The sequence below is a fragment of the Carya illinoinensis genome, chromosome 4 (assembly GCF_018687715.1).
Source record: "Carya illinoinensis cultivar Pawnee chromosome 4, C.illinoinensisPawnee_v1, whole genome shotgun sequence".
Lineage (NCBI taxonomy): Eukaryota > Viridiplantae > Streptophyta > Magnoliopsida > Fagales > Juglandaceae > Carya > Carya illinoinensis.
The window spans coordinates 44,882,817-44,954,905 of NC_056755.1; the positions used below are offsets into that span (position 1 = coordinate 44,882,817).

Genomic DNA, 72,089 nt, shown 5'->3' on the forward strand with positions numbered 1-72,089 from the left:
GGTGAGCAACCATCATCTTATCAAACACATCGAACTCATCATATCTCATCATATAAATATCTAGAAAGGAATCACTCCACCATTCGGCTTGAGGAATCCTTCAACGTTCCACTCCAGGGAATCTTTCTACTCGTCTATCAGGTAAGTCCAATAAGAAAATGTTCCACTCCGATTTTCATGGGGATTCTCTCTACCAGTATGAAACTCGTGGCAACGTTTCATAGGAATGGAGCGGGGAATCCTCTATTCGTTCATGATAATTGACTCACGGTAAGACTCATACACCTAAAAATCACAAATGCTATCAATCCAAACCATTCAAACTCATCATCTCAAAATCACAATTTAAATATAATCCATAAGCATAATGAAGAATATGTATATTATTTTCATGAAAAAGAAAGGAAAAAGTTACCAAAAATGCAAAGCCAAATCTTACTACATACCCACAACATTACCCCACATTTCTAGTACTGTCTTAGAAGCTAACATACGTAACTAGTATTTAGAATACTATGGTGGAGTTGACACTATTTCTCTTGTCGCTTCTATTGAAGCCACTTGCTTTCATTGAAGACTCTGACTCTAAAGAAACTCAAATGCTTACAATCTCATAAGTGAGATTTTGTCCATTTTTCCAATCCCTTTTATAGGATGTGACCGTTAGGTGTCCTTCTGTAATGCCTTGGTCCCACCAGGGAGTTAGCTCCTATTACCTAAAATCATCTCCCAAATATATAGTCATAAACTCCAAAGTTTCAATGACACATACAACTCACTATTCCAAATCGACTACTCCAATATAATTAGGGGATGCTTGGAAATATTTTTCATCTCATTTCATTTCATCTTATTTCATCTCATTTACATCCCAAACATCATTCAAACACAAATACTTTCAAACTAATTATTATAACTTTTCCAACTTGTCAAATAAAATAAAAATTCAACTTTTTCAAATCTCAAAATAAAAATTATATTAAAAAATTATATTCTAACAATATTTTAATTTATAATATTTTTTATCAAACTTTTTCTCTCTCCTTTCCCAAAATCCAATAAATACTTATCTCAAACTATCTTATTACTATTCACAAATCATTTTACTACTATTCACAAAATTATCTTACTACTATTCATAAAACTCTTATCTTATCTTATTTTCCAAGCATCCCCTTAATGTAAAATACCACAAAATCTGAAAGTAAATGCCAACCTTCCAAAATACAAAGTCAACAGAACAAAACAAAACTACTGAATAAAATTCTCCAATAATGAAGGTACTCTCTTATTTAAATCCACTATGCTCACAATCTTACCCATGCTTGCTATTCTGAATCCTCAACTAAAACACCCAAAACAGCTGCAAATATTGTGGAGATAAGATGTGAGTTATCAATAACTCAATAAGCAGAGAACATATACTAGTATGTAAACATGAGCCCTTTCACAGAGTTTAGAATGCAGAACAAATATTTTAGTTTTAGAATTTAGATCCAATGTTAGCAGAAAATCAGAGCAATAGTTCAAAATGTTCATATTCAAAAATCCTTTGGCATAGCATAACAGGAGATCATCATCTTATAATATCATATCATATTATATCAAAGCATCATATCATAACAGAGATCATGTTAATCCCCATGGTAGGGTTGTGCTATCCTTGGTGGTCAAACTAGGTAGTATCAAAATGTGAGTCTTCCATTTATTCATTCTCAAAGTCCTAAGTGTATACATAGGAAATATCATGCAGAAAAATCACTTTATTTCTAAAGTTGGTGCACTCAGAAATAGAAATGTTGGTACCAACCAAATAACAGATGTGATGCCCCCAAATCCCACGTACGCACACGGGGAAGTCGAGACGTGCGGATGATGACAACACGGGTCACCACCCTATCGCCAAGTGCCAAGTGTGTGTAAAAGCAACAAATGTGCCAAAAGAAAACACGCAGCGGATAAAAGAAGTCATATAACTAAGTACCATAATTTTTTTCTTTGTTTAATACAAAACTGTTCAAAACATACATAATAAAATATTACAAATCACAAATATAGTTTCAAACCAACTACAAAGCATAAACTCCAACTCAATACTCCGGCGGAGCCGCATCCTCGGGCTCAGCCTCCTCCTCCTCCTCGATCTCTGCATCAAAATCTACAATACCAAAATGGTGCCGCAGGTAAGTAAGATCTAAACGCCACTAGATAAAACCATATTAAAACTCAAACAATATGCATAAAGAATTCAAATGCACATATCCCATAAAACGATATTTTTCCATGCAAGCCAAAAATCTCATTTGGCGTAAAAACAAAACCTTTAAAACCAGCCTCGCCATTATCCCAGAGAATGGCCCAAAACAGAGAAACCACCATTTTCCCAGAAAATGGCCCGTATCCAAAAAAACATAAAACCGATCCAATTATTGCATGCACCATGATCTCCCCTAGGGATCATCCGCACACTCTGGCTCCTGTGCCACACCGCAGGTAACGTCTACGCGTGTGACACCTAAACGAGCGATGCCCAGTACTCGCGCCCAGCGCGTCCCTGGACCAGACCATCCTCTAGTCCCCGCCACTCTAGGGACCACGGACTCGACACGACAGCGTTACCGTATCGTGCGATCCGGTCATCGCCCTGCGACAACCCAGGGGATGTCACTCAGTATTATCCACTCCCGAATGACCAGAGGAGCTCCACCGAGATAATACCCTATCTCGGCTTGGGGTCATGATATACACGTACTCAAAAATTCATTTACACGAATAAAACAGGATTTTCTCAATTTAAATAAAATGCACGTGCATGCACCATGTAAATGCAACCTTGAGGCACAAAACAACCAACCAATCACAAATCAACAAACCAAGCAACTCCGTCCTCAATCCATCCGACCCCTGAACTCCTCGGACTCAGTCCGGAATCAACCAACCAACAGTCAAATAATTATTGTAAGAGAAAAATATATTTAAATCTAAAAGTAGAGTTTGAAAAATACTTACAGTGCTGTAAGGTATTTTTTGAAAGCTTACGACGTTGGAAACGGCGGAAGAAAAGCAACGTAACAGTGTATTTTACACTGTGGCCGTGGGTAGTAAATTACCCACTTTCGAACGGGGTCAAACCAAGACATGAAATTGATAGGGAATGGCCTTGACATGTTTATGAAGTTAAAGGAAGTGAGCTTTGGCAGTGGGTGGTGATGGAAATGGCGGTGGAAGCGCAAAAAGGGGCTGAATGGAGTTGAGCTCGTGGGAGCTGCTCCGGCAACGGATCGGGGCTGAAAATGGGTGGGTTAGGTCGGCAAGAGGTAGGGGAAGAAGTGGTGAAGATATGGTGGCCGGAGGTGGAGCGACGGCGCCGGAAACGGCTCAAAACCATACAGAAAGAAGGGGCTCTAGGTGGTGATCGGCGGTTCGGATGGAGGTGATTTTTGGTGGGGGTGTTCACTGGCCAGAGGGGAGTTTTTTGGTGGGGGTGGTGTCGACCACGCCAGCCGGCGGCGGCGGTTTTGGAGGGGGGGTGCTGGACGGCATTGGTGAGAAAGAGAGAGGGTCGGGCGTGCGGGAAGAGAAGGATGAAGAAGAAGAAAAAAAGAAAGAAGAAGAAAAGAAGAAAAGAAAAAAAAGAAAAAGGAAAAAAAGAAAAAAAGAAAAAAAGAGAAAAAAAAAAAGATGGAGAAAGAAAATGAGGTCCAATCCTCACTTCCGGAATCCAAAAACTGACCTGATGAAAACGATTTTAAAGACCGTAAAACGACTAAAATAAATTAAACACCACATCAAATAAAATAAAACCAATTAAAATACAATAATTTAAAATAAAAGAACCAATATATTAATTAAATTAAAAACAAATCCTTCAGTGAAAATACACGTAAAAACGGGTCATCACATCCTCCCCCCTTAAAAACAAATTTCGTCCTCGAAATTTGCAAGATCAAACACCAACTTGAAACAAGCCACATAATTCCACTGAGACCAAGTTTAAGAAACTTACCGTCATTTACTCAAACAAGTAGGGGTACTTCTCCCTCATGTCAGCTACTCTCTCCCAAGAGAAATCTTAAGCTAACGGATCCCCCCATGCCACCTTTACCAGAGGTATCGTCTTGGACCTCAACTGTTGCTCTTTTCAATCCATGATTTGTGACGGAACAACCTCATAAGTAAGGTCCAGTTGCAACTGAATACGCTCTGGGTCAACAAAGCACGGCTCTTGTTGACCAAAAATCTTCTTCAAGGATGATACATGGAAGACATCATGAATATCCCCAAAATATTCTGGCAAAGCAACTCTATAAGCGACGGACCCTACCTTCTCCAAAATCTGAAAAGGGTTGACATATCTCGGATCCAGTTTCCTCTTTTTACCAAAACGCTTAACTCCTTTCATGGGAGAGACTTTGAGATAAACCCAATCACCTTCTTCAAAAGATAACTCTCTCCTCCTGATATTAGCGTAGCTTTTCTGATGACTCTGAGCTGTCGCCATTTTCTCCTTGATAATCCAAACTTGGCTTTGCATCTCTTGAATTATTTCAGGCCCAATTATTTTATTCTCCCCGACTTCATTCCAACACAAGGGCGATCTGTACTTCCTCCCATAAAGAGCTTCATAAGGAGCCATCTGAATGGATGCATTGAAGCTATTATTATACGCAAATTCTATGAGCGACAAGCGATTTTCCCAACTCCCTTGAAATTCCATAACACATGCTCGTAACATATATTCAAGGGTCTGAATGGTGCGCTCTGATATGCAGTACTGAACTTCAACTTAGTACCCAACGCTGCCTGCAAACTCTTCCAAAACTGAGACGTGAACCTTGGGTCCCGATCCGACACAATACTCTTCGGTATACCGTGCAGCCGCACTATCTCTTTCACATACAAGCGAGTCAACTTACCCAAGGAATCAGTATTATTAACAGGCAAGAAATGAGCACTCTTCGTTAATCGGTCAACAATCACCCAAACCGAGTTCTTCCCACTAGGGGTCCTCGGCAAGCCCACTAAAAAATCCATCGTGATGTCGTCCCACTTCTACTCAGGAATGGGGAGGGGTTGGAGCATACCGGCGGGTCTTTGATGCTCGGCCTTGACTTGACGGCATGTGTGGCATCTTTCAATATACAAGGCAATATCCTTCTTCATTCCATCCCACCAATAATTTTTCTTCAAGTCCTGGTACATCTTCGTACTGCCAGGATGGACTGAATAAGGGGTCGCATGAGCTTCTGCCATGATCCGCTCCTTGAATTCTGAATCTTTGGGGACCACTCTACGATCTTGAAACCGAAGAATTCCATCCTTATCCATACTATAGTGCAACGGCCCTCGAGATTTTCTGACTCTTTTTCTAATATCCAACAATTTCGGATCCTTCCTTTGAAGAGTCTTCAATTCTTCAAAATCAGCCACTCGAATATTAAGAATTGAAGATAATACCTCCACTTGCTGTGAACTTTCAATAAGGAGTCTTCTCATCCCGCAAAGCAAAGAATCCAATTCTGACGTTTCGGTTTCATCCTCCAAGTGCGACTTTCGACTCAAAGCATCTGCAACTATATTTGCCTTCCCTGGATGATACATGATCTCGCACTAGTAGTCACTGATTAGCTCTAGCCATCGCTTCTGCCTCATGTTTAGATTCTTTCGAGAAAACAAGTGCTTCAAGCTCTTGTGATTGGTGTATACTTCGCAAGCTTCCTCATACAAAAAGTTCCGCCAGATCTTAAGAGCAAATACAATTGCAGCCAATTCCAAATCATGCGTCAGATAATTCTTCTCATGATCCTTTAGCTGATGAGATGCATAAGCAACAACCCGTCCCTCCTGCATAAGGACACAACCCAATCCAAATTTAGACGCATCGCTGAAGACTACGAATGGCTTATGCGGTTCTGGAAGTGCCAACACTGGTGCAGTCGTCAATCTGTTCTTCAATTCTTGAAAGCTTCTCTCACACTTGTCCGACCAAATAAATTTTGTATTCTTTCTAGTCAAAGCTGTGAGAGGTCCGGATAGGCAAGAAAATCCCTCCACAAATCTTCAGTAATATCCGGCAAGTCCCAAGAAACTCCGGATTTCACGCACTGTTGTCGGACGCTGCTATGACAAAATGGCCTCCACCTTACTAGGATCAACAGCCACTCCGTCTCGGGAAATCACATACCCAAGAAATCTGACTTCCTCCAACCAGAATTCACATTTACTGAGCTTGGCATACAACTGGTGTTCTCTTAATTTCCCAAGAACTAGACGAAGATGATAAACATGCTCTTCAAAATCTCGGGAATAAATTAGAATATCATCAATGAACACTACCACAAAAGAATCCAAATAAGGTCTAAATACCCGATTCATTAAATTCATAAAAGTAGCAGGGGCATTGGCTAACCCAAACGGCATCACCTTAAATTCATAATGTCCATATCTCGATCTGAAAGCAATTTTGGGCACATCCTTGTCCCTTAACCTCAACTGGTAGTATCCTGACCTCAAATCAATCTTCGAGAACACAGCCACTCCTTGAAGATGATCAAATAAATCATCAATCCGTGGGAGAGGATATTTATTTTTGATGGTCACCTTATTTAATTCTCGATAATCAATGCACATATGGAGGGTTCCATTTTTCTTTTTAACGAACAGCACTGGCGCACCCCACGGCGAAGTACTAGGCTAAATAAACCCCTTATGAAACAAATCTTGTAACTGAATCTTCAATTCTTTTAATTCAGCCGGTGCCATACGATAAGGAGCTTTATGTACAGGAGCCGCTCCAGGTTCCAAGTCAATAATAAACTCCATTTCACGAACAGGGGGTAGCTTAGGCAAGTCATCCACAAACACGTCAGGAAATTCTTCCACAACGGGGATACCTACCAAAGACTTCTTCTCAGATGGCGTAGACACCATCTGGACTAAGAAGGCATCTGCTCGACATGCAATCTCTCTTCTTGCTTGAATTGCCGGTATGACTACCGGTTTTTCCTTTAGCTTACTCCCCGCAAATTCCAGATAATCATCATCTGGAAGCTGAAAGCTAATTACCCAACTTCTGCAATTAATACTCGCAGAATATCGGTATAGCCAATCCATCCCAAGGATGATATCAAAATCCAGCAACTTAAACACAACGAAATCAGCATCCAAAAACCTTCCATCAAAATTCAAAAGGCAGCCCAATGCAACTTTGGAACACCACACCACTTCACCATTTGGTAGAGCCATTACCAATGACTTTGGCAAAGGTTCCGTAACCAGATTATACATTTGAGCGAAAGTGGAAGATACAAACAATTGAGAAGCACCCGAATCAAACAAAGTGCAAGCATAAAATTCATATAAACAGACTCTCCCTGAACCAAACACATTAACCCATGAAATCCAAATACAAAAAAGAGACCAAAACACACCAAAAATCAAATCCAACATTAAATTAAATTAGATCCATACCTATAATCACTCTAGCTTCATGGGTTGGTGGCGCCTCATCATCAACAGCTCCGGTTGTAACAGCATAAACCCGGGCTTGCACTGTTTACCTTTGATTTGTTCTTCCACCACGTCTACCTCCATGGCTTCCTTGAACTAGCCTAGGACACTCACGAGTAAAGTGCCCCTGCTGGCCACAATCATAGCATCGAGCCCCACCTGAAAGCAATCACCCACATGGGCTCTATTACAAACTCCGCAAACTGGCACCCGTCCTCCCATACGTACACCCGAGGCCGCTTGTGGTCGAGTCCCGATCCGCTGAACAAATTTCTAAGGCGAACCCGAACTACTTCCTTCATTAGTAAAACTCCGCCTCTTATGTCCTGGAGGGGAGCCCATACTCAGATTATTCTCTCGCTCTGTAAGAGTGGCCAAGTCCACTAAATCCTGAAAAGTGGAAATCTGGTGGCAGACCACCATTCGGCGCATATCAGGACGTAGACCCTCCTGGAAACTCTCGGCTTGCATTTCCTCTGTGGCGATGAGGTGGGGAGCAAATCGCCCAAGTTCTATAAATATTCGGGCGTACTGTTCCACGGTCATACTCCCTTAGACCAAGCTTGAGAACTCTCTTGCTTTTTGCCGCCTCACTGAAGCGGGAAAGAACCGATCATTAAACTCTTTCTTAAAGCACTACCAGGTCACAGTGGCAAAAGATCCCAATTCTGACTCCAGCATTACTCTCTTTGTATCCCACCACTCAGAAGCGGTGCCTTACAACAGATAACTGGCATAAAGTAATTGTTGCGCCTCAGTGCAACCACACACTTCAAAAGTTCTTTCTAAATCTCTGACCCACTTCCTAGCCCATAGTGGATCCTCTTCTCCAGTGAAGGGTGGAGTTCTATGCGCCAGAAAGCGCTCATAGGTGCATCTAGCTTGCACCCCTCCACTAGGCCCTCCTGGCAGTAGCCAAGGCCCTTCTTGTTGTGGCCAAGGACCTCCTTGTTATGGCCAAGGCCCTCCTTGTTGTGGCCTAAAATTCTGCTGCATGAACTCAGTCATTTACCTTATCGCATGGGCTATAGCATCATCTCTCGACGTATCGTCCCGAGGCTCTTGAGTAGACTTTCTTGGCCTCACCATTTTCCTGCCACAACACAACCTTTGACCCCTTTTAAGAAAAACAAATAAAACCAACAACATAAAACCAAACCACACAACAAGAAAACAAAACATACTAGCATGCAATAATATAAATAAATAAATAAATACAAGCAAACTAGCTTAAATAGATTCAAAAAGAATAAAACAAATCAAATAGCGACTTTACTTAAAATAAATTTTAAAACACAACTTTAAAAATATTCTGGTACTACCTACGGGACATGTGGTTTTACCCAGAGCCAAACCTCGCTCTGATACCATCTGTGACGCCCTCAAATCCCACGTACGCACACGGGGAAGTCGAGACGTCCGGATGATGACAACACGGGTCACTACCCTATCGCCAAGTGCCAAGTGTGTGTAAAAGCAAAAAATGTGCAAAAGAAAACACGCAGCGGATAAAAGAAGTCATATAACTAAGTACCAGAATTTTTTTCTTTGTTTAATACAAAACCGTTCAAAACATACATAATAAAATATTACAAATCACAAATATAGTTTCAAACCAATTACAAAGCATCAACTCCAACTCAATACTCCGGCGGAGCCGCATCCTCGGGCTCAGCCTCCTCCTCCTTCTCGATCTCTGCATCAAAATCTACAGTACCAAAATGGTGCCGCAGGTAAGTAAGATCCAAACGCCACTAGATAAAAGCATATTAAAACTCAAACAATATGTATAAAGAATGCAAATGCACATATCCCATAAAACGATGTTTTTCCACGCACGCCAAAAATCTCATTTGGCCTAAAAACAAAACCTTTAAAACCAGCCTCGCCATTATCCCAGAGAATGGCCCAAAACGGAGAAACCACCATTTTCCCAGAAAATGGCCCGTATCCAAAAAACCATAAAACCGATCCAATTATTGCATGCACCATGATCTCCCCTAGGGATCATCCGCACACTCTGGCTCCTGTGCCACACCACAGGTAACGTCTACGCGTGTGACACCTAAACGAGCGATGCCCAGTACTCGCGCCCAGCGCGTCCCTAGACCAGACCATCCTCTAGTCCCCGCCACTCTAGGGACCACGGACTCGACACGACAGCGTTACCGTATCGTGCGATCCGGTCATTGTCCTGCAACAACCCAGGGGATGTCACTCAGTATTATCCACTTCCAAATGACCAGAGGAGCTCCACCGAGATAATACAACATCCCGGCTTGGGGTCGTGATACACACGCATCCGAAAATCCATTTACACAAATAAAACAGGATTTTCTCAATTTAAATAAAATGCACGTGCATGCACCATGTAAATGCAACCTCGAGGCACAAAACAACCAACCAATCACAAATCAACAAATCAAGCAACTCCGTCCTCAATCCATCCGACCCCCGAACTCCTCGGACTCAGTCAGGAATCAACCAATCAACAGTCAAATAATTATTGTAAGAGTAAAATATATTTAAATCTAAAATTAGAGTTTGAAAAATACTTACAGCGCTATAAGGTATTTTTTGAAAGCTTAAGACGTTGCAAACGACAGAGGAAAAGCAACGTAACAGTATATTTTACACTGTGGCCGTGGGTAGTAAATTACCCACTTTCGAACGGGGACAAACCAAGATACGAAATTGATAGGGAATGGCCTTGAGATATTTATGAAGTTAAAGGAAGTGAGCTTTGGCTGTGGGTGGTGGAAACGGTGATGGAAGCGTAAAAAGGGGCTGAATAGAGTTGAGCTCGTGGGAGCTGCTCCGGCAACGGATCGGGGATGAAAATGGGTGGGTTAGGTTGGCAAGAGGTAGGGGAAGAAGTAGTGAAGAGATGGTGGCCGGAGGTGGAGCGACGGTACCGGAAACGGCTCAAAACCGTGCGGAAAGAAGGGGCTCTAGGTGGTGATTGGCAGCTCGGATGGAGGTGATTTTTGGTGGGGGTGTTCACCGGCTAGAGGGGAGTTTTTTGGTGGGGGTGGTGTCGACCATGCCGGCCGGCGGCGGTGGTTCTAGGCAAGGGGTGCTGGACGGCGTTGGTGAGAAAGAGAGAGGGTCGGGCGTGCGGGAAGAGAAGGAAGAAGAAGAAGAAAAAAAGAAAGAAGAAGAAAAGAAGAAAAGAAAAAAAAAGGAAAAAAAGGAAAAAAGAAAAAAAGAGAAAAGAAAAGATGGAGAAAGAAAATGAGGTCCAATCCTCACTTCCAGAATCCAAAAACTGACCCGACGAAAATGATTTTAAAGACCGTAAAATGACTAAAATAAATTAAACACCACATCAAATAAAATAAAACCAATTAAAATACAATAATTTAAAATAAAAGAACTAATATATTAATTAAATTAAAAACAACTCCTTCAATGAAAATACACGTAAAAACGGGTCATCACAACAGAGGCTACAACTTTACACCTATGGTAAGGTCATAATCGAATATAATCATCAAATCAAACCCATAAACAAAATTAGAATGTCATGCCCAAGGTTTTTCAGATGCCACATCATATCAAAATAGAGTACTGAACATATTCATATCATCTTCACATAATCAAAATAGATTCAAAGCATATTCACATAGCATGAACAAATTTTCATATTTGCTCTTTTTGCACAGTTCAGAAACATGCCAAAATTTTGCTAATGTTTACACCAGTCATGACAGAAACTACTCTCTCTTTTACACATGTTTCATGAGTAATATAGAACACATAACTGAGGTTATTTCCACATTTCTTTTCAAAACATAACATGCATATTTTTCACAAATCAATCTTAGTTTATATATTTTTATGCAAAGTCTAGCATAGGAATCTTAGTTCATATATTTTTATATAAACTCTAGTATAGGAACCCCGCTTACCTCAAAATATACTTGGACTACTTTACGTCACCTATAAAATAGTCATGTAACTTGTATAAATTTTCAATAGTATGTAACTATTGAATTAAGCACACATTTTCTAATTAAAACCAGAAACACTTAAATAACCTAGACTTTATTCAGCCTATAATCATAACCCAAAATTTAATTAAACATGCACTTTCTAATTAAAATCCAAAATACTTATTAATAACCTAGATTTTATTTAGCCTATAATCATAACCCAAAACATCACTCCCTAAATCATTAATATCAACATAATTCCTCCAAATAATCATGTAATTAAACTCTAAAATATCTCCAACCTCTAACATATAATTTCTCTTAGTTTTATCACACTAATATTATCATAATTAATAAACACTGGATCACTTATTTGGGTCATAAATGTAATTTACTACCTAAGGCTTAACAAAAGATGTGTTTTAACTGGTGAAGTGGAGGAGAGAGGCTTATGGGCAGAGTAGTCATGCAATGTGGTTCATGGGTTTGACCATGAGCTTCTGGTGTGGGTGAGCGGCGGTGGTTGTTCAAGGCAATAGATCATGAAAATGAGAGAGAGAGAGAGAGAGAGAGAGAGAGAGAGAGAGAGAGAGAGAGAGTGCTATGAGCACGAAACTGAGACTTAGAGAGAGGGTTAACATGGAGAGTGAGAGGTAAACTGTATAGTCTTGACAGTGGTGGCTATCGTGAGGGTTGGTGTGAAGTTATGAGATGTGGAGCTTGATTTTGGTGGCTTACAGTCATGTGGGTGTGGTGCAACACTAGAGATAGTGGCAATTGCTAGTCTATGGGTGTTCTGCTTGCTCTATTACGGTTGCTAAAAATAAAGGCTTACTCGGTTCTTGGTCTCACGAAACAGAAAATGAAAGGGAGCATAGATACTTTCAATAAACACACCACAACATGCAAAAAACTTGCAGCAAACAAGTTGATGAAAAGTAAGATGTAGCAACTGAAAAGTATAAAGCACCGGTACAGGAAAGTAAGGCAATAGAAAAGCATGTAAAGCATGCATCGACAGTTGACCAAATTGCACACAATTGCAGATAAAGTCATGTAAAGTAATGTCTTAGGTTGTCATGAAAAGCAAATGTCTTAGATTACTTGTAAATCAGTAGAAAATAAAAAGTTAACTTTAGGAATCTTTCTCTCTTTCTTTTTGTTTTTTTGTAATCTATATATATGTGTAACAGAACCTTGTTGATTATGCCTAAAGAATAACGCAGTAGTTGTAGTACAATTTTAGAGTGTCGATTCTATAGGAAGACAAATTAAAAGAATGACAGAAGGAATAAAGAAACTAAAGAAAAATATTAATTTATTAAAGAGAGAACAAAAATTAATTTTAATGCAAATTGAAGTGAAGCAAAGTTACTAACGGAAGAAATACTCAAATTTGACGAACAATAGAGCCTCAGAAATCCCTTGCACAATTCTAGTAATTTAATTATTCTTAATTCATTGGATAACTCAATTGGAAACTCAATTCTCGAAATTTCTGATTGGAAGGTATAGATTTATACACCAAAATTAAACAAATGCAACCCTTTGAATAATCATTCAACACTTCTAAAATACATAAATTATTATCTCTATTGATAAAATCCAACAATGACAATATACTTAAGGTAAGATATTGTAGCAAAGAACTAAATCAATATAGATAAATAATTGATCCAAACATAATCAAAGAATTAATTCATTCAATAGAAAAAGTATGATTGAATCCATAAATAAAATAAATTCTATGATTATTCGGAGAAGAAAACATCAAGTATGAATTGAGAATGATAAAACAAAAGAGTTTTAGTAATTGAAAATCAAATATATAAATTAAAAATAAATTAAAAATATCATCTAATGTACAAGTTCATTCCTAACCCTACTTGAGAATTTAGTTACCCATAAATATAATGGATAACAAAAATCTCCAGAGAAAGATAAAGCAAACGGCGATCATGGAAGTGATGTTCTCCTCTTTTCAAATCTACCTCTTGTGTCTCTACTCCCCCTCTATTTCGTGCTAATGATATGCTTATATAGAATAGGAAAGAAACCCTAATATCTTCATAATTTCCATATAAAAAATGACCTAAATTTTAAGACTCATCTTGGTAGCCACATACGCACTTCAAAGTTTGAATTTGGAAATCCTTATTTGACATAAATTTATAGCCCTTTAAGATATATTTCTAATACATCAAGAATCGTATTAATCTGATGTGTGAGTAAAAAGTTACAATCAAAATACCAAAATATGTTCAGACTGCTACCTAGCAAATTTCGAATTTGGACTTCTTATAATTTCCTTTTGTGATTTTTTTTTTCTTAATCCAAATTGCTCTCAAATTCTATGAAAGTCCTCATTTGAATTTGACTAGGTTTTGACTTGCTCTTTTATAAATTCTGAAATTAAACAACAACAAAAACTGCTTAGGAGTATCCTAAAGTAAATAGAAACTTAACTCAAGAATACACATTAATTCTTATGATTTCTATTCACATTTTAGTATTTTAATCTAATAATAGGGTATTTAAAGTTCATTTCTGCACACTCATCACACCCCCCAACTTACTCATTGATAGTCCCTAGCAATTTTCATGTAAAAACAACGAAAGAGACATCCATAGTGTGTGTGTGTTCCAAACTATATCCATCTAACCAGAAGCCCTGACACATGCAACATCAAGATTATCTCAAGCAAAAGGTTCAACTCCATAACTCGGAGGTATAAAAGTGTTTCGTGTGAGGATTCTCTCTATGGAGTTGACAAGGGGTATATACACACTCTCATGGGGAATTAGACAATTATGTACAAGCAACAAGCAAACATTAATCTTATGATAGGAACACTAACAAATGAGACTTCCACCAGTCTTCCCAACAGCTTACTTAGGATCAGAATAGTCAACACAAAAAGTTGTAAAGTGGCTTGGGTTTGGGGCTATATGTAAAAAAAAAAAAGATGAAAGGGATTCAAAAACTTCCAAGTACATACAAAGGAAATTTTACTAAATATCTCAATAGACCACATTCTCACTTGATGTACTCTCCAACTTTTCAGATCATCAAATAATAATGCTTTTCCTTCTTCTTCCTCTTCTCTCTCTCTCTCTCTCTCTCTCTCTCTCTCTCTCTCTCTCTCTCTCTCTCTCTCTCTCTCTCTCTCTCTCTCTCTCTCTCTCTCTCTCTCTCTCTCTCTCTCTCTTTTCCAATAATTTGATGGAAAAACACTTGCCACTTTGGTATTCTTGCCATTTCTACCAACCTTGTCTTTTCTTTTTTTACTTTTTTTTCCCTTTCGGAGCTCACTCAATTGAACACTTTGTAATTTGTACTATTCTCTCTCTCTCTCTCTCTCTCTCTCTCTCTCTCTCTCTCTCTCTCTCTCTCTCTCTCTCTCTCTCTCTCTCTCTTTTTCCTTCTTCTTCTTTTTAATACAATGCCAATACTGTCATTGTCTCATCTCCATTAAATGTTTGAATTACATATCTTGGAGCAGATCATTTATGCTTTCCATTTCAATCAAAAATAATATAGGCTTTCTGGATGGCTTGATTTCTGCTCCTGATTTATCAGATACCTCGTATGTGTCACGGCGAAGATGCAACAACATCTTACTAGCTTGGATCCTAAACTCTATTTCAAAAGAGATTGCATCTAATGTATTTTTCATGACTTCAGCTAAACAGGTTTGGGACAAACTTAAGGAGAGATTTGCTCAACCTGATGAAGCTCGAATCTATCACCTCCAACACAAGCTCAGTAGCATTTTTCAAGGGCATCTCTTTGTAAGTGTTTACTTACCCAACTTAATGCTATTTGGGAAGAGTTGCACAGTTACAGATCACTTCCCTATCGTTCTTGTGGAAAGTATACTTGTGATGCTTTAAAAACTATTGGTGAGGTCCAGCAAGGAGACTATGTTTTCAAGTTTTTAATGGGACTAAATGACAGTTATGACTCTGTGAGGGGACATATCATTTTACTAATTCTCTTACCTTCATTAGACATAACCTTTCACTAATCTTGCAAGAATAAACACAAAGGCAGGCAAGGAACACATATTTGCCCATCTCAGAGCCATCTACTCTTCTAGACTATCAAAATCCTCCAAAGGAAAGGAAAAATCAGACTTTGTATGTCATCATTGTGGTAAGGTTTGAAAATAATCCTGTTGCATCATATTTTGCCAACCAAGTTACTACACAGGTTACCTCTTCACCTCAAGAAGCACATGCTCCAAGTACTTCTCAACTGAATCTCTCTCAAGCACATGCACAGCATCTCATGGCTCTTGTCAATGCTCAATTTTCTCAGCTTAACTTAGAATAAATCAAGCCAATATTGCCTACTCCTGCTTCTGCTCCTGCCAAACCAGATCCTCCTAAAACCAATTCCTCCATCACACCTTACTCGAACCTAGCAAGTAAATATCACTGCCTCTCCACTCTTTCATCAACTTCTAATCACTCTCATCCCAGTGATTAGAATCATTGCAAACATGTCTCATCTTCTCTATATAAGCACTTTGATGTTAGTCACACACCATGGATGATGGACACAGGAGCCACTAATCACATGGTGTGCTCTACCTCTTTTTTTTACAAACCTCCTTCTTGCATTCAAGCCTTTGTGCAGCTCCCAAATGGTACAAAGGCCCAAGTCATATACATAGGCACTGTCAAACTTTCAGAATCACTAATTTTGACTAAAATCCTATGTGTGCCGTCATTTGCATTCAATCTAATCTCAGTCAGTAAGCTAACTCATAGACCAGATACATGCCTATTTTTCTTAAGTGATCTATGCTTAGGTCAGGTCCTCTCTTCATTGATGACAATTGGACTTGCTAAGGTTCATGCTAGCCTATATTACTTATTGCCTTGCTCTCATGACAGCAACATCAATCTTCCTTCAAATCTTTCCAATCAAGCTCGAGTCAATCAAGCAGCCTCTCAACAAGTTTTTGATCTATGATATTTTAGATTAGGACATCTATCTTCACAAAGGATGAACTTGATTAATTCTCATGTACCTAATGTAAAATCCAAAGATCAATCTCATTATAAAATCTGACATTTGGCTAAGCAAAAACATCTTTCTTTTCCTTCAAGTGTATCCACTAGTTCATTCCCTTTTGACTTGATACACTGTGATATATGGGGGCCATATTCTCAAGCCTCTCTTCAAGGTTTTCATTACTTTTTAACTATTGTAAATATTATTCAAGAGTGAATTTGGTTTTCATAATGAAACTAAAATCAGATACAAGATTTGTTTTGCAATCATTCTATCAACTCATCCACACTCAATTCAATAAGAAAGTTAAAAAGATTAGGACTGACAATGGCCTTGAATTTGATATGGTTGAATTCTACAAAGACCATAGCATTATCCACCAAAATTCTTGTGTATATACCCCTCAACAAAATGGTGTTGTTGAGAGGAAGCACCAACACCTCTTAAATGTGGCTCATGCCCTTCTATTTCAAGCTGCATTACCCACTCAATTTTGGGGAGATGCAATCCTCACAGCTGCATACATCATTAACAAGATACCTACACCCCTTCTCTCCAATAAATCTCTATATGAAATGCTGTTTTTATCACCACCATCATATGCTCACCTTTGAGTTTTTGGATGCTTGAGTTATGCTAACACCACCAAACAACACAGAACAAAATTTGAGCCATGAGCCAGGCCACGTATATTTCTAGGATACCCTGCCAATGTCAAGGGTTATAAGCTCTATGACATAGAAACTCATTCCAACTTCATCTCTAGGAATGTAGTTTTTCATGAATTTGTCTTTCCCTTTCAATCTCCCATTCCCTCTTCTCATTCCTCTAAGAAAAACCACTTTGCCTTTCCTCACAATCTTGTACTCCTACCTGCACTACTAGATACTTCTTTTTCACCTTCTAGTATGTCACAGGCATACCTACCAGATAACTCCCTTTTACCCACCCCTTTGACAAAATCTGAAACACACCCTTCTGAAACCTCCTTCCCTTCTACCTTCCTTGACTACACTCCTTTTACAACCCAATCCATTGAGTTGCAAACCATCCCCCCTCTTCGAAGGTTCACCAGAGAAAGGCATCAACCTACCTACCTCCATCAATACCACTGCCAAGCAGCAGATTCCTCCACCCTTCACCCACTCCACCCTCACTTGACCTACAAACACCTCTCCCCATCCCATCACTCCTTTTCTAGTTCTCTCACATTCTCTTCTAAACCATCCTCCTATAGTGAAGCTGTCCAGTTTAAGCATTGGCAAGATGCCATAAACACTTAACTCAGTGCCTTGGAAGAGAACAATACTTGGACTGTTATAGCTCTTCCACCCAACAAGACTACAATTGGTTGTAGATATGTATTTAAAGTCAAGCTCCAATCTGATGGCTCTCTTGAAAGACACAAAGCAAGGCTTGTAGCCAAGAGATACACTCAAATAGAAGGCTTTGAGAGACCTTCAATCCAGTGGCCAAACTCACCACAGTCCTTGTCTTCCTTGCCTTGGCATCCATTCAAAATTGGTTTTTATCTTAAATGGATGTCCATAATGATTTTTTACATGGGGATCTCGATGAGGAAATTTACATGGAATTACCACCTGGTTACAACATTCACAAAGAGCAGCTTGAGGGGGAGAAATTGGTATGCAAGCTGAATAAATCAATTTATGGACTTAAAAAAGCACCAAGGCAATAGCTTTCAAAATTCTCTAATTCGATCAGAGCCATTGGTTGTCAACAATCCAAGTCTGACTACTCCTTATTCACTAAAGAAGGTCAAAAAGGAACCTTCACAGCACTCCTAGTATATGTGGATGACATCATCATAGGAGACAATTCTCAAGAAGAAATCGATCTACTCAAATCTTATCTTCATAGAAATTTCAAAATTAAGGCACTTGGGCCCCTCAAATACTTCCTAGGACTAGAGGTTGCAAGGTCATCAGCTAGAATAAACATCTGTTAAAGGAAATATGCTCACGAGATCTTGGAAGATTCAGGGCTTCTTGGCACCAAACCTACTTCCACACCTATTGAGCTGAATCATAAACTAAGTCATACCACAAATGAGATCCTACAAGACCCTACAGCCTATAGAAGACTCATTGGAAGACTCATTTACCTAACCATTACTAGGCTATACATTACCTATGCTGTAAATGTTTTGAGTTAGTTTATGGACAAACCTTCACAAGCTCACCTACACTCAGCTTATAGAATCCTCAGGTATCTCAAGGGTTCTATAGGTTAGGGTATCTTCCTATCATCAAAGTCATCTCTACACTTAAAAGCCTACAATGACTCTGATTGGGCTGCTTGTCCCGAGACTAGGAGGTCAGTTAGAGGTTTTTGTATATTTATTGGGGACTCACCGGTAAGCTAGAAATCAAATAAACAAGTGACTGTTTCTAGGTCCTCCGCAGAAGCAGAATATAGAGCATTGGCCTTTACAAGCCACAAGATTATTTGGTTCCTTGGTCTATTGAAGGAATTCAGCATTAACCATACACAACCTGCTCTCTTATTTTGTGATAACCAAGCAGCCATCCATATCACCAAGAATCCCATCTTCCATGAGAGAACTAAACATATAAAGCTAAATTGTCACTTTGTTAGAGAAAACGTCTTGGTTGGAATCATAACACCTATCCACATTGCCTCAAAGTTCCAACTAGCAGATATTTTCACTAAGGCCTTGACAATCTCTTTTTTTCAATTCTTACGGTCCAAGATGGGAATACTCAACATCTATGCCCATCTTGAGGGGGAGTCACACAAAAAAAAAAAAAAATGAAAGGGAGCATGGATACTCTGAACAAGCACACCACAACACGTAGAAAATGTCATGTAGCAAACAAGTTGATGAAAAGCAAGATGCAGAACCGAAAAGTATAAAGCACTGGCATAGAAAAGTAAGGCAACAAAAAAGCATATAAAGCATGCATCAGCAATTGACTAGATTGCACACAATTGCAGATAAAGTCATGTAAAGCAATGTCATAGGTTTCCATGAAAAGCAATGTCTTAGATTACTTGTAAATCAATAGAAATTAAAAAGTTAACTTTAGGACTCTTTCTCTTTGTCTTTCTATTTTTCTGTAATCTATATATATATATATATATGTGTAACAGAACCTTGTATTGATAAGTCAAGTTAATGAGAATCAGTTTTCTCCATATCAAGGCTTCATTTCGAGTTCTTACTTTCACTTCAACACTTGGTGTAGGTGGTTGTATAAGGCAGTGGCTCTCGGTGGTTGGATTTTGGAGGTGCTAGTGGAGGAGGAAGGAACATGTATGCTACTAACGTGCATAAAGGGTGGACGTGCAATGGCTCACAGTGTTGTTTGTGGAAGCTATAGGTTGGGGAGAATAGAAGAGTAGCATGAGCAGTGAGTTGTTGCTCATGGTCTATGCATTTGGGTGTGATTGGAACTCTTTGGTTAGATAGATAGTGGTGCACAATGGTGGTCATACGCGGTTGTGCTCTGTCATGGCTCTTGGTTTGGACTTCACGAAGTAACTACAGATGAGATGGCTTCCGCTAGTCATAGAGAAACAACCTAAGTGTGGGGTGCATGGTGGATTACTGGAAAACTATGAAGGTTGCAGTTGGTAGGAGGTGCAAGACAAAGGTGAGAGGCAGAGATGGAAGAGCTAGGCGTGTACGTGGTGAATGTAAAGAAGAGAAAAAATAAAGAAAAACATGGGAGAGTGAAGTAACTACTGAGAAGAGAGAAATTTAGGAGTGGATAGACCAAAGTGGCATGAGAAGAGGATGAAATGGTGAGAAGAAAACTGACGAGGAGGAGATAAACACAGGAAGGATAAAACTGAGAAACCATCAGGGGAAAGAAGGATAGGAAAATAGAAGAGAAATTCACTTACCGAAATGACATTTTTTTATAGGCGAGTTGGGCTCCTCCATGGGCCTAGGTTAGGTTTGGGCCTGGGTGTTACACCTTTTAACATATGCCGGACTCCTAGCATGCTTGAATGTGAGCCATTTGATCTTAGCCATCCATTTTTAGGATGACAAAGACAAATTGATGGGACAAGGCACACATGTTCCTACGGCTTACCTTGAGTCCAGTCTGTAGTTTTTCTCCAAATAAGGGCCTGCCACTCCCATGTGGCACTAGACCATATATTTGAATTTAGACGATATGGTTTGCAAAGTCGTGATCATTTTTCTACAGACTCACTCAAATGTGATCTTTCAAGTGGAGTATGGACCTCTACATACGACACTACTACCTTATGAGCAGATCTGTGTTATTCCCAAAAGACCTTACATATTTTATTAGTCTTGTCCATGACCATTTCTGTCTCTTGCGTGTAACTCACCCTTCTCTTCAACTCTTCATTCTCACCTTTATATGGTTAGCACCATTTCTTGCTTGACCGGTTCCAAGTGAAAAGTCCTTTGTTCACCCTGTGCTGAGATTTGTCAGCTAGGCATTCTATAAAGTATCGCTCACTCTTTTTGGACTAGTTGCACTTTGCCAGCCTTGCTACCTTATCTTCCACCTTGCGAAGGAAAGGCTTTCTTCTTCGCCTTCCCTTTGTCCTTGAAAGGTGGTCTCTCCCCTTATGTTGGCAAGGTCCTCACATCCTCCTCTCCTTATTAGGAATTTCATCCTCAAAATTCAGTGAGGATCATCCCTCAATATGACATTCCAAGGGACCCTCATAGGGCAGGGAATTCTTTGGTGTTCTCTATCAACACTACTTGAGGTAAAGACCTACCCTTACCTTGATCTGCCAATAGATCTTCATCATCTACAATTTGGCGAGAGCTTCCTCCCTCTTGTCTTCTCCCTCGATTGCTTTTGGTGCACCCATGGGTACTGCTCTCTCATATCCTAGCTCCTCTACTAGATTTGGCATCGCAAGACATTGGTGATTCCCCACCTTTGCCCTTTTATTGTTCATCACATTCCTGGACCATTCTTTTCTCCCCACGTTGTTCTATGGTTGTGTCATCATGGTCCAACATTTTTGCCTTTAGGGTCCTAGCCCTCCGATAGCTTACTTTATCTCGATGGCGTTCCTCTTCTGCTTACTGGTGTTCTACTTCTAGCCTTGTTGCTTGGCATCATTCTTCCATGAAATGATGGATTATTTCTAGCAGTACGGCTTCCTTCGTGCTGTCCTTTTCTATCGCACCATGATTTAGTTCGAGAGCTATAAGTGTTATAGTCCAAGGGTAGTCCGACTTATTTATAGATGCGCTCTTGCCTTCAAATTGACTTGACTACCCTCAGTAAGCACATTATAGCGCACTTATTGCGGCTTGAATAAATAGGGAAACTACTCCTGCATGACCTGCTCAATTTTTCAAGTAAATTCCTCGTTTTCGACATCTCCCCTTTGCACCTTCACCAAGGGTACAATTTTGGATCGTAGCCTTTGCTCTTTCTACTCTATGATTCATACGGGCCTTTCCTCATAAATGAGGTTTGGTTGCAATGGAACTAGATTTGGGTTAATCAGTGAGGGTTGTTGGTTCCTAAAACTCTTTCTTAATGAGGAAATGTGAAAAGCTTTATGGATCCCTTCAAATTCTTCTGGTAATGCCACTGGGCCTACCTTATCCAAAACCTAATAGGGTCCAATATACCCTGGGCTTAGTTTTCCACTCAACTCGAATCATGGGTGATACCTTACATTGGCGTAGCTCTTGTGCTTACTATGAGCCCTAGCCATCCTTTCTGGTATGAGCTTCACTTGCTCTCTCATCTCTTGTGTGATCTCTAGCTCAATCATTTTAGCCTCCCTCACTTCATCCTAACAGGTGATCTACATTTCCTTTAGTACAGAGTCTCATAAGGAGCCATCTAAATAGTTGCCTAATAGCTATTGTTGTAGGCAACCTCAATGAGTTGGACATGGCTTTCCAATGAGCCTCTAAAGTCCAACACACATGCTCTTAGCAAGTCCTCCAATGTTTGTGTTTTTTCTTTCGACTATTCGTCAGTTTGTAGATGATACACACTATAAAATCTTTGAAAAATGGGACGTGAACCTCAGGACCCAATCTAACACTATGGTCTTAGGCAACTTGTGAAGCTTACCTATCTCCCTTACATATAACCAAGTTTTCTTGTTCAACATGCTTGTTGCAGTAACCGATAAAATAGTGGACACTCTTGGTCAATCTATCCACAATTACCCAAATCACTGCGGGTTTAGAGTAACCTGACCAAAAAGACCATAGCCATGTCTTCCCACTTCCACTTTGGGATGGGTAAGTGTTGCAAATTTACGGCAAGTCTCTAATGCTCTACCTTTATCCATCTAAATTGGGCACACTTCTTGATGAAGTTGGCGATATTTTGTTTCATTCCTTCCCGCCAAAAACCCTTATTGAGGTCCAACAAGAAGTGAATGGAGAGAGCCCAGCAGTGGAGCTGTTAATCAAATCCACTGCCAACCAAAGTATTACATCTTCTAAGAGATTGTCCAGGCGCAAAAGGAAGGGTATTATTGAAGATGATATTAATGTCAAAAAGAGCCCATATTAGAAGAGACAAGAAATGGAGGTGGCAAGTAATTGAGCTATAATATTTTGATTATTTTACACTGAAATTAGAGTCAATCACACTTTTTTTTACTAGTAATTGAATGAGTTGGGCCTCGATAAATCAATTCTAACTCAATTGATAACAGCCTAATTTTATGATCTTAATATTTAATTTATTACATAAAATTGAGGAAGTTAATTGTTGTGCATATATGCAGGTGGCCATGCGAAAATTTCAAAGCTTTCGGCTTGACTCTTCCTCTAACGTGGCCCCACATGGATCATATTTGGGCAATTTCCAATTCACACGAGCCTTGCAGAACCTTTAAGATGGCTTGTCTTCAATGTAGCAAAAATGCAAGCTCTTTCCGCAAATAGCACTCAACGGCATCAACATGCTTTTAAAGATCAATCCATCAACACCTCACATTGAAAATTTCAAAAGCTTCTTGAAGGTCGACCCCACATGCATTGACTCTTCAACGAAGGTGCAGCAGCTTAACCGCTTTACTTCACAACAGGAGACCACATTAATCCATTCCATGAAATGAACGGACAGCCCTACTTTGGCTTCATTTCGACGCATGCAAATCTCCAATGGGACCTTGTTAAAAGCACTTCATCCCATCAAACCAATGAAAATTTAGATGGAAGTGGACCCTGCATGGCCTTGACCCTTCATTTCAAAAACTGCATCACGCCCTTGCCTACGTCAAAGCACATAACGGAAAGTCCTGCACCTCACGGAAGCTAAACGCGAGCCTCATTCTACTTTCTTTCCCTTCTTAGACATACAACTATTGCTAGGAGGAAAAGCATGGGAATTTATTTCCACTTCAAGGAGGGAGCTCTCATTCGGTGGTTTTTGCTAGAGAGTTCATCTGACTCCCAAGACCCATTTTTCTTTCATGTCTTCAGTTTTTACAGTTCCTTTGTTTTGTTTTTTATTCAAGTTTTTATTTACATTTCACTTACATCTAAATTGTTCCCATTCAATTTGTTTTCAGTTTCAGCCAAATACCTTCAGTAATTATTGTGTTTGGATTTATTTTCGATAGCATGCGATTTTTTTTCTCCAGTAACTTTCAGTTATCTTTATGCGTATTCTTGCTTGATTTACGTTGGTTGCTTGAGATTGTTTGGGCCTGTACGTTGGATTATCTTCATTGATGTTGATTAGTCTAAGTAGTGTAATTTGTTTTGGGTTAAATTAAACTTTATTGAATAGAAAATAGTGGCTTTTTGATTTGCACACATGGTGTTTGACGATATGTTCCTTGGAACGTAAGTTTCGTGAACTTCCTATTATTGCTTGGAAACATTGGATTAAATGACATTGATGAATGTGGTTTAGCTTCTTAAGCAAGGATAATGGTTATTTAATCAATGCACGTTCACGAATCCACTTAATGTATGGAAGTGATTGAAGTAGCATCAAGGTGCATTAGAGCGAAAATTTCTTAGATGGTAGCTAAATATTTCCTTTTCCCCACTCATGCTTAACACATTATTTTATTCACTTTTCTTGCATATTTTTTTAGCACTCATTCACCATCTCATGCAAAAGGAAATGAGGGCATTTTTTATAATTCAAAAATCAACTCTCATTGTGAATATCATTGTAGATAGCCTTAGTTAATAATTTTATTTTATTTTCGAAAGTAAATGAATTTACATTTTAAACTAATTGGTTGCTTGAGGAAATGACTTAAGGACTTCCCTATTACTACTTGACAACTCTTATACTTGGAAGTAACTCTTAAAACACTTTTTAAGGTGAGTGGCTTTGATAGTCATCAGGTTAAACTCAACAAAGGAGGTTGATAGGTTATGAGGTGGATAACCAGCTTAAGATATTGGTGGAGGCCCATGTCAGCCGCATAGACCCACCGTAGGGCATGCCCAGGACACTCTAGCCGGTATGCCATGGCATGCCTATGTCAGCACCACAGGCATGCCATGGCAAGCCCAAGACAACCCAACAGGCACGCCATAACAAGCCAATGTCCAGGCCACCTGCCTAGGCCATGCCAACCTTGTCAAGAAGCACCAGTGGGCAGCCCAATGCCCAGGCCCATGCCTGGGCCATGCCAGCCATACGCACAGCCTGCCCATGCCATGGGCCAGTTCAGGCTACCTAGGGCCATTGGTGTAAGCCCTCATGGGCCCCATGCCACTATCATTTATTTATTTAATTATTTTAGTAATTTTATTATTTATGGAACCTATTAGGATTTCCAACTAGGTTAGTCTATAAATAGGACCCTTAGCATTTCATTTTGCATCTTTGATCTTTTGGCATATTTCCTTTGTGGACAGACTATTGTCTTTGAGATCTCTTTTCGGTGCTTGGCACTTGAGCTACTTGGGTGAAATTCATGAATCCCAAGTAGAGGATCTTCATCTTGCAATTCATGAATGGGTGATGATTCATTTATCAATCTTATGACAAGTTTCTTTTCACAATTCCATTGTTGATCTTACTTTCATTGTCATTTTCTCTTTGATTTCATTACGCCTTGCAAATTCTTCATCATTCACGCCATCCACATTACATTCCATTAATCATTGATTCATTCATCCATATAACACACTAGATCTACTTTTCCAAGAAGATCTAACCATGTTGCCTATTACCATTCACTTTTCATATATTTTCCTACCCACCAAACACTATTTTAGCCTCCATCCATCCTTATTCCATTAAACACTCATTCCATAAGTCCCTAAAACCCTAGATCTAGCCTAGATCTAGTTCTTCCATTGCCTTGGCCAACTATCCTAAATCCCATAAGGATTTCCTACATTTTAGGAAATCCTAACCCTAGCCCCCACTAATTCCTAAATCTTAGGAATTCTTCTAAAACCCTAAAAGCCCTACCTTTTCTTACCCTAGCCATACCCCCCATAAAACCTAAAGTGGTCATACACTTTTGGATCTCATACATCCATCATAAACCCTAGCCTCACTTCCACAAACCCTAAAATACCCTAAGTGGGGCCAACCATCATCATCAAACCCTAAGTTTCCCTAAGTGGCACCCACTCCAAGAGAGATCATCCAATCCATCCACATTGCACTATTGCTCATATTCATTCCATAGATTTCTCAATCCACCATTCAATCCATTATTATTCACCAAATACCATTGCTCAAGATCCATACTCAAGTAAAGGCAAGCAAGAAGACGAGGCACTTCGGTCATATTTAGGAGAAGTACTGGAGCTAGAAGATCATAGTGTTTAGAGACTTGACCAAAGTCCCTAACATGTTGCCAATCCAAGACTTTGGTTTTGTCTGGGTCTACTATGAATCCATCCCTAGATATCACATGACCAAGGAAGTTAACTTCCTCCAACCAAAACTTTCACTTGTTGAGTTTGGCAAACAATCAATGTTTCTTAAGCTTCCCTAGTACCAAACTTAGGTGATTGTCATGATCCTCGACATTTCTAGAGTACACTAGAATATGATCTATGAATACTACCACGAACATATCCAAGAATGGTCTGAACACCCTATTCATGATGTCCATAAATGCTGCCGGGGCATTAGCTAACCCAAATGGCATCATCGTAAACTCAAAATGGTCATACCTAATTTGAAATGCAATTATTGGTAATTTTTCTTCTTTGATCCTTAATTGGTGATAACTAGACCTAAAATCAATCTTAGAGAATATTGCATCTCCCTACAATTGATCAAACAAATTGTCTATTCTTGGTAAGGAATACCTATTCTTTATGGTCACCTTATTTAACTCTCACTAATCAATGGATATTCTAAGGATCCAATCATTCTTCCTAACAAACACTACAAGTGCTCTCCAAGGTGATATACTTGGTCTAATAAATCCATTCATCATTAGTTCTTGTAATTGACCCTTTAGCTATTTTAGCTCTGATTGGGCCATCCTATAAGGTGTCTTATGTATCAAAATTGTTCCTAGGTTTCAATTCAATCAAAAAACTCAACTTCTCTAGGAAGCAGTAATCCTAGAAACTCCTGAATACTTCTAGAAATTTGTCCAGTACTGGTATTCCTTGCACTTACTTAGGCTCATTCTCCTTATGCACTTTTTGAACTATCAAATTGACCTCCATGATTACTCCACCTATTTCTAAGGGAAAATTTGCGACCGTCTTGGTGCAAAACACTATTTTTCCATTTGGTAGTACAACGGAAACCTCCTATTCCATTGGTTTTGCCCAATGACCACTTATTCTAGCAAACATAGTAGATATGAATAACTAGGATTCACCCGAATTAGCAAAGTGCTCATGTAGTACTGGAACACTCTTAACTCACCATGTGATGATGCTTGCTTCCTATGTCCTTGGGGCATCCTCGTTGACTTCTCTTGGTGTGAGGGCATATACTCTTGCTTGTATCACTTGCCTTTGGTCTTCCTATCCTCCAATAAGGTTGATCCGTTGTACTAGCATTGCTTGAGGGAAGTTCGACTCCAAAGAAGCTCAAACACTTAGGGCAAGTTTAGGGAGCGATATGAGAGGAGAATTTTGTGCATAGTAGTAAGATAGTTTGTGAATAGTAGTGAGATAGTTTGAGTTGAGTATTTTTTAGGTTTGTGAAAATGAGAGAGAAATGGTTGAATAAAAAATACTATAAAGTTAAAATATTGTAAGAATATAGTTTTATAATATGATTTTTGTTTGGGGATTTGAAAAGGTTGGAATTATTTTTTATTTTTTATTTTTTATTCAAAAATTTAAAAAAGTTGTAATGATTAGTTTGAAATTTTTGTATTTGAATTATATTTGGGAATAAAATAGGATGAGATCATATGAGAATTTTGTGTCTCATCTGAGGCCCCAAACATGCCCTTACAATCTGAAAAGTAAGATTTTGTCCCTTTGTCCAATCCCTTTTATAGGGTGGACCACCATGTGTCCTAATATACTACTGACTCTTGGCATGCTTGAATATGACCCCTTTGATCTCGTTCGTCCATCTGCAGGATGATAGAGATAGACGGATGAGACAAGGCATGCATGTTCTTGCAGCTTTCCTTGAGTCCAATTCGTAGTCTTTCTGATGAGTACTATGGTGGAACAAGTCGTAAAGATCCATTGCAAGTTCCAGATAGGCTAATCACAAGGTTAAGAACTAAAAAATCAAGAAAGTAATGCAAGGATTGGTGCAATCCACTTGGGCCGAGTTTGCAAATTTATCGAGCAAGATCCCAACATTCAAGATGGGCTTGAAAGAAGAAGAACCAAGTTTAATCCATGTGATCCAAGCTACAAAGGTGGGCGATATAGCCGAGGGTACAGTGTAGACACTTTATTTCAATAAGTACAGGCGTATGAGCCTATTTTGTGTTTCTATATTTAATTCATTAAGTGAATTTCTTTTATTAGCTATAGGGAATATTTTGGGCTTAAAGATGTTTAGCCCATGTTTTTTAATTAATGAAGGCCTTAGTTTGCCTAAGGTTTCATGTTAGTCAGCCTAGAGTTTCATGGACCTACATTTTACATATTTCGGGTGAAAAGTCATTAAAACAACCTTGTAGCTACATTTTACACAAGTTTTAACATTGAATGAAATTTTAGAGAACTTTTTAGTTTTCTCTACTTGTTCTTAATTGAACTACAAACTTATCAAAGACAAAACCTTTGTGGCGTTCTCACCAAATCTAGTCTCTTTAAACAAGATTTTAACGGATTTAGATCCTCTTGACTTAATTATTGGCTTTCTTGGGCAAGTTTTCAATTTGATTATGGGTTTAAGGGATTGAAATCCCATGGGTTCACGTCACTTTCCCTAAATAAGGAATTCCCACATGTTGTTAGACCATACCTATGAATTTAGACGATATGGCCTACAGAGTCATAATCTTTTTTCCACTAGCTCACTTTTCACCTGGAGTATGGGCCTCTGCGTATGACATTGCCACCTTTTGAGCATTTTCGTGTTATATCCAAAATCCCTAACATTCATATTGGTCTTTCCCTTGACCGTTATTCGTTTCTTGCTCATAACCCTTTGTCTGAGCTATCAACCTCTTCAACTCTTCGTTCTCACTCTTGTATGGTTAACACCATTTCTTCTTCACCAGTTTTGGGTGAAAAGTACTTTGTTCACCTTGTTTTCTATATAGTATTGCTCGTCCTTTTTGGATTATTTGCACTTTGTCGACCTCGCTGCCTCATCTTCCACTTCGCCAAGAAAATATGGCCTATAGAGTTGTAAATTTTTTTTTTCCCGCTAACTCACTTCCATATATGACCTTTCAACTAGATTATGGGCCTCTATATCCTTCACTATCACTTTCTAAGCATTTTCGTGCTATACCAGAAAGTCCTTATGTCCGAATCAATCTTGTCCTTGACCATTGCTCCTCTCTTTCTCGAAACTCACCCTTCATCTGAGTTATTGGCCTCTTCACCTTTTCTTTCTCATCTTTGTTTGGTTAGCACCATTTCTTGCTTGACATATTTCAGGTGAAAAGTCATTTGTTCACCTTATGCTAGCCATGTTTTCTACATAGTGTCACTTGTTTTTTTTGGACTAGTTGCACTGTGCTGGCCTCGCTGCCTCATCTTCAACCTTGTCAAGAAAAGGCTATCTTCTTCGCCTTCCCTTTATCCTCAGAAGGTGGTCTCTCCCCTTTCATTTGTGTAGTCCTCACAAGTAATCTCTCCCCTTGTGTTGACGTCGCAGTTGTCACACCTAATATAATATAATAAAAAAAAACTTGGATTCATATTAATATATTTATTATTTCTCTTAAACTTAGTTTTAATTTAATTTGGGTATTCACATCCTTAAAAATAGATAATATATAAAAATTATACAACATTTTGAGTCTATAGAACAAAATTGGAGAGAGACATTTTTATGTGTATTGAAATTTTAAAAAATCTTGGAGATCGTATGGGATTTATAAATTTTTTGGGAAGCCATTTTCTATATATACAAAATTATGAAGAAAAAAAAAATTAGAGGATATTTTAATTTTTCAAAAAGTTTTGGGGACCAGCCTTAATGTAGTTCCGCCATTGGACCCAACCTTCATAGAAATTGCAGCAACCAAGCAAAATTTGCTTGACGATGTCTTTTGGGAAAGGTATGTGTGGAGAGAAGGGTGGGGCTACCGGTTTTAAGGTCGATGATGCTTAAGGTATGGAAGGTTGACAACGGCGTAACTTTCAAGTCTTTGGGGGCGAATTTGTTTGTTGTAATTTTCATGAATGCGGGGGATAGGGACAGGGTGTTGGCTGGATGACCCTGGTTCTTTGATAATGCTGTGTTTGTTCTCAAGGCGGTTGATCTAAATACTCTCCATGCCATGGAACTCACTACTGAACAGTTTTGGATTCAACTTCATCAACTCCCTATGGGCTGTATGGACCGTACTATTGGTGAACAAATTGGCAATTCAATTGGAAGGGTGATTATGGTTGATGTCCCAGTGGAAGACCTTGGCGGGGGTCCTTAGTTGTGAATGCTTACTGAAGTGGATCTCCAGAAGCCTGTCTCTCGTGGTCGAACTATCAAGTTAATTTTCAGAATGTATGGATTCCTATCCAATGGGAGAAATTACCTAGGATATGTTTTCAATGTGGCCACATGTTCCATGGTAAGGATGGATGTTCTTTCTCTGAGATGACAAACCTGCTAGGTGCGAGTCAGTTTTGGAGTTGGCTTTGGGCAACGTCTTCTGGTGGAAGAAGGGAAGGCTCTGAGTTGGTGGGTAGAGACCAGCCGCCACAGGTTTTTTCTGAAGGGATCCAGGATGGTTGTCGGAGCAAGGGTAGAAAGGAGAGGGAGGTTAGTGGTGGAAAACCGATAATAGGGAACGGTCACCAGTTACCAGTCGTAACTGACAGTGCCACGTGTCCTATGGGTGAGAGGGTTACTATACAGCAACTTCCAGTAACTGCAAGGAAGTTAGTTACAACTGTTGGGACTTCAAATTATTCCTCACGGGGGGGTTACTTGACGAAGGATACATTGGACTGGCCTTTTAGAGTGCAAGATGGGCTTGGACCCATGGATTTAAGTCTCCTTACTGCACAGAAACAAGTCGTGAGCAACTCAGACAATTCCAAAGATGGGCATGGGGCTGGTCTCAGGGTGTTGCGAAGGGTTGTTCAGCAGAGAAAGAGTGCAACGGTTACTGATGTAGGGGTGCATGACGGGAGTTCAGCTTCGACGGATGCCTCTGCTTCTAAGGGAGGTACGTGGAAACGAAAGGCTAGAGCCTCTGGTGGTTCAGGTCAGTCTTTCTTTCTCTCTGGCAAGAAGAAATGTACTAGCTTATTTTTATGTGATGAAGACGAAGGTCCTGAAGTTCAAAAGAAACCGAAGGGATTGGTTGGGACTCAGAGTAAGGCAACTGAGATTATATCGGCGGAGGCTGCTAGGCAGCCCCGCAGGGCTCCATGAGTTTACTAAGCTGGAATTGTCGAGAGCTTGGGAATCCTTGGACAGTTCATGATCTTTACCTAATGGTGAAGAATAAGTCTCCCAAAGTGGTTTTCCTGATGGAAACCATACTCATAGCCTCACATATGCACAGAGTTAGAAGGAAATAGGGTTTTGATTGTTGTTTTACTGTTGACCCTGTGGGAAGAAGTGGGGGTATTGCCATGTTGTGGAATGAGGAATTGTACCTTGAGATACATAATTATTCCTTGAAGCATGGGAATTATTGTCATAGATGTCATTATGGGGAGTCTTAGGCTAGTCGTAGATGTCATTCATGGGAATTAGTGAGTAGAGTGAACCCTGGTCCTTACCCATGGTGTTTATTTGGGGATTTTAATGAGATTATGATGGCATCAGAAAAGGTGGGGGGTCCAACGAGGTTCGCATTGCAAATGAGGAGTTTTGTATTGGCTGTGGAACAAAACAATTTGATTGATGTGGGTTATCGAGGTAATCCTTTTACTTGGACCAATGGGCACTCAGACATGGGTTTCAGAAATGAGAGGTTGGATAGGGTTTTTGTTAATAAAATGTGGCAGGTGAGATGTTCCAGACTAGTGGTGGATAGCTTGGTGGCTAGATGTTCTGACCACAATCCCTTGTTTCTATCTATGCTGTCGAGATTAAGGGATTTTGTTAGGAGAAGAAAGCCTTTCATGTTTGAGGCTAGTTGGACAAAGAGGCAGCATGCAGTATGGTGATTGAAGATGCTTGGAAGGACAGTACAGGGTTGGGTTCTAATCTGGATAATTTGCAGGTCTCCTTAAGGAAGTGCAGTGTAGGTTTGGGTCAATGGAGTAGCTCAACTTGGTCAGATCGGGAAAAATTAATAGCTAAAAAGACAGCTCAATTGAAGAGCCTACAAGATTGTGAAGGGATCGATAATGTCGATGATATTAAGATGCTGAAAAGGGAAGTGGGTATTTTATTAGTGCAGGAGGATTTGAGGTGGAAACAAAGGGCCAAACTGAACTGGTATAAGGCTGGGGATAGAAACACCAGATTCTTTCATTCGTATGCATCACAAAGAAGAAGAAAAAATAGGATTCTGGAGGTGAGGGACCCAAATGATATTCTGAGATTTGGTCCAGCCAGCATTTCTATAGCTTTTGGGCAGCATTTTGAAAGTATTTTCAGATTACTAATCCTTCTTCTAAGCTAGTGGAGAAGGCGTTAGCAAATCTTAGCTGCAAAGTCACAAGGGAATTGAACCAAGAGCTTGACAAGCCTTTTGTGGGAGCAGAGGTTGAGAGGGCCTTATCACAAATGGCTCCTTTCAAGTCTCCTGGCCTGGAGGGCTTTAGCCCCTGTATTTTCCAGAAATATTGGGGTATTCTAGGAGATAAGGTTGTTGCTGCAGTTCTGGACTTTCTTAATAGAGGTCAGTTTCTTGAGGAGCTGGATCATACTAATTTGGTTTTAAAACCTAAGACTGAGAGACCTATATCTGTTAGTGAGTTTAGACCCATTAGTTTGTGTAATGTCGTGTACAAACTAATGGCTAAAACACTAGCTAATAGGTTAAAACAGTTTTTGCCTGAACTTATATCATACAATCAAAGTGTTTTCATTCCTAGTAGGCTAATTTTTGATAATGTTATAATTGCCTATGAGGCTCTCCATACAATGAGATCTCGTTTAAAAGGGAAAATGGGTACTGTTGCTATCAAATTGCATATGTCCAAAGCCTATGATAGAGTTGAATGGGACTATTTGAGGAATGTTATGTTGAGATTGGGCTTTAGTAACAAATGGGTGGAGAGAATTATGGTGTGTGTATCCACTGTTCAGTATTCCATTCTTGTCAATGGGCAAAGCAGTAGACCCTTTAGTCCTTCGAGGGGTTTAAGGCAAGGGGATCCTTTGTCCCCTTACCTGTTTTTGTTGTGTGCTGAAGGGCTTTCTTCTATGTTAAAAGGAGTGGGGGTTAGTAGGGGAGGTACTAGTATTAGTCATCTGCTTTTTGCAGATAACTGCTTGATTTTCTGCAAAGCTGAATTGGAACAATGGCGAACTTTGGAAGGTATTCTGTGTACTTATGAGATGGCTTCAGATCAAAAGCTTAATTTGAATAAAACATCTATGTTTTTCAGTTCTAATACTAACAGTTAGCTGAAGGAATCTTTGGCTCAGAACATTGGAACTCGAATATGTGATGAAGCTGAAAAATACTTAGGGTTACCGTCTGTTGTGGGAAGTATTAATGAGAGTGGAGGATAGAGTTAAGAGTTGGCATGATAAATTCCTCTCTCAAGCTGGTAAAGAGGTCCTTATTAAATTTGTGTTACTAGCTTTGCCAACATATGCTATGTCTGTTTTTAAGTTGCCTTCCAAGCTTTGCAAAGAAGTTTCTCAGTTGATAGCAAGATTTTGGTGGGGTCACATGACTAATCAGAAGAAAGTACACTAGAAAAAGTGGAGGAAAGTGAGCTTGCCTAAGGGTCAAAGTGGGTTGGGGTTTTGGGACACGGAAAGTTTTAATGAAGCTCTATTGGCTAAACAGTTCTGGCGCCTGTTGGCTAGGCCTAATTCTCTTGTGGCAAGAATAATGAAAGAAAAATATTACAAGAATGGGGACTTGATGACTGCAGGGGTGGGAGAGGCTCCTTCTTTGATTTGGATGAGCATAAATGGAGTATGGGACTTAGTTAAGGCTGGACAGCTGTGGAGGGTGAGTAATGGACAGAATATCAAAATTTGGTATGATAAATGGTTGCCAATTCCTAGCTCTTACATGGTTCAATCCTCTATTAAGATCCTACATAGGGAAGACACTGTGGATAAATTGCTAGAAGCTAGTGGAAGGTGGCAATCTGAACTTATTGATGAAATTTTTTCATAAGAAGAGGCAACTGCTATTAAAAGTCTGACTGTCAGTAGGAGGGGCTCTCGGGACAAACTATTGTGGGGGTATGACTAGGAATGGTCAATTTTCTGTAAAATCTGCTTATCATCTCCTATATCAAAAGGAAATCTGGGCTGATGGGTGGTTCCTCTATTATTCATGACCAGTCAACTAAGTGGAAACTTTTATGGACCTTACAAGTACCACATGGTGTTAAAGTTTTCATATGGAGGGCTGTCAATGAGGCACTAGCAACCAGAAGCAACCTTTTTAAAAGGAGGATTTCGGAAAATAACTTGTGTCCAATTTGTAAACTGCAGGAGGAAAGAAGTAACCATGTTCTATGGTCGTGTGCAACAGCTCAGGATATTTGGGCTGATAATGAGAGTTTTTTACAGAAGGCCAAGTGGGGTGAAACTGATTTTTGCTCCACATGCAAGGAAATGCAAGAGACTCTTACAGTGCCTCAGTTGGAATTATGTGCATGTGTTTTAAGGCAACTTTGGCTAAGGAGAAACAGGTGGGTTTTTTATGATGCTTTTGCTGCACCTAGAACTTTGTGGTTGAGTGCAAAATCAGAGCTGGAGGAGTTCCAACAAGCTCAACACTCAGTAACAGCTCAGCACGAAGAACAGCATGTTGTAAGGAATATTGTGAAGTGGAGGAGACCAGAAGGGGACTGGTTGAAAGCAAATTGGGATGCTGCTTTTTCTGAGAGCAGTAGAAAGATGGGAGGGGGCTGCGTGGTAAGAAACTGTGATGGGGAAATCCTTGTAGCAGCAGCTTGGCCCAGGAGTTTTATTTCTAATCCGTTACAAGCAGAAGCTTTAGCTTTGGAAAGAGCTACGGATTTATGTGCTGAATTGGGTTTCCAGAAGGTTATCTTCAAGGGTGATTCTCTTATCTTGGTGAAGGATATTCTATGCAAAGAGGAGAATATGTCCTGGTATGGTCAACTTGTGGAAGACTTGAAACCAGTTTTCACTAACGAGTCTAGCAGACGACTACAACATGGACTAGGTAACCAGGCAGCTCATGTCCTTGCAAAACTGGCTCTACAATGTAATGAAGAAGTTGTTTGTCTTGAAGAGGGACCAAGAGAGATTATGAACTGTATTGATCATGACAAATTTGTTTCATTGCTTATTTGATTAATGATATGGATGGATTTCTTTCAAAAAAAAAAAGAGCAAAATCTCAAGTTATCTGCATTAAAATCTTTTGAAACAAGAACCTATACTTCAAATTTAATTTACAATATCTATCACAACCTCCAAATTAATACAATAATTTGTAATTTAAAAGGCATTACGATCATTGAAGATCAACTCTTTCAGCACGGATAGATTTACATCAAAAAAATGTATACCAATCTAGAGTTCTTAGAAAAAATCATTTAGCTAATCGAAATATGGTTTCAACCGTACTTCGTATGGGACAATATTGCTTGGTGCTTCAATGAAGTTGTTCGAATCACACTCCGTATGGAACTCCATACGTGCCAATCTGTGTGCAGTTTGAATCATTTAGTCTGTATAATTGGACACCATATATCATGCTGAATGAGTCAATCTATTTGCATCTCGAATCATCTAGTCCGGAAAGAACACCATACATCACTCTATACGAATCAATTTGCCTCATCTTCTCAGCATGGTCGTCCGAATGGCTCAGTACTGATGTTGCTACAGAGTCACATTAGCCTCAAGATTGTGCAAAAATTGTTTGTCTTGTAATGGGTAACTCCCCATGACCCATATTGTTGTGTCCACATGACATGGGTGGGAATTTATTAATTAATTCCCCACCACTAAGACAACTTCAGGGAAGTTAATTAACTTCCCATATAGAAACTCTTTAAATAAATATTTACGTACCTTAAATTAGATGTGTGTAAAAGTCTACGTACAAAAAAGAAAAACCCTTTGAAGATGCCAGCTTTAATTTTAGACAAATAAAAAATTGTTGTCAAGATTTATCTTCAATAATGGATTAGTTGAAGATCTCTGTGCTGTTGAGAAAGAACAAGCTATGATCAATCCCTGGATGCTTGAAGAGAGAGACTTTCATGTATAAGCTAGCCATGCTGGTAAAAGATTTCAGGAAGATTGCTTCTTTTCTTGAAGATGACACACAGAGTTGGTGACCCACAAAAACACTTGCATAGATCTACTTGAAGATCTCAATGCCGAAGTATAAATCGGGAAGAAGACCAAACCACAAAACTTCTGTGAGCACAAAAACCACGAGCTCGAGAAGTAGACGACGCCACCAAGCTTGATCTATGAGCACGAAGACCACTGAAGAGTTTTCACACCAACAAGAAGTGGGAAGACCACGAGCTCAATTTTCTTTTGTTTTTTTGACTTTTTGCTTCTTTTTTTCTTTTTTTAAAAATAACTGCTAATGTGCGACTTCGTGGCAACTTTAGCCGGCAACTGTACCTAGCAAAATTGCTTTGTTAATGGTTTAATTAGTTCAATTGGTAATTGGCCAACGTCCTTATTAGCATCATTGATGGCCAATGTCCTTTTTATTAATTTATCTTCTTTATTGCACAAATGCTGTATGTACAAACGGCTACTTTTTACATGCATGATTGAATTTTCTATATAATGGAGGCATCCGTCAAGTATACTTTTAAGGTTTGGAGTATGTTGTCGTCTTTCTATACAGTATAGGGAAAATTCTATAGAGATAAACAGCTCTCATTGCCCTTAGCATTATTTTGAGCTGTAGAATGATCTTCTGAAACGCGCTTTATCGTTGCCTTTTGTCATTTTATCATACGATTTATATAACCTAATCCGTAAGGAGGGCAATTTCTTAGCTTATGGTTTGGCCAATTATCGAGCATCTGGTTGTGATTATTCATCTCTATCCTCTTTACAACTACGAAAACATTTATTTGGCTTGCTGACGCGATAAGAATGGTATTCCTAACTTTCAACAGCAATAGCCTCCGTTTTCTCATTTGCTTTTCGTGAAAAAATGACAAAATCCATTTACGTAAATTCTTTATTTAGCTATAAATTACGACATAGCTTTTCTAGGTCTTTGGTTTTGAAACTTCATTAACCTTAAACGTATTTTGTAAAACGTATTCCTCAGTCAAAAACGAGGATTTACAAATAAGATTTAGAATGTATCCTCTTTATAAAAAAAAATTTAAAAAAAAAAAATAGATGATCATTAGTTTGGAAGTGATGGGCTGAATTATAATTTTTCACGAACATCTGTATGCATGTAATTGGATGGGTTAGAAAACACCATGCGCTTTGGTCCACTTGGAATGTGTGTATACTTAAACATCTTTAAGGTTTATATTATTTTGCATGCATGCTATATAACTGATACCAAATACCTGCGAGGCTGTGCAAACCTTAAAAAAAGAGTAAAGCTACTTATCATTCTAATTTTCATCATCCTCAAATCATCTTATAATGTGTCATTAGATAATTAAAACTATTTATTATATTTCACTTATTAACATATTATCTAATGACACATCATGAGATGATAAGAAAATGAATGATGAATAGATTTATTCTTAAAAAAAATTCCCCTAGAGCTGCAATGCCATTGATACCAAATAATTAGAGATACAAACAGATGACAATGTCATTCAATCATTTCTCACACAAGCAGTGTTGAGTTTAACTCTAGCCTTCTGAATTTTACATCGAAGATCAGATGCTGAACTTGGGAAACTCACCATCTTAATTGCATCAGGAATTCCTTGGAGATGCCATGTGAAGCCGATGGTTATTTTAAACCCCAACTTTACCGAAATACACTCCTAGCATTAGGTTTAGTCAGAGCCTCAAGAAGCCTGTACATCCAACGGTCTAGCATTCCTGTGATGTAACAGTAAGAGATTCGTACAGAGAAAAACAATAGAAGTGAGACGTAACACGCTAGTAGGGAAAAATAAAAAAGGAATAAGAGAAAAGGCCCTCCCAAACGCAAGGAAATGTAAAGAGACTTGCAGCAGGAATTTTCAACTTCAAATAGCGTAGACTTCAAAAGGTCAGCTTATTGGAACTCCAGTGAGTGGGAAAAATTGCTTCAAATTTGCGATAAAGCTTATTTTAAGTGCCATATAATGACCACGATATTCTAATTATTTGACTCGGACTTCCAACCAGATTTAGGGGCCTCTTGTTTTCCAAATGATGATTTGGTGTAAATCAAACAAAACAGACACAAACCTGTTAAAGCAAAGGTACCGCCTAGTACAGCACATAGCCGAGTGATGAGGTGCAGAAAACTGCGACGTTCTTCTTGGATGGTCACAGTAATAGGTGACAAATCATACAAAAAGTAGACAGCTGCAAATGATGAATGATGGGGATGATAAACAGTATCAAAGAGGAAAAGGGCCTAAGTTGTATAAATTAAAGAGAGATGTTATACATCATCCTTTTAACCATCATCCTCCATCTTTTAATATGGCATCAAATGATTGGAAAAATATTTTTCATCCTTTACTTATGTTCCAATAATTTGATACCACAGGGATGATAAGAGGATGACAAATAGCATTTTTCCTAAATTAAATATACCAACCTGGCCATGTCCTATCAAACTCTTTCATGGGGGAGAAGTATTCCGTGACAGAGAATTGGTTAGTTGGTAAAACTTCTTTTGAGATATATCTATATTCAGTAGGAACAATCTGCATCACAAGGAAAACTTTTGTTCAAATGGAATTGAAAGGAAAGGCAAATCATTTACTTAGATATTAAAATAAGATTTTGTTTGGGGGTTCTTCTGGTCATGTCATGCCAAAAGCGCAGAGGATACGGCCAGTGTAGGAGATGAGGATGGATGGGTGGGATCTCATCCATGCATATGAGAGAGTGGAGAAACCCTTGCTACACAAAGGTAGGAGTCTTTGTAGGCTGAAGTATACATGTGTCGCAAAGAAGAATATGTACAGCATCCGATATTAAACTGGCCCTCATCCAATAGCTTTTTTTTTTTTAATATAATTTTTTAAGTAAAAAGTATATTAATAAAAGAATAGGCAAAAGACATGTTTAGTACAAAGAATGTCCTAGCTATGTAGGAGCAATAGAAACAAGGAAATCATGAAAATCTTGGCCATTAAAATTAACGGAAATGGCCCAAGTACAAAGAGTTCTAAAAAGGCCCTTTTCCAATAGTTAAAGCAAAATATATGCTTATTTAGAAGAAGGTAAAGATACAAAAAAGTGATGTAGGAGCCCATAAAATCGGGTGCGTTTAATCACATGACTAGTTCTTCTTATGGATCGTCGTCCATTCAGATTGCTAACGGTAGTCAATTACCTATTCATGCTATGGGGATGTTAATTCCATAGTTAGAGATGTTTTTGTATCTCCTGAGCTTTCCACTACTCTTATATCAATCGGTCAGTTGGTTGATAACAATTGTGATGTTCGCTTTTCTAGTAATGGTTGTTTGTTTTGTTCATTTGCCATCTCATGAACATCATAAATTATCTGTTCAATCCGTTAAGTGCGATTTTACAGGTTATTGTGTTTCCCACAAAGGTTATATTTGCTAGGATCCATGTACTAACAGATTTCGCATTTTTTGTCTTGTTTTCTTCTTTGAAAATCAGTCGTTCTTTTCTTCTGATGTTGGTTCTTTGCCTGAGATGCCTATTTTTCCTTATTTTGATGACTTGATGACTCCTCTTGACCGATTCAAACCTGGAGTTGTGTATGAACGACAACGCCCCACTTTGCCTCTTCCTGAGACTTTATCTTCTATCGGTGATACGGACATCCCCACAGTTTCTCAACATTCGACCAAATTGTCTCATCCACCAGATCGGTATGGTTTCTCGCATGCCCCTCTTCATGTTACTTTGTCTTCCATTCCCATTCCGTCAGGTTATTCTAAGGCAGCTACACATGACTGTTGATGTGAGGCAATGGCTAGAGAGCTTTGGGACCTTCAAGATAATCATACATGGGATATTGTCCCTTGTCCTGCTAATATTAAAGCTATTGGTTGCAAATGGGTTTATTCTATCAAGCTGCAATATGACCGGACTCTAGATCGGTATAAGGCACGATTGGTTGCACTTGGCAACAGGCAAGAGTATGGGGTGGACTATGAGGAGACTTTTGCTCCGATTGTCGAGATGACTACGTTGCGGACTATCCTTTCTCTTGCTGCATCCCAAGGTTGGCCTCTTCATCAAACGGATGTAAAAAATGCATTTATTCATAGTGATCTCAAAGAAGAGCTATACATGACCATTCCACCTGGTTTGTCATCCTCTTCTTCCTTGGATGTTTGTAAATTGAATCACTCGTTATTTGGGCTGACACAAGCTCCCCAAGCATGGTTTGATAAATTCCAATCCACCTTACTTCAGTTTTCTTTTAAGCAGAGTCAATATGACTTCTCTATTTCTCTGCAAGACATCTACTAGCATTGTCCTCCTAGTTTATGTTGATGATATTGTTATTACTGGGACGGATTCCGCCTTGATCACCTGACTGCAGCAGCATCTTCATGCCACATTTCATATGAAGGATCTTGGTCCTCTTACGTACTTCTTGGAGTTGGAAGTTCATATTGATCCGTCCAGAATTTTTTTGAATCAGCATAAATACACTCAGGATTTTATTACTTTGGCTGGTCCTAAGGATACTTCTTCTGTGGATACTCCTCTAAAAATAAAAGTATTGTCGGGAGCAGGGTGATCTCCTTTCCAACCCTACTATGTATCGACAGTTAGTGGGTAGCTTAAACTATTTGACTATTACTCGAATTGATATTTCATTTGCAGTCTAGCAAGTTAGTCAGTTCATGTAGGCTTCACGTCATTTACATTTAGCTGTTGTTCGTCGTATTATTTGATATCTTCCTTGATCCCCTAGCTGTGGCCTATTCTTCCCTACTAGGACTTCTCTTCGCCTTGTGGAAAACAGTGATGCTGATTGGCAGGATGTCCTAATACGCGACTATCTGTTACGGGTTGGTGCATGTTTCTTGGTGACTCTTTGATATCTTGGAAGAGTAAGAAACAAGATCGTGTTTCCAAATCTTCCACCGAATCCGAATACTAAGCAATGTCCACTGCTTGTTTTGAGATTCTATGGCTTCGTGGTCTCCTAACAGAGCCTGGTTCTGTTAGGAGACACCAGGGACTGAGACCGAGTAAGGTGAATTCAGTCCAGTCGGTTTTTCCAGTTTGTTCACCCCTAAGCATACCGCAATAAAAACCAAGTACTTTTTCAACCTCATATGAATACAGCATTCAAATAATACGACTTATCCAAAAAAATGAATACATACCACAAATTCTATAGACAATATTTATAGCAGAGACCATCAAGTCAGAAATTGAATTTCTACTACATTATCTTTATAGTAGACATTCAAAATTATAAGCACATTTTTTATAATATAATTTTTTCGTTCACTTTTCTGTTTGTCGATTAAAAAATGAGCCATCAATAACTTGATCCTCCGAACAAAAAAATTCTGATTGATAGCCCTTAACCCAAGTGTATTTGGCAAAGGTTGCGAGTGAGATCTACACCACAGATTTACATGCTACTTGATATAAAGCATGTGGATTCATACCTTTATGTAATATTTGAATGTTCCACTTGTAACATGCAATACACGTTCTGTCCCATCAAGTGGATTGTGAATTCCCGGATATTTTGGGCCAAATGACAAATCATGAATAATGTGGCTGACGTTCACATTATTAGATCCTTCAAAAATCTGTCAAGATTAAAAAGAAAAGAATAGGCACCCGATATGTAGAAGATGAAAAAACAATTAAAGTAGGAGCTGTTCAATGTGACTCGAGCAAAAACTTCAAATAAGCTGTTTTAGGAAAAGCCAGTTAAAATAAAACCAATCCAGAAGATGTAGGGCCAGTTTTGGAACATATACAGTGGACACTTGGCTTCAAATATATTATAAATTTCTTGCAAAATATCCAAGCATAAGCAATCAGCCAATGGTTTCAGTGAATGAAAGTTTTCTTGCTGATCTTATAGGTCACCACTCCATGCTGGTCCCACCTAAGCGGGGTTCTTGGAGGGATGACAAATCCTACCCTGTAAATGTTTTACACAAAGTGAACCTCTCAAAATTCAAACCATTTTCCATTGATAGCCCGAGACTTTGTTGTTGCACCAGAGAATGGACCCCTTTTGATTTATATACCAAAAAAGGTATTTTGGTCATCAATCATTAAAAGCATTTCTCATTTAAAAAAACAACCATTTTTTGGGTAATCAACATAAGAACTCATGAAACCAACAACAAAGAAAAGAGTGACATATCTATATAGTAGAAAACACAAGAATGCGCACAGATTATTTTACCTTTTTTTATTAATAACCAGCAGAATGGGGTATATTTGGTTAAGAGAAATTTTCAAAAATTTTGAGAATTTTTTTTAGGTGTATTGTTTAGTGGGTTTTGTGAAAGTAGGTATGAGAACTTGTAAATTTTTTAAATACGTTTTGTATTGGGGTTTGTAGAAGTGGATAGATGGACTTAAAAAGTTGTTTGTAATTTTTTAATTGCATTTGTTTTTATTTTGACATAAATCATTAATTTTTGTGTTTTATACTTTTTATGAAAATCTGGGCAAATGATTGGATGAACAGTTGAATAAAATCATTTTTAAAAGAAAAAATTGAAATATGTTTAGACTGAAGTTGAAAATATTTTTGAAAAAGATTTAAAAAAAAAATGTTAACCAAACACGGCCTTAGATCCCAAGAAAATTAAACTGCTGCTATCATCCAGCAGAACAAGAAACATAAAAGAATTAAACATATAGCTGCTAAATAATAAAAGATGTTTTCTGCAAAATTTGAACAAAAATATGAATAATCAATCTGTTTGCAGAAGATTTATGGCAACATTCAAATATTTGTTACCTGCAGAGTTTTAACATTTTCTAGAAGTATTTTCAAGCTAAAAATTTGTGATGCAGTCCTGTAGAAAGTTCGGGATGTTGACAAAGAATCCAATATTCCCTCACTGTTTGAACCTCGAGTTTAGCTTCAGTAGTCATATACATTTTATTGTAAGTTCGGAATGTTGGCAAAGAATCCAATATTCCCTCACTGTTTGAACCTCAAGTTTAGCTTCATTAGTCATATACATTTTATTGTCTGAAACTTGCGGACATTATTATAAGTAAATACAAAAATAACACTTTTTCCTTCATTATATATCAAACAATTATAACTCTAAATTCTAAGCAGCTATATAATTTCACAAGCCCACCCATGAACAGGAGAGTATATATCCCCATAACCTTCTGCAATTTCTGACCAGAAAAAACAAAATTTAGTGTAGTGAAAGTTAGGCGCTCCATTTGGCATATTCCAATGTATTATGGAATCACAATCCCACAGAGAATAGAGGTGAAATGTCAACTGACCATTTGGGCAACATAAATGTTTAATCCATGAACTGAAATGTGAAAATTTCCAGCAACCCTTTGGACATCTAAGACCCCATAAACCTGAAAAAGAAAGTAGAATAATATACTGCGAGTTTCCTTTTTTTTTTTTGGTAAACATAATTTTCAAGATAATGGAGTAGCCAGTAACGCTGAGAATTTAAACAAAAAAGAATACCCGGCATCCTTCTCCATGTGCCAACGCTTGCTTCACTTTCTTGATCATATTTTCTGCTGCTTGATCAAAACCGTGAATTTTTTGATCCGAATCCTCATGCTGATCTTTATCACCATCTAGTCAAAGTTTTTTTATTATTATATATTCAGCATTGTACCATCTTAGCACCTAAAGTATCCAAAAGGTGTAAAGAAAAAGCATAATATCCCGGTCCCACATTAGGAATATGGATAACCCACATGGAGTGGGGTATAGGTTATAAAGGCAGTCATGTGACTTACGAGAAGAAAATGAGTTTTATCAATCATTCTGGAGGGCTTTAAATTGACAAGTCTTTTTTCTGTATAGCACACAAATGTAGTAACACTTTCCCTGGATAGTTACATATGGTATCAAAGCCATCTAGTAAGGTCAATCATGTCATACTGAAGCACTGAATGACACGACCTTGACAAGGATATCAGGAATTTGAAATGGGGACTTTGTAACACCCCAGTCCCACAGGGGGAATATGGAATACTTAGAGGATGGCTTATAAAGGTATTCATGTGTGCTAAGTCTCACATTGGCTACTTACTCAGTGAAACTGAGCTTTATATGTAATTCTAAGAAAGTTTCAAATGTCCTAGCCTGTTTAGTTTTTTTTTATAAGTACTAAGATAAATTTCCTAGTCTTTTTAGTTTTACAACGCAGATGTGGCTAGCACTTTCCCCTAGGTAGTTGCAAAAAGTAAAAAGATGAATCCACCACTGGCTTTTTTTCTTCTTCTATTTTATTTTTTATTTTTTATTTTTTTTCTCTCAGCAATAATAAGACAGAAAAGCAGAGATAAAGTTCCAAGTAGATAAATAAAAACTTGTCAACGTCTATGTTACATGAAGTTTAGACCAAAAGTATATGTGCACACTAAGGCATTTACCATGCTTGTGCACTGTGTGTTCCTTTTCCACAAGATCAGACAGATACTCAGTGCCGATAATATGCCCAAAACTATTCAAGCGCAGCTGCAGAAATTCTAAATTTGTTAGCTGGATAGTATAAGATGTATTTATTCAAGCACACGCACACAGGGTATGTGCTTGAAAATAACTGTTACTCGTGGGTGTGGAATTAAAGTGTTATTAGCAGGATGATATAAGATGCATTTTAACTATTTGCTCAGATATATGCCCACATAGAGACACATACAAGAAGGTATCAAAAACTACATATCTAAATCATCACCAACTTCCAGAAAAGTCACAGATATTTAACTTTTCCCAACAGTTTAACAAAAGATTTGATGCTATCATGCTAAGACAAACAGTAATTCATAGATTTTCAAAATCTCTCTCCTGAAAAACCTACCAACTTTGGTTCCATAGAGGAAACTCGTCCAGAATACACAAGCTCTACTAGGATTTTCAAACCTTGATGAGATTAAAATGGGCCATTTCTATGGTTTGTAGTTCAGCTGCTTCAATCACTGAATTTCACCAGGCAGCAAAATGTTTTTTTTTTTTTTTTTGTTATTTTCTTTAACTAATTTGCCAATTGTAACACCCCAAACTTTTGAGGTTTTTCTTTATAATTAATAGAGAAATGATATTTGCAGTCGTGGTTGTGCAAGCGGCGTACAGTCGCTTTGAAAAAAATGAATTAATATGGGACCCACATGAAAAAAAAACTTAGTTTTTAATCGTGGACCCCACTCTTTTTCAAAGCGATTGCGCGGCATTTGCAATTCCACAACTGTATATAGCATTGCTCTAATTAATAAGAGAATTTTATTACCAAGAATAGGCAAATCCTAAGTACACAGGAAGTATACAAGAGGAAATATGTTAGACCCTCTAGAAAAGTGGCATCGGGCCAAACCTCGATACACTCACTGACATGCCTAGTCGGCACCACTGATGAGCCACCTACGCAGCAGCCAGCCAACGTCCATGGCTCATGCCATGGGCCATTTTCAGCACGGGCCACCACCAATCAAGCCATGGGCCCCACGGCTAGAATAATATTATTATTTTACGTTATTTCCTTATTCTAGTATTTGTATATTTCCTTATTTTAGTACTATTAGGAATTATTTCTTTATGCTAGTATTATTAGGAATTATTTCCTTATTCAAGTATCATTAGGAGTATCCCCATTGTAAGCCTATATAAAGGCCACCCTAGTCCCATTCTTATTATTTTTTGACAAATTCCTCTGTGGATGGCTTATTTGTTCTTGAGATCTCCTTCGGTGCTTGGCACTTGGGCTATTTGGGTGCAACCCGTGTGAATCCCAAATAGATTCAATACCTTGACGTTTGTGGACAGGTGTTGTTTCATCTATCAATCTATGAGCAACACTAGATCTACTTTGCCAAGTAGATCTAGCCTTGTTGGACTATTCCCTTCATATTTCCTTCACTTCCATATCATCCTATCACCATATTAGCCTCCATATAACCTTCCATAATCCTAGATCTAAACCCTTACATCATAAAACACTAGATCTACATTAGATCTAGTGCCTCCATAATTCTTACATAAAACCCTAGCCTCCATAAGGATTTGCTATATTTTAGAAAATCTTAAACCCTAGCCTCACTTCCATATTTACTATAATACCACCAAGGGGCGCCTACCATAGCCAAATCATACCATTCGGCCATCACCATACCATCATCATCCCATACACCATACCATCCCACCAAAATCCAATTCACAAACCATAACACCAATCATCCATATTCACCAAATCTCATCACTCAAGTCTAGACTCAAGTAAAGGGGCAAGCAAGAAGGATAGGCTCATCGGTCATAGTTGGGTGAAGCGGATCTAGAGAACCATAGTGTTTAGGGACTAGACTGAGGTCCCTAACAAAATACCTACATTCACACTAGAAACAGAAAAAGACTAAAGCAAAACAAGAAAACTATCTCCATTCAATACACTTAGCCCAACAACTCAAGGTACTAAAGAAAGACTCCCTAAGTTCTCCCATTGAGCGTTCTCTATCTTCAAAGCACCTCTCATTCCACTCCAACCATAAGCACCACATCAAGCAGAATCTTCTTCCATATGGCAGCAATACGTTGTCTCCTCAAAACCTTTCCAACATGCAAGAAGATCCACCACTTGCTTAGGCATCACCCAATCAATACCTGTCCTACCAAAAATCTCATTTCACAAAGTTTTCACCAAGTCACAATGAAGAAAAAGATGGTTAATAAATTCACCATCTTTCATGCACATGAAGCACCAATCTACTACACACATTCCACGCTTTCTTAAGTTATCCATCGTCAGAATTTTAACAAGAGATGCCAACCAACAGAATAACGCCATCTGACTAGGTACCCTAACTCTCCAAATGCTTTTCTAGGAGTAATCATAGACACAATGACAAGTTAGCGCCTTATAAAAGAAGCTAACCAAAAATATGGAATTTCCTGCTTGAAACCACAGCAAACTCAAGGCATCTTGTGAATAATCTCTTTTTTTTTTTTTTTTTTTTTTGGGATAAACGAATAAAACTCAATGCCTACTTGGATTAAAACCACGAACTAAGCCTCTATCCTTATTTATGGCGAGAGGAGTTGCCACTTAATCTAAAGAAAATTGGCCATGAAATCATTAAACATTGCAACCAAGCTTACAAAACCCATTTAATGTCTAAAACATATACAGTATCAGATTTTGATTTTGGATAAAGTAATCAATTCGTAACAATTGTGACAATGGGACAGAACCATAGTACGGAGGAAGCAACACATAGACACTGTGTTGACTTTAATAAGAGGAACAATCTTTCAAAAGTAGGAAATTGTCTTACTTTCCATATGTTAGTATCAAGATCAACTTCGTGCTTTCCTGACATGTCAATCGCGTCAATGCTAACAACTGTAAGTAGAAAGCCAGCATTTAGAAATGGAAAATGAATAATCTGTGAACAGACCGCTATTTACTTAAGGCAAAAGAAGAAATTCTGACCATCACATGGTAAAGATGGAAATGTCATATTTATGTGGATTGGAAGAGTTTCTCCACGTTTCAAATCAACTGACATCTGTGAAAAACAATAAACATCATCAATTGACCCATATGCAAATAAAACATTTCTGGTCACACCAAAAGGATCACTTGTCTAAGTACGTAGTCAACTCATGTGGCCCAAAATATAGAAGTGGTCAAGAGATCACAGTAATTGATCCTTTTGAAAATACCTTACAGCCCAATATTGAAAAAAAAAAAAAAATTGAGATAATGGAGTTAGTTGACTCAAGAAGCCTATTGTCCAATATTGGGTTAAGTAACCTTCAGTTTTGCACCCTAATTTTCATAGAACTCAATGTGCTTAATGTTGTAACTCCCTCATGAACATTTGTTTTCCAAGTTATGCATATTTACACTAAGGCCTGGTTTGGATGGTGAGATCAAATTATTTGTGAATAGTCATGAAATGGCTTGTGAATTATAGTAAAACGGTTTGAGTTAATATGTTTTATGGATTTTTGATAAATGGGAGAAAAAAAAATTGAATAAAAATATTATAAGTTAAATTATTATTAGAAAATTATTTTGTTTTAAGATTTGAAAAAGTTAAATTATTTTTTGTGTTTTGTTTGAAAGTTTGGAAAAGTTGAAATGATTAGATGAAAAAGTTGAAAATTTGAAATTGAAAAGCGTTTGTGTTTGTAGCGTTTGGATATTGTGGTGAAATGGGATGAGATTGGATGAATTGGGAGGATTTTGCTATCCAAACCAAGTCTAACTATCATCGTTGATCCAACTTAATTTTCCCTTTCTTAGCTAGCCCCAAGAAGTTTATGGACCAAGGGCAAGTCATTCAAAAACCTGATGAGATGAAATAAAGATCAAAAGAAAGATAAATAGGCAAATAAATAAATATAACGCATACCTGATGAATGGTATAGGTGGTAATGTAATATCGCAGCTCATGCAGGAACAATATTGCCATTATCGCTAGTCCAAAAACAGAGACTGGAAAAGTATAAGAGTGAAAGCAAAGAAGAAAAAACAATCAGCTTACCATTACAATCAGAAACCCTTATTACAAAAAAAGAAAAAAAAAAGGAGAGTTCATCACCAAGTGCGCCAGATTGAGTTTTCTGCAGCAAGTGGTCCTCTGCACGAGGAAATGCATCAAGGCTCTTTATAGCTTGTTTCACACCCATCTAAACTTTTTGTATCTCAGTGCCAAAGATACAATGTTTAGAAATTAAATAACACCTATTTCAATTACAAACAAAAACCGAGTTTCAGTTACCGCTCAAGATTTATCGGCTCGGCTATCTTGTGCTAACTAAAATTTAGGACTTTCTATAAATAAATTATGATTGGCGTTTGATCAAACCCAAGCGGGAAGATCCATTTCATATGCAATATCTACTTCACAGGGGGAAATTGGGTATGATACCAAAATTGTTATGCCCCATACCTAGAGGGTTAGGTAGTCAGTTCGTGCCACTTAAAATGAAATTCCAACTAAACAAGTGTAGGCTCCAAATGATATGGGGAAAGATTCTTTACAACATGTCAAACTCATTTATTCCAAAATCAAACTCTTCCAAATAGATGAAGTTGGACTCCTCCAATGTATAAAATAAAGAAACTCCACAAAGTCTCAAATAAATGCATCATTATTTCAAAATAATTTTCAAAAGAAAATAAAAATTTTCCAGAATAAAATCAGTCTCTTGTACCCTTTGGAAATTATTCCAGTCTTTTTTGATATGTAGGAACTTAGGCACAAGCATACTGAAACAACATCAGAAATTGAAATAAAGACCATGATTGGCAGAGTTGTGCATATCTACATTTAGCCAAGCAAAAAACATATCACTTTGTCACCAAAGATAGTGCACTAAAACAAAAAGTCATATTAACCCCCATGGCAGGATTGTGCATATCTACAGTTAGTCAGGCAGAAAATAAATCACTTTGTCACCAAAGTGAGTGCACTCAAAACAAAGGTCATGCTTAACCTGTAGCAAGATTGTGCATATTTGTAGATAGACATGCAGAACATAAATCACTTTATCACCAAAGTGAGTGCACTCAACACAAAGGTCATGTTTACCACATGACAGGGTTGTGCATCTATGCGGATTACCAAGCAGAAAATAAATCACTTTGTCACCAAAGCGAGAGCACTCAAACAAAGATCATGTTTACCCCGTGGCAGAGTTGAGCATTCTGCAGACAGCCGAGCAGATCATAAATCTCTTTGTCACCAAAGTGAATGCACTCAAACAAAGGCCATGTTTACCCTATGGTAGGGTAGTGCATTATGTGGATAGCCAAGCAGAACATAAATCTCTGTCACCAAAGTGATTGCACTATGAACAAAGGCAATATTTACCCCGTGCAGGGTAGTGCATTCTGCAGATAGTCACTATATCACCAGAGCGCATACAGAGGACCCTCCAAACATCAAACCAACCATGAAATCACTCTATCTCAATATTCTAACATGCTAACAGAGACGGTAAGCACCAAACGTATAAGTCACGGAAATTACAGTGCGATTACGAGGCTTCCGCTCGAGGGTACCTTAACCAAATCTCGTTGCGGTGGATTCGAGAGCGAGGCGGGGCTGTCTAGGAACGTTCAAGATGCCCTTTGACATAGAAAACGAGGTTAAAAACCGAGTTCGAGATGGTGAGAAAACTCATGGAGAGGGAGAGAGAAAAACCGCAACATACCTTGGTGGCGTGCGGCGGCGCGCTGGCTCCGGGGAGATCTATACCGGAACGGGGAGATCAACAGAGAGTTAGAGAGAGAAAACGCGAGAACGAAAGAGAGACAGACAAAGATAGAGAGAGATATATATAGAAAGAGCGAGAAAGATGGGCGGAGTACTTACCGGCGTCGAAATCCAGGAGAGGGACGCGGCGGCGCTAACGTCCCACGGGAAACGAGAGAAATGCAGAGGGGAGGGAGAGAGGAAGCATCGAGATGGGGGAAGAAATAAGGGGTAGGTCCCTTTCCGACCAAACGGTACGTTTCGCTTTTTTTGTCTTTTTTTCCTTCAAACCGAGCTGGCCGGGTCTCCCTGAGTTGGGCCGGATATTCCAAAATTTGATAGCAACCGTTATTATTAGGAAATTGGGATTAACTTATTAACACATTATTTAGATATTAAAATGAAATAAAAAATTAATAAATAATAATATAATAATTTATTAAAAGTAATAAAATAATTTAAATTTAAGTATTTTATTTAGGTTTAAAATATGATAGAGAAAATATTGAATAAAAATATTATAAAATTAAAATATTATTATAATATTATTTTTATTTTAGACTTGAAAAAAAATTGAATTATTTTTTGTATTTTATTTAAAAATTTAGAAAAATTATAATGATTAGATAAAAAAATTAAAAATTTTTAATTGAAAAATATTTATATTTGAATGATATTTGAGAAAAAAAAAATAAAACAAGAAGAAATGTAATGGGTAGGGATGTAATTAGTCTGGTTCAGTCTAGGGGTCACAAACTGAAAATTTTGATCCATAATTTTTGCAGGACTAAATCGTTAGCTATTGGTCCATTCAGTCTAATTCAATTCATTAAAAAAAAATCCCTCCTTTTTTCTTTTTTAATAGAAAAATTAATATAAAAAATTAATTAAATTAGTAAAATTAAAATTAAGTAATCTATTTAACATTTTATATATAGTAAATGAATATTAAATAATTTTATTGTACATATAGTTAATGGTGATCCATTTGATAAAAATTACATAATTAACTTATACAATTATTATATAAAATAATATTATATATAAAAAATATTTAAAAATATATATATATATACATACATTTGGTCGGTTTCGGTCCGGTCCGGTCCAAAAAGACACATCCCAAGACTGACCAATAAGATTATTGATTCGGTTCAATCAATCTTTTGGGTCTGAACCGATAATCTTACAACCCTAGCGATACGTTGAGATGTATATCCAAACGAGCACTTATGTATTTGAAGTTTTGAACAACGAGGCAGGATTTCTTGTCATTCAAAGCATTATTTTCTACCTTGGATAATGGAGTTACTTTGTTAAAAAGACTAATTTGATTCCAATTAATTTTTTTAGAGAATTTTTTATTTTTTAAAGTGAAACATAGTTTTATTCATTCATTAAAGAAGACAATTACAATTTTTTAACCTGCAAAATACAAGTTAAATTTTAACATTTTCTCACTCTTCAACCCACATATTTCTTTGCAACTGACAGGGTCTTGTCCAACACATCAAGACTAACCGTCTGAGAGACTTAACTCGGTCTTAGATCACCGTCTAAGACAGCCCACACAACTCCCCCTCCCAAGGAATGGAGTACAAACTCCATGGACCCTCGGTCCTAGAGACTATGTTTCCTACTGCTAACTAAAATAAACTAAATGAACAAAATACAACAAAAATACACCACTTAAAAAAAAAAACCCTTGGGCCAGCCCAAACAAACAAAAAGAATACTACCCAACCCAAACAAAAAAATATAGCCTAGCCCAAACAAAAACCAGCCCATTGGGAGAGCCACTTAGGGTTTCATCTCTTTCTGCGCCTGCTGCTCCCTCACCGTGCGGCGCCTTCCCTCCAAACAAGTGCAGAGAACACTCAGTGCAAAGAAAGCACTTCTCCTCCAAGCTCACAACTCCAAGCTTCATCTGAATTACAAGGATTGCTCACAGCTCCAAGCTCCTCCACGTTGTCTGAAAACACCGAATACATGCATGCTCTGTAGCAGTCCTCCACAGGCCATAGAGAAAGCTCTGCTCTCCGGTATATGTTGACAGAGAAAACCACAGGGCAACTTCCTCTTCATTTCATCTCCATGCACTTCTCTGGCATTTCATCTTCGTTCTAACCAGCACCAACTTGTACATCGTGGTCCACCTCGTCTCCATTCCATCTCCACCAGCTCGTACACCGTGGGCCACGTTTAGAACAGAGTAGGGGCCATCTCAAGTCTGGACCTCTCAAGACTGAGCAGATCATGCCTTTAGCCCCCGCTCTATGGCCTCAAGAACAGGCACCTCTCCCTTAAAACATATGGACCTCAACCCCCTAACACCTTGCGCCACAGCACCACAGCCATGGAGACTAGATACCGTCTCATCTTATTAGCAACACCAGATATAAAACTAACAAGGACTGGAAAAATAAAAGGGAAAAACTACCAAAAACAAAAAAAGGAGCGGGAGTGAGGGAGATGGATGTATGGATTGTATGTTAGAGATTGGCGTATGGATTGTAATAATAATGTATAACTTGAGTTTTTAAATGAAATACAAGAAATATATTTTTCTCTACATGGTTTGACATTTATAAATTAAAATAATTATCAATTATTAATAAAACTTACAAATAAACTTCTTGATGAAATTATAGATAAACAAAATGTACAAAGATTTCTAAAAAGCCCTAATTATGTATCTTATTTATAAAAAAAAAAATTATAAAAAGATTACGAGTTGTATTTGCATTTTAAATATTTTTAATAGAATAAGTCTATTTGAAGGTTTTGACATCACACATCATCCATGTGGTATAATTTAATTTGCAATATAAATTTTAAAATTTAAATCTTACAAACTCTTCATATAATGTTCAAACTAGTAAATTATTCTTTCATCTTTATTAATAATTTATATTATTTATAAGTTTTTAATACTAATGAGATAGGTTGAAGCAATTTCATACCTTGTCTCTTTCAATCATGAGATGATACTTCAACAAGAACAAAGCTCGAACTCAAGGAAGCCTTTGATGATTAAGTTAGTGTGGTTTATATGACTCTGGAAAAAGCTAGGAATTCAAAGAGAGTTCAAGACACACCTATTGATCTATTTATAGATGATGGGAGACCCGAAATGGTGTTGCTCCTCTAGGCGCTTGATTTTTGGGACATGATACGGTAATGTCTCTAAGGGCTTAATTTCGGGAATTTAATGCGGTAATGCCTCTTAGGGCTTGATTTGAATGTAAACAGGGTTGATTTGGTGCACACATTCCGCTCAAATTTTCCTTTGTATCAGTTGATCATGAGAAGACTGTTCAACAATGATTCTGGATGAAGCATGATTTAAAAGGTTCAAATCTGGTGATGACACAGTGCATTTTGAGTTGCTTGCCTCTTAGTTGCTTCAGGTTGAGTTGGCCCCGCATGATCGAGTCTTTAATTGCCCACAATTCATTCCTTGTCTAGCTAATGGGCTAGGCTTAGGCCTAACAGTTACTCTGCAAATTTTCACCACACGTGTGCCGACAGGAATTTCCTTTCTTCTAACTTGGTACACATATTTTGTACAGACTTTGCGTTTGTGCTCATGTCAAGCGACATGAAACTCTATGGCCTACCAGACACATCCCTTCATGCAACACAAACTACGGGATCTACTCAGTGTGCTTCATCTACCCTTGAAACATGGTGCTCTATCCTTGGGTCCATGCTCTGTGCCTTCTGTCATTCTAAATCCCCATAACCATCACGCCCCTTCTTCTTCCCCATTCTGCATCTTTTCTTCTTACCCTCCTTTATTATGTTTTCCTCAATTTTCTCTTTAGTTCTAGAGTTATTTTCCCTCTCTCGACTCATATGGTTCTGCTTTCCTATTCAAACTACTCCTTGCAATGCTTCTTGTTATGCTCCTCATGCACGTCAACCATCCAATGCTTCTCATAGCCATGAAACCTCTCAACCTACTGATTTCAAATGGAGATGGTGGGTGGCAACTACTTCCCAAATAGAGTTGAACTTCATGAGAGATTGGTTTGGGGTTCTTGAAGGGATTGTGAACCAATATTGTACTTCCAATCAAGTGGGCTTTACATGAACATATTTGAGATGGGATTGAGACTTCCTTTTGTCACCCCCATTCGCGACATTTTAGACTATTTGGGAATGGGCCCTACTTTGCTAGTGTCCAATGCTGGAGGATTATTTTATGTTGTTGCATTTTTTGGAGGTAGGCCCTTGAAGCCCTAGGGGTAGAAAAAGAGTTGACTACCCGTAAATTCATTGTTGTCCATAGTGTGAGGAAGCATGGTGTGAATCAATGTAGCTTCCATTCATATACTGGCTACTAAATCATTCACCTGGAATCCTGATATTCTCACGTGAAGAATTGAAGATCGTGAATTTTTCTCTGTGTTTGGGGAAAGTAAGGAGTTTCCCTGTAGCGAAGCCACCTGCCGTGAGTTTTTAATCAGGGTGTGTAACACTCCACTCCCCCAAGGTTAAGAATAACGTCATTTTTAGAAATTTTGGGAGCCCGTGTGCTACTACTAAACTTAATTTAAAATTTTATTTTTCTTAAAGAAGCATCAAATACAGAGATTCCTTATAATAAATACAATCATTATATATTAAAATACTGAAATTATAAAAGAGAGTGCGTGGAAGCATTTATTAGAATTTCTCAAACTTTTTTCCATACAAATCATAACTTAAAATCTTTATACATAGGCCTTTGTCACGCCTCCTTGGACCAAGTATCGTTCTGCAGCTCTATCTTTATAAATATTCTAATCTAGAATAGTTTAAAAATATAAAACAAATTAAAATAAATCGATGACTCAGTAAGAAACCCATCATAATATAAACATACTTAACATAAGGGTTTTTATAAAATATTTCATGCTGAGAATTAAAATCATGACTGTTCATAAATATGTTGATGACATGCATGGCTTGGAAATATTTCTAATATATTGACTAATCTGAATTATCAGACTTATCTGATTAACTTATTTGTTTGATTAGCTAACACACTTAACCTTGTGTGCAAGGTTAAGCACTAGTCCCATATCCTGTGGCCACAAGGGCAACCACTGATTTGATCTGATACAATACTATGATGAACCACACTTAAGCCTGTGGCTTGCACATTCACCCTGTCTGCATTGGTACCATGCATCAAAATGATCATATATTAATCTGATCTTTATCTTACACTTGACCTTATAAAAGCTTATGTGTCTTATGCAACATGAGATGCATGAGGTGCATAATATATACATAACTATAATATGCGTAATGAAACATGATCATGAATTATGATGAATGACATGCTTGTAGATATTATGACATGTGTAGTACATAAACACTAACTTCCAAACAATTGGCTTAAATAATAATAATAATATATATATAACTATCTAATATGTATAAATCATAATTTATGATCAAATTACTTATTTTGTAACGTTAATCCAATATCTTTGAGAAGAAGCTGATTACTGGCTAGGGGATATTTTTGTAATATCTTGTTGAAAGTCTGACACTCTTTTGCTTTAGCTACGGTATTTTCTTTTGTAAAAAGTAACATGATGTGAATTGACATTTAAAGATGCATGTCTGACATTATAATAAAAGCAATTGAAAATAAGTTAGAGAAAATATTGAGAAAAAACCATGAATGACATGTACTTAATAGAATGGTAATCTTATTGAATAACAACAAAGATTGTGCAACGGAGGCTTAAATGGCATGTAATTATGCAAATGTTTGACCACAAGGCTTAAAAGGCCTCCAATATCTATTGAAAAGAACAATATACTTTGGAGAAAGAAAAACTACAGAGAAACACATTACAGAGGGGTCGGTGCTGAGGGAATGAAGAGAGAGAGTTGGGGGAGCAAAAAGAAGAGAAATCGGAAGAGAGAGCAAATTAGAGGACTTAATGAGAAAAGGCAGAGGATGACATTCCTGGGTTGAGCTAGAACGGCAATAGTTTTGAGAAAGAGTAGAAAACGACAGATCTAAGCTGGCCTGAGTTGAGGACCATGGTGGTTTTGTGGCGCCTTTAGATTTCACTCGGAATCGAGCAAATGTTTGAAGTGTAAAGACATGCAACACAAGGTTACCTGTCCATGTTTATGACATATAAGATGCAATATTCCTAACATGCATATACTATTATGCAATATTCACAGTGGATAATTTTTGTTCTTAAACAATGTTATGCACCAAACTAATAATATCCTAAGTAGTTGAAACATAATCCATACATATTGAGATGCTAAACATCCATGATTACAGTACGAGTCCAAAATGCCTATAATTATAAGAGTACTAGAGAGTTCCTTAAGTACAAGCAGTAACTAAAGCAACTATTAGGCTATCCATTGAGTAACTCGCACAACTAAATCAAGAATGCCATAATACTATCGATAAATTAGAGCATTGAGGCTATGAGCTCCACATCATACTGTCGTCGTCTAATCGACCGTCTCCAATTGGTCGACCTCTAGTGCGCCTCTTGATCCTAACACATGGTGTACCATTCTAAAATGGTAGTGCGATGAGTTAACATAGAACTTCCACATAGGTTAATGATGCATATATGATAATAAATACATGAATGCATAATCAAAGTCATAAGTAAGCATAACATAATTTGATATATAATATGACATGAATTGATATAACTTAAACTGAAATGTGAACTGAACTTCAACTTAACATGACATGACCTTGAACATAAAATATATAAACTTAGAATCTTGTTCAATAAACAGAACTTGAGCATGAATTTAAATATGAACGTGACCATAAATTGAACTTGAACATGACGTGAATGTGAACTTGAACATGAATTGAACGTGAACTTGAAATATAGCATGAACGATAACATGAATGTGAACATGAATTTTGACAATTAAAATGGTTTTACTAGTTGTTTCGTCAGGAATAGTGAATAATCAAAATGATTCTGTCCAATATATTTCGTCAAAGATACTTAGATAATCAAAATAATTACACCATGAGTATTTTAAATGAAATACCCAAACAATTAGAATGATTACGCTAGGAGTACATAGTAATACTTTGACAATCAAAATGATTACATCATGAGTATTTTAAATAAAATACCCTAGCAATTATGAGTATGATTGACTTGACATGATTTGAAAGGTTGTTCTCGAGATACATAAGTTGTACACAAGATGAAAGGTTGTTCACGTGTGTTAGATGACATAACATTATGTAACATGACCTACGTGTATTAGATGGCATAACATAGCATGACTAAGTTGCAATAGATAATAATATGTGACAGAATAGATTGTGTAATAGATAAATATTTCATGACTGAATAAATCATGTATAATAGATAAATATATAATGACATAGTATGGCATGACATATATGATAACATACATATATAAATTGTAGTTCTCTTACCTATCACATATACACAGTAAACTGATAATAAGTTAAAAACTAACTTACTTTAATCGTCTCATTTTACTAGAAATCAAGCGCGAACATGAGAAACTGTAAATAAGAATTCTAAAAATTAGGAACTTCATCACTAATAATTAGAAATTTAGAAAAATGCTAACTTAAAGTAAAATTACCATGTTACTCTTTACATGTGAAAAAATGATTATTTTACTCCTAACTTAAGGATTTTACATCCTAACTCAAAAAATTACCAAAATTTACATTCCTCATGTAAATTTTATCCTAAACTCAAATATTAAATTAAAAAATTTTAAAAGCAAACACAACTATATAAAATCTCATAGGGCTGAAATAAACATAGGTCATTTCTCTAATTTTTGTTGCAATTTCTTCCAATTTCAAAACTGATGATTAAACTAAAATTTTGTAACATAGATTTTCCTATCGTAAGTTTAAAAACATACTTAAAATATCCAACAAAAATATACTAACCACCAACACAAAACGTTTTAGTAAAAAGATCCAAATCTTTTTAACTAAAAATGCAAATTCTTGAATCACAAGATTTGACCTATTTCAAAGCATCTTCAAGAACTTCAAAAAATCTAAATATTTCTTCTAATATATTCATAACATATTCTTATAAAAACCATACTTTGAATCATCACATAGAAGTCACCAAAAATTACAATACATCTCTTGACGTACTCAAATCCATGCTTAGTCCAAAAACGGAATTTTTCTCTTAACTAGTTTTGATCATATACTTGATCTTTGACTTACAAAGATGAGATTTTCAAACCAAAATATCACATGGTTTAAAAATGTGTCCTAAATAAAATCTAAGCATTAAACTTAAAATCACATTGATAAAAATAAACCAAAACATAGATCTAGCAAAAAAAAAAAAACCTATGGCCTAACCAAGTATCTTCTTGCATAAAAAATCATATCTTTGAAATTAACACAAAAAATTTTCGAACTAATATCTTAACATGTATATGAGAGGCTTAGGATCATCAATAAATATATTAAAGCAATTTGAGTAAGATTAAACCACAAAAAATCCAAATTTTCTTAAAACAAAAACTGTTTTTCTTCTTTCAGTTTCTAAGTTTCTAGATCTAAGAACATCTTTCATCAAAAGCTTTCATCATGCAACAAATCCTCAATTAGCATTCATATACACATGTTAAAAATACTCTGTAAAAATATCGGACCAAGATCTATCAATTAGCTTGGTCAAAAACTTTAAAATATAACACACTCTCCAAATTATCACCTAAACTAACTTTTCCATGGTTAAAACACATTTTGACTGAAAAATGACCATGAAATGAAACAAAAAATATAGTCATGGAAACTAGACTCACAGATGAACAATTCTCATGAGAAATTATTGTGAGAAAATAAGGGGTCAAACATCATCACGCAAAATGTCTCAAAAAACTAAGAGAGCTCTTCAGTATCTCTCTAAGAACGGGAATGAAAAGTGGTGAAATGAATGAAATGGTACCTTGCACATTTCTTAGACTCCTAGAGGCTGAGGTATGGACTTGAATAGCCTTGAATGATGGTTGTGTTAGCCCAAAACAATGGGCTAAACTAGCCCATGGTATTACTCTCTAAAAGTGTCGTGTGAGAAGTGATGAGTGAGGTGGCTCTAGCCTTCACTTTAAGTACACTCTAGGGCTATTATGGGCAGATGCAGGTCAGCCATGAGGGGGAAGAAAACTTAGCCAATAAGTATTGCCAAAGTGACCAAATTTTTGGACCTTAATGGGCTTTAACTGAATGGACTTAAATTTGGGGTTTAAAGAGTGTTTAGAATGTTATTAAACCCAAATCTAATTTTTCTTGGTCCAATCAAATTTTCAAGATTTAAAATGTTAGATAATGATGTCATAACATAAATTTAAAGTATTAATATTATGTGAAAGTGATTTTATCAAGTGATTAAATACAATGTTAGAAACTAGATCAATTAGAGTTTGGAGGTCAACTTTAGGGTTTGGGGAAAACGGTTTAGTGTTTTAGTTTCAACCAAACTTTTGGATTTTCAATTGGATTCTTATCATTTAGGGCCTTACTAGGGTTGAAATCCTCTTTAGTTTGGTACAATTTGGTTGGTCAGATGGAAATATGGTTTTGCTTAGATTGTATGATCTCACACTTTGATTTCTTTATAATCTATCTCATGGTTCCTCTCGGTGTCAAGTGTCCAATAGTATTCACCAAGTATGGTTAAGATCTTTTCAAATGTCAAAACAAAACTTCTCTAACCTAATTTGAGCATTCCACACTATGATTTTGAAAACACTACACTTGATGTGACTATCAAAGTTACTATTCACTTGGGAAAAGTGAACAATAAATTTTACACTATAAAATTCTAAATATTCATACAAACTTAACTATATAATTTTTTTTAATCGAAATTCAACCCCAAAATGCCTCGAAAAAATAAAAAATACAATTTCGAGCAAACATGTCATCCAAAAATAAAAAATTAAATTATTACACCATAAAATCCTAAATAACCAACAGAGTCCAATGGTGGAAACCATATCACATTCAGACACTTATAAATATCTCAAATAAATAAAATTGCACTTTTGGCACCATAGTAAGATTTTAATACCGACTATACTTACAAACTAAAATGTACACGCGATTGGTTGATTCGTAAATATTTATGGGGTTTTCACGAGATTCCTAAAACCTCTAAAAATTCCACCATTTAATTTCTAGTGGATTGGGCTAGAAGATTTTGTAATTCTTGGTTTGAAGAAAGAAGTTCTACAATGAAGTGTAAGAGTGGATTGTTGCTGTGTTTTGAGATTACAGAGGAGGAAGAGGTATGTAGACGAGAGAATTGGTTTGAAGAGTTTAGATCGAAGTCCAACAACGACTGTCGTGAGCCAGAAATTCGATCACGAACAAGTGTTTAAGCTGGAACACCCGATTTGATGAAATTCTGTATGACGACAACTCTAATAAATTTGTGTGTAATCGGTTGGCATATGAATAATATGATAGTTGTGTAATTGAGAGAGGGAATCTGTAGATGAATTAAAAAAGAAAATAAATGGCTAAGATTTTAATAAATGGGAGAGTTTTAGATAAAAGTTGGTAGTAGATTCCAAGAGGACCTCGATCAATGAATTTGGATTCTAAACTTACAGAAATCTAAGTTGATAATTTTAAAAGAGGAAAATTCTAAAATGGAGATTTAATAAAGTTTATCCCTTTAATAAATAATTTAATAATAATTTGAATTAAAATGCTTATGATAATATCGCAATTAATTAAAATAAATAGATAAACTAATATTATTTTTAAGTCATAATTTTAGAACTAATAAAATTATTCCTAGAAATATTGAACTGGATCGTTATAGGGCGTCTTGGCATTTGATTCTCAATGGTCTTGCCTTTGAGGTGACCCTACTTATGATAAGGTGCTGCGTCTTGATCTTGTTTACTCATGGATTAAGGACAATCCCAACTCCGTTAGTTCCAATGTTGTCCTTATCTAAAAGAACATATATTGATTCTTGGTTGTGTAGAATTAATCACACATTGTGGGCCACTCGGTGTCCAGCATAGGTGATAGGGTGACTTGTGCTAGAAAGAGGATTGCCCCTTTTAGCCCTAACCCTAAGGGAAAAGACCTTGCACAAAGGGGGCCGATGAGTGGCTGAAATCCTGCACACACATCTACCCTACTAGTAGTGAGAGGGGCAAACCGTCTCCTCCTCCACCTTTACTATGAGCAAAATGTATTTTCAGATGTGGTTAGCTGAGGGGCCAAGGATTTGGAAGCACTCTTAGACCCCTGTTTTTTGTCTCAATTCTCAACGGCTTTCCTAGCTCTTTGTAAATCTTGCTCCCCTGCAATTTGCATCCACCTCCACTTCCTCCATAGCCTCTAGTGACTCTATGTAAGTGGTGGAAAAAAGCGGTGGAGCAGGCACCTAGAGCATAATAGAAACTACGATGAAACGGGTTGGAACTCACACCAATACTATCTTGCATGAATAGCAATCCTTTACACCAATCCAGTACATAGCGCCAAGTGTAAGAGGATCCAAGAAAGGCCTTGCTAGCCTAGTAGCACCTTCAAACGCCATTGACGCCACTCAACATGGTATTCATAATAGTGATGAGTGTGGCCACCTTGGACTCACCTGGCCCATCTTCTTCTTTGTTCAATCTTGAGGTTGGTGAGAACTTAGACCATTTCGTGAGCAGAATCATTCAGGAACTGAGTGAATTCCTTACCCTAGTTAGCAATGACATGACTTGTTTACAACCTGTCATGGGTGTTGATTGATTGGGCTTAACAAGGCACTCATTTGCGGGTGTTATCTTTTTTGGCTGGTTGGGTTTCCCATTGTTACCATAATGTATAGGAGAAAGTCCAGTACTCCCAATCGTATATGGAAGGTGCCTTCCAGGTCATGTATGAGGAGGTCGAGAAGAAGAAATGGTAGGAGGTGGCCTATCTTCATTTAGGAGAAGAAATGGTAGGAGGTGGCTTATCTTCATTTAGGTAACCAATCTCGAGTGTAGGAAGTCAAGATTGCCACACTAAACATTGAGAAATTTGATTTGTGAAAGACGTTGACTATTGAAGGCCTTGGAGAACTTGGATCAAGCCTTGGGGTAAGAAAGAGAGACTGTTCAAAGTGTAACATTCTTTAAGGATGAGCTAGCAGTTGAGTGCCAATTCAACAAAGAACTTCTGGCTAGGCTAGAGGAGGCATCTAGATTGCACAACCTTTTAGGAAAAAAAAAAAAGATCGCAACACAAGGTGTTCAGAGATGTTAGAGAGCAAATAATCTTGTAGGAAGTTGTGCAATGATTTGGACAATGTCAAGGGTGAGCTTAAAGAACTCTTTGCCTGCTTCAAGACCATGAAAGAGGAGTACTAGGTTGACAATACTAATGCACAGGTGGTTGAATCCAATGACAAATTGTAGGAGAATGTGGCTTGGCTCAAAGGGTAAGTTTCCGAATTGGACAGGGTTAGGGCTGGTGTATTTTGCCCTAGTCCACTGTTTGAGCTGAAATATTACATATTTCATATATTTAGAACCAATACATTATAATTATTTCATGATATTATTATTGATTTTAGATGAAAAAATGGTTAATAAGCATAAACATGAGTTATGATTTTTAATTGATTAATATCATGTTTATGTTCAGTTTTTATAACTTGTGATTTAATTGAGAAATATTTCATCATATGCACAATACAACTATGTTATTTTAATCTTTATTTTTTTTTTTTGAGTTTCTAATTTTTGTGCTATTTCTTTTAAATAAGAGGTGCCTCTCGCATTGTTCCAAAAATCTACAGATAAAAGGGATAGAAATGAATTTTTTTTGTTTAAGGTAGTGTTTTTCCTTTTAGCTTATGCCCTTCTTATGTTTAACGTGCAGTGAAATAGAAAAGGGTAGCATGACAGTTTCTCGTTTAAGACATGACATAGCAGGGAGCAGCTGGCGAGGAGAGTGATTTACGGAGACAGGTTATGGATGCCGAATGTAGCAGAAAAAAAAGAGAGAAAAAGACTTTTCATTTGAAAAAGGAGGGGCTTTACTCTCAAAATGGAATGCATGACTTTGACTTATGGGCAAAAAAGGGTGAGACATACATGCAAAGTAGGTGGGGCACTTGAAAGGAAAATAGAGAAATGAAAGATTGGAAAAGGACTGGTGGAAAAGGACGCTGGATGAACGAGACAGACTAGACGAAGAGGACAAGCTGCTAGGCAGTGCCCGGAACGTTGGGTTTGGACAAGGGCTTTTTCGTTGGAAGCTGGGAGGAGTTTTCATACGACTTTGGGATAGTTTTACTTGGGAGTGGAGAGCTTTAGCTTTTCATATGACTTACGGACCAAGGGGAGCTCTTTTTTTTTTTTTTTTTTTTCTCGCGGGGGTTTTGAGGCAGCATAGGAAAAGGGGATTTATGGAGAGAGAGCTTTGGTGAGTTCTAGTTCGGCTGGACTTGAAAGGAGAAGATTGAGAGAAAGAGAGACGGCAGAAAAAAAACAGAGCATGGGACTTTGGGAACTTTTATGGCCTAGGATAGGAACATGAGAGCTAGGGGCTTTCTTCAAGTGGCATTTTTATTATTTTGGTTTGGTTTCGAAAATGAAGGGCTGAACGGATTGAAAAGTTTTGAGCTGAAGAATTTTTGTTTGGCCTGGCTTTTATGGAGAGCAGAACATGGAGTTCCTTGTGGCTCTATCTTCCCTCCACTTTTATCTATGTTCCAAGTTGTTTTCTAGTGTTTCTTGTGCTTATTTTAGTTTTCTGATGGAAAATATTTATTTGATTTCCATGGCTCATTTGATGAACATGGTTGGCTAAATCTTTTATATTAAAGTTAGAGGTGAAGTCTAATGATTTAGACATTATTTCCAATCAATAATAGAGTTTATATTATGAGTTTGATCTGTTGAATGATTTTATTATTAGAAATTTTGACTATTTATATATTTATCTTGATCCATTGTGATTTTTGGATACATTAGATACTTGAAGAATCCTTATGATATTCAAATGGATTTGTGAATGTTTTAATCATCAATTGTATATGTTTAATCTTTAGTGATTAATTTTCTTGGCCTTAACTGTCAAATCTTCCAATTAAACATAATCATTATTCTAGTTTAATTGAAATAAATCGATTCGGAAACAAAGTTTGAAATTATTAGATGGATCATTGAAATTTTAGTCGTTCCCCATATCAATTTATTTTATCAATTTAGTTTTATTCTACTACTTTAAAAATCTTCATCTCATTAATTTTCTCGTCTATTCAATTGCACGTTCCTTTTAGTAATTTCTTTTCATTATTTGAGTCTATTTTTCCTTATCATATAAGTCAATCCTTGTGGATTCGACTATGTTATGTACTACAATACTTGTATATTTGCAAGTAAAACTGTCCTAAATTTTTGATTCACTAGTTGAGTCAAAATCTAGGCGCAACAAATTTTTGGTGCCATTGTTGGGGATTGTAACTTGTGATAAAAAATTTTTTACGAAAAAAAAAATTATAATAATCTTTTGCTAATTTTTTCTTATTTTTGTAGCTACGATTTTTATTATTTTGTCGAGAAAGGGATCGAGTAGCATTGCTTCCATATTCATATCACATTGGTAATCTTGTTCCATTCTCTTTTATTTTCTTGCTTATTTTGCAGTTAATTTTTGGAATAAAAGACTTTAGGTGGTGCACGTATTAATTAATTTTGAGACTTGTCCATATCTTTTAGTCTTTTTTAATGTACTTGAGCCTCTATTGTGACGCCCTCAAATTTCGTTTGGGATCGGACGGACATTTGAAGCGTCGAGACATGCAACACAAGGTTACCTGTCCCTGTTCATGACATATAAGATGCAATATTCCTAACATGCATCTAATAATATGCAATATTCGCAGCGGATAAATTTTTTCTTTAGCAATACTATGCACCAAATTGAAAATATCCCAAATGCTTAAAACATATTTCATACATAAAAATCCATTGAACAACTAAGATCACAACACTAGTCCAAAATGGTTATGATCCAAAAAGTACTAGAGATGCAACTCAATCGTACAAGTAGTAATTTACGTTAATTATTATATTAACATTTATGTCGCACCGTCGCTTAGTCAACTGTGTCTAGTTGATCAGCTCCTGATTCTCCTTCAGGTCCTGTAACAAGATCTACCATTCGGGAGGAATGGTAGTTGGGACTACCAAAGTGAGATTTGATTACAAATCTCAGTAAGTTAACAAAAAAACTTCCACACAAGCTAATAATGCATGGATGACAGTAAAAGCATACATGCATAATCAAATTCATAAGTAATTAAAGCATAACTTGGCGTGCAACATAGCATAATTGACATAACTTAAATTAAAACATGAACTGAACTTGACTTGACATGAGCTTGATCTGAAACTTGACTTAGCATGAACTTGCTTTGAAACTTGAATTAACATGAAAAATACATACTCCACAGTTGTTGTGGCCCCATGTATTCTACACAAACTTGACTTAACATGAAAAATACATACTCTACAGTTGTTGTGGCCCCATGTATTCTACGTGTAAATACATATTCTACAGTTGTTGTAGCCCCATGTATTCTACACAAACTTGACTTAACATGAAAAATACATAATCCGCAGTTGTTGTGGCCTTATGTATTCTACGTGTAAATACATATTCCACAGTTGTTGTGGCCCCATGTATTCTACGGAAACTTATTTTTTAACTGCTTAAATACATACTCCACAGTTGTTGTGGCCCCATGTATTCTACGTGTCACAATTGCTGTGTCTCACGTAGTGTATGCGCCACAATTGTTGTGACCCCATACATAAGTAATCAAGATGAAACGTGACTGGAATACGAAATGACTGAAGCCCTGACGTAACATAACGTGACTTGAACATAACTTGAAATACATGACCAACTTGAGATAAAAACATTCCGTAACATGGCATAACATATAATAGACAACATATTTAACATGACATACTTGCAATAGTGAATATTATATGACTTGACATACATGTAATAGATGGCATACTTAGCATGACGTACTTGTAAGGTACAGTAATACATGACAGAATATATTATGTAACAGATAAAAAAATTGATGACAGAATAAATTCTATATAATAGACAATTACGTGATAACTTGGCATGGCATGACATATATGATAACACACATACATACACTGTAGTTCCTTTACTTAGCACACATACACAGTAGACTGCTAGTAAGTTAAAAGCTAACTTACCTCGATCTCCGCGTTTCTTATAAAACTTCAAGTGCGATTACGAGGAACTGTAATTAGTGATTCTAAAAGTTAGAACTAAATCACTAATAATTTGAAATATGGAAAATACTAACTTAAAGAATAAAATTTTCATTTTACTCTCTACATGTGGGAAAATGACCGTTTTACCCATAACTTAAAGATTTTGCATACTAATTTCAAAAGTTTCTAAAATTTACATTCCTCATGTAAATTTTGTCCTAAACTTAAATATCAGCTCAGAAAAATTTAAAACAAAACACAACTATGAAGAACACACTATGGCCGAAACATCCATAGGCCATTTCCCTTGATTTTTGTTGCAATTTCTTCTAACTTCAAAACTCATACTTAAACCAAAATTTTGCAACAAACATCTTCCAATCCTAAGTTCAAAACCATACTTAAAACATCCATTTAGAAAAAGCTAATAATTAACACCAAACTTTTTTTGTAAAAAGATCCAAGCACTTGAATCACAAGTTTTGACCTTAAATCAAAACATCTCCAAGAATTTCAAAAATCAAATCTTACTTCTAACATATTCATAATATCATCCTAACATCAACCATGCTTTAAATCATCAAACTAAAGTCACCAAAATCACAAAATAACATTTGGAGTTTTTGGTTTTACACTTAGTCCAAAAACAAAAACTTTTTTCTCAACTAGTTTTGATAAATCTCTTGATCTATGACTTATAAATATATGATCTTCAAACCAAACCATCACATGGTTTAAAAAGATGTCCTAAAACATATATAAGCTTCTAATTTAAGATCACATGGTTAGAAATTAACCAAAACATAAATTTAGTCAAGAATATCCACACTTTGGCTTATTTGAATATCTCTTTACATAAAATTTCATATTTTTGAAACTAACACCAAATATCTTCAAAATAATAATATAACATGTATATAAGATGCTTAGGATCCTCCAATAAAATTATCAAAGTCATTGGAATAGGTTTAGATTACCAAAGAGTTAAACTTTCTCAAAACAGAAACTGTTTTTTTCTTCCAGTTTCTAAGTTTCTAAATCTAAGAAAATCTTTCATCAAAACTTTTAATCATGTAAAAATCCTCAACCAATAGTCACATATACATGTTAAAAATACTCCATAAAAATTTCGGACCAATATCTATCCATTAGCTTGGTCAAAAACTCCAAACTATAATATATTCTCCAGTTTATCTCCCAGAATGACCTTTCTATAGTTTACACAATATTTGACTGACCAAATGATCTTCAAATGGGGAAAATAAGATATCCATGTAAACTAGACTAAAAAAGGAACAACTTATATGAAGGAGACTTTATGATAAAACACTTACAAAAGCTTCAAAATGGGTGTGCAAAAGACTTCCTAAAAGCTGTCCGAGAGAGAGTGTTTGATATTCTTTCAATGGAAAGTGTAAATGAAGATAATTTCGTGGGGAGAGGTGACTGGAGATACTTATGGATGAGATATGGAAGAGATGAGGCTGGAGTTGAGAGTTGAGTGTAGTTTTCTCCTACCCAAAATATTTATAAAAGATTATCTCATAATATTCTGTCCAATAATATCTACAAAAAATCAACTTAAGATATTTTTATCTAATAATATCTATAAAAATCAACTCAAAATATTTTTATCCAATAATATTCATGAAAATTACCTCAAGATATTTTTTTTTATCCAATAATATCTACAGTTTTGAATAGACGTTTTGTCCGAAAATATGAAAAAATGTTATTGCGCCATAAGACTTTAAATAACCCTCCGAGTCTAATGGCACAAACCATAATACATTTTGACACTTCTAACTATCTCCAATAATCAAAAACACACTTCTGATACCATAATAAATAATAACACTAACTATGTAGTTAGACAAAAACCTATACGATTAATGGATTCGTGAAAACTTTTGGGGTTTTCACGAGGTTCCTAAAGTTAATAGAAATTTCACAATTGAATTTTTAGCAGTCTGTTACATCTATGCTGAATGATCTCTTGACAACGTGAGCAAACTAGTAGATTGAGAAAAGAAAAAATTGTTTTAGAGGAATTGGTTGATAGGTTGTCTAGTGATTCCAAAAATCATTCTGACACCATGGCTGACAATCATGGTGTTCATGACAAATTCAAAAATGAGGAAGCACAAAATAATCTACCAATGAGAACTTTGTGTAAGTATTTGCAGCCAACAATGACAAACACTCAATCTTGCATACTTTTTCCTATGAATATGGAGAATTTTAATTTAAAACTTGGAGTAATTTAATTACTTCCCAACCTTCATGGCTTAGACTCAAAAAGTCCTTATTTGCATTTGAAAGAATTTGAAAAGTTTTGTACAACTTTACAAAACCAAATTATCAATAATGATGTTGTTAGATTAAAATTGTTATCGTTCTCTTTGAAAGAAAAATCTAAATATTGGCTAAATTCCTTAAGACCAAGATCTATTAGCACATGGCAAGTGATGCAAAAAAAAATTTTTGAAACTTTTTTTTCATATTCACAAGACCAACACTCTTCACAGAATCATTATGAATTTTTCTCAAAAAGAAAATGAGACATTTTTTCAGTGTTGGGAGCATTTTAAAGAATTATTGATAACTTGACTACATTATGGCTATGAGGCTTGGCACATCATTAGTTTTTTGTGAATGTTTAACATCTCAAATATGCCAGTTTGTAGAAATGATGTGTAATGGTGAATTTTTAAATAAAGATCTTGATGATGCTTAGAACTATTTTGACAAATTGGCTGAAATTGCCAAATCTTATAACAACACAAATCATTCTGATCGATCAAATAAGTTCAAGACCAAGCCTAATGCTATGTCTCAAGAGGGTATATATATCCTTAAAGGAAATAATGATTTGAATGCTAAGATAACAAGTTTGACTAGAAAAGTTGAGGCCACGAAATTTAGGAAAGTAAATTTAGCTAAGGCCATTGGAAAAGAAGAACAAAATTGCGGCATATGTGTGATTAGTAGACACCTAATTCAGGATTGTTCAACAATCTCCACTTTTAAAGAGGTGTTGCACGAATAAGCAAATATCATGAATTTTTATAAAAGACCATTTTTTCCCCTTATTCTGAAACATATTATCCTATATGGAGGAATCACCTTAATTTTAGTTGGAGGAATGAGTCCAATTCAAATCAAAATCCTCAAAGAACCTTTGCTTCTACTCCTTATGTGCCTCCACATAAGAAAACCCTTTAGGAGACATAACAAACTTTCATGTAGGGGCAAGCTAATATTAACACTCAGACAATGCAGGTTATTAATGAGATAAGAAGTTCTATTGGCGACTTAACCTCTGCATTGCGCGCTCAAGAAAATGGTAAGTTTCCCCATCAACCTTAGCTGAATCCCAAAAGGCAATTTGAGATAAGAAATTCAAATTTTTCTGATTCAAAATTTGAACATGTAATTTCATCACCACTCTATGCAATGGAAAAACAATTGATAAAAGTATTTCAATAAAAGTTGGTGAAACCAACAATTCTTTAAATTTTAAGAGGAATGGTGAACTTGATAAGGTTGAGTTGGATATGCCAATAAAAGCCCCATTACCTGCCCCTTTTCCCCAAAAGTTGCAACATTATCATAAATTTGTTCAAAATGCAGACATTTTTGAGACTTTCAAACAAGTGAAAATTAACATTTTTTTGTTGAATGCGATTAAACAGATTCTATTTTATACTAAATTTTTGAAAAATCTGTATACCGTAAAGCATAACATAAAAGTGGAAAAGAAGTCTTTCTTCACAGAATAGGTAAGCGCTATCCTTCAAAATAATTCTCCTCCAAAGTACAAAGATCCAAATTGTCCAACAGTTTCTTGTATTATTGAAAATTTTAAAATTAAGAAAGTCTTACTTGACCTTAGTGCTAGTGTTAACCTCCTACCATACTTGGTATATGAGTAATTGGGTCTTGGTGAACTTAAACCCACCAAGATAACACTCTATCTTTCTGAAGGTTCAATAAAAATATCAAGAGGGATAGTTGAGGATGTATTAGTACAAGTAGAAAAATTTTATTTTCCAGTAGATTTTATTATTTTGGACACAGAACTTGCCTTTGATATTTGCACTCAAATTCCTATAATTTTAGGCAAGCCATTCCTTACTACCTCGAATGCTTTAATAAATTGTAAAAGTTGTGTGATGATAACTTTTTTTGGCAACATGACTTTGGAGTTGAATATTTTCAATATTTATAAACACCCTGGTGATAATGATAATGTGCATAAAGTGAATTTGATTCAAATTCTTATTCAAAATAAATTTGATTTGTCAACTTTTTCTAATCCTCTAAAAGCTTGTTTGATTCATGGTGAAAATTTTACTAATAATTCTATGTTTGTATTTATGAATTTTTTGTTAGAATCTACTCCTATAATGGACACTGATAAATGGAGAACGCGTTTTGAGGAATTGCCACCTCGTGATATTGTGTCCCTCCGCTCAAGTGTGCAAATACCAAAACTCGACTTGAAACCTCTACGTGCTGATCTCAAATATGCTTTTTTAGGTCAAGCAGAGACATTACCAGTGATCATCTAATCAAAACTGGATGAAATTTAAGAGAGAAAATTAATTGGTGTTCTCATTGAACATAAAGGGGGCAATAAGATGGACCATAGTTGATATTAAAGGTATTAATCCTTTAATTTGTACCCACATGATATATTTAGAGGATAATGCTAAGCCCTCTAGAGAGATGCAGCATAGACTGAACCCTAATAAGAAAGAGGTTGTTAGACCGGAGGTGTTAAAACTTCTGAATGTAGGGATCATTTACCCTATTTCTGACTTCAAATGAGTTAGTCCTATGAAGGTGGTATCTATGAAATCTAGTATGACTATAGTTAAGAATGCTGATAATGAATTGATCCCAACTAGAGTAACTACTGGTTGGCGTATGTGCATTGATTACAGAAAACTAAATTCTGTCACTAGGAAGGATCATTTTCGTCTACCATTCATGGATCAAATTCTTGAACGTGTAGTAGGCCATAAATTTTATTACTTCCTAAATGGTTATCCTAGATATAACCAAATTGAAATTGCTCATGAGGATCAAGAAAATATTACTTTTACATGTCTATTTGGTATATTTGCA

The 72,089-nt window shown here is 36.9% G+C and overlaps 2 protein-coding genes across 4 annotated transcripts; one reads left to right on the plus strand and one right to left on the minus strand.

Moving 5' to 3' along the window:
• The first annotated feature begins 30,015 nt into the window (after positions 1-30,015).
• LOC122306174 lies at positions 30,016-36,973 on the plus strand. The gene is made up of 2 exons (XM_043118616.1): positions 30,016-31,242; positions 34,620-36,973. The coding sequence occupies exons 1-2, from the start codon at positions 31,159-31,161 to the stop codon at positions 35,448-35,450; spliced, it is 915 nt and encodes a 304-aa protein (XP_042974550.1). The 5' UTR covers positions 30,016-31,158; the 3' UTR covers positions 35,451-36,973.
• Positions 36,974-37,849: 876 nt separating this feature from the next.
• On the minus strand, positions 37,850-50,908 carry LOC122306173 (endoplasmic reticulum-Golgi intermediate compartment protein 3). Of its 3 annotated transcripts, none has more exons than XM_043118614.1 (14): positions 50,784-50,908; positions 50,623-50,660; positions 50,471-50,537; positions 49,005-49,147; positions 48,816-48,898; positions 47,888-47,963; positions 47,730-47,797; positions 44,841-44,925; positions 43,921-44,036; positions 43,722-43,805; positions 41,891-42,037; positions 38,869-38,977; positions 38,511-38,630; positions 37,850-38,156 (listed from the first exon to the last, which is right to left on the minus strand). In XM_043118614.1, the coding sequence occupies exons 4-14, from the start codon at positions 49,090-49,092 to the stop codon at positions 38,083-38,085; spliced, it is 1,050 nt and encodes a 349-aa protein (XP_042974548.1). In that variant the 5' UTR covers positions 49,093-49,147; positions 50,471-50,537; positions 50,623-50,660; positions 50,784-50,908; the 3' UTR covers positions 37,850-38,082. The 3 variants fall into 3 exon arrangements, with proteins under 3 accessions (XP_042974548.1, XP_042974547.1, XP_042974549.1); XM_043118613.1 differs by having other exon boundaries at positions 50,439-50,537; XM_043118615.1 differs by lacking the exons at positions 50,471-50,537; positions 50,623-50,660; positions 50,784-50,908 and adding an exon at positions 50,093-50,236.
• Positions 50,909-72,089: the final 21,181 nt, after the last annotated feature.

Coding starts and splice junctions, on each gene's coding strand:
- LOC122306173 (XM_043118614.1), bottom strand. CDS start 49,092: ATGGGTGTGAAACAAGCTATAAAGAGCCTTGATGCATTTCCTCGTGCA. Junction 48,899..49,004: donor AACTCAATCTGGCGCACTTG/GTGATGAACTCT, acceptor ATACTTTTCCAG/TCTCTGTTTTTGGACTAGCG. Junction 38,631..38,868: donor GTTTGATAGGACATGGCCAG/GTTGGTATATTT, acceptor CATCATTTGCAG/CTGTCTACTTTTTGTATGAT.
- LOC122306174 (XM_043118616.1), top strand. CDS start 31,159: ATGACGGGAGTTCAGCTTCGACGGATGCCTCTGCTTCTAAGGGAGGTA. Junction 31,243..34,619: donor TAGAGCCTCTGGTGGTTCAG/GTCAGTCTTTCT, acceptor TGTAAACTGCAG/GAGGAAAGAAGTAACCATGT.